The sequence below is a fragment of the Semicossyphus pulcher genome, unplaced genomic scaffold (genome assembly GCF_022749685.1).
Source record: "Semicossyphus pulcher isolate SPU_LCO1_2020_fin unplaced genomic scaffold, fSemPul1.0.p SCAF_10, whole genome shotgun sequence".
Taxonomy (NCBI): domain Eukaryota; kingdom Metazoa; phylum Chordata; class Actinopteri; order Labriformes; family Labridae; genus Semicossyphus; species Semicossyphus pulcher.
In genome coordinates this window covers 2,484,527-2,545,474 of record NW_027211604.1, presented here as the reverse complement: position 1 = coordinate 2,545,474, position 60,948 = coordinate 2,484,527, and the positions used below count along the sequence as shown (strand labels likewise).

The following is a 60,948-nucleotide window of genomic DNA, read 5'->3' as shown; positions in this document are numbered from 1 at the left end:
CAGAGCTTCTGTTATTTGTAATTTGCATAAATTACTCCTCTTCCCTTAAAATCCTGTTTGGCGTGATGTCCTCGCCACAAGAACTATTTTTACATCACATTTTCGTGTCTCTCGCTCCGAGTGTTTATCAAATATCTGATCTGAGATGAATCAATACGATATGTAAATAAGAGTTATGCAAATGAGACGCACGGGGGTGTTGTGAGCAGGAGAAGAGGAAAGAAGAGGTGAGAGTTTTTTGGGAGTCTGCAGAGCGATCACGCTGCCAGCTTTATTAATCTCCTGCGCTTCAGTGGCGCAGTGTGGCACCTCATCTTCAACACCGCCTGCTGCTTCCCCACCTTCCCCTGAAATTACAGCCCGTAATCTGTTTGGCACTTATTCCAGTCACAGAGGAGCGAGAGGCAGAAACAACAGGAGACACGTTCAAAGGGAAATAAACATTTTAATGAAGTGTTTGGCACTGATAAGTTTGGATTTCACACGCTCACAAACAAGATAACAAATTACAAAAGCTCAAATTAAATAAAAGATTTGCATTTAGATATAAGATTTGTTTTTCAGATACACTTTATGAATTATAGACATGTACATGCACACACACACACACGGCACAACAAGAGCTTTATAAAACACGTAGCACAACTTTTAATGCCACATGGAATAAGACTGTACATGACGGAGAAGAATAAATACAGATGATAAAGTATTCAGGAAGTTGGGGACGGTAGATGTCTGGTTTAATGTCGTCACGGTGACAGGAAACACACAAAGCCCTCGTGCTGTGTGTGTGTTTCTGTCGCGCTTAATAGTCGCACAACTGTGTCATCGTCCTGTGGAGAGGTAGATATCACTCGTCTTTAAACTGTCACACACACGTCTGGTTACATAACTGGTTGAAGCCACAGGGGCGAGTTGAAACGCAGGAGCGAGTCACACAAACGGGACAGAAACATGTTCCGATAGTGGTGGCATTGTGCTACTTCCTCGTTGAAGTCCAGCTGCTGTGAGCCACGTTTGAAGGTAAAACTACGACAGAATTTCACCTGACGAAATGCAAATAATCGTCTCTGAATTAGACACAAACTTCTGAGTCAAAGTGTCTTTTTTGCAGCTTTATGAGGTTTGTATGTGACACTATGTGTGGCCACAAGACCGCCTCCTCAGAGTCAGCCAATCAAATCATCAATTAAGAAGACCTCGAGTCAATTTGCAAGCTGCAAGGACCAACTCCATGTCACACTGTTAGCTTCACTAAGGGCCTCTCTCAAACCGGACCCTCCGTCGTGGAGTGAACTCTGTTTGACGTCACGCAGCTCAACGGCGCAGCCTTTCGTTTAGGTGGAGACGGGGTTTGTTAGATCCTAAATATAACATTAGCTTTCAGACGTTAACATCAGTATTATTTCATGTTCATCTTTATTAATGCGGCTTTTGTTTGTTCAGGTAATAACAAGGAACTTTAATATACACAGCCTTGCACCTGGTCAGTAAGTCAGCATCGCCGCAGACTCGCTGGTGGAGGGTCTAACAACCCGCTCCACACTCAGAGAGCCTCCACGCGCGCACAGAAGCGGAGTGGAAGTGTGTATGGAGAGGGAGTCGGAGGTGGTTTGAGAAAGGCCCATGTTCAATGTTTACCAGGAGCTGAATTACCCACAATGCTCTCCTCTATCCCCGAACAAATGGCCCCTGTGATTAAAGCCTGCAGGCCGAGCTGCCTTCAGTTGGTTTTTAGGGTTTAGATTCCTTCATTTGTCATTTCTCATTACCCACAGACTCCTCCTCTCCTCCGAAAGAAACAGAACCGGTGATTTAAACCAGTAACCCTTCAGCTCTGCTTGTTTCTCTGATAACTTCAGAGCCAAACATCAGGTGACCCAAATCCTTCATTAGGTTAAATAATACGTTTAAAACCGACTGTAATACGAGTCTAAACAGTGAGAAAGTGGTCGGCAGGAAACGTTTCAATACCAGGAACAGTGATCAGTGTGCATGTTACAGGTGAAGGCCGATACAGGGGTTGATTCAGCCCGACAGGTCACTGAGCTTGTTGCTGCACAGCTTCTCAGGAAAGCAGGATTGTGTCTCTTTTTGTGACCTTGCTTTGTTCCTGGTCGAAGCTTTAGTCCATCGCCGTCTCCCCCTTCTGTTCCCGGCATCAACACTCTCCTCTTCCTCTTCACTGACGCCGTCGCTGGCGGCTCAAAGTCTGTTTCCTGACGTGTTCTGTCTTTATTTCCTGCAGCTGCCGCGTGTTTCCTCTCATATTCCTCTTTTACAGGAAAGATTCCACGAAAGACAAATCTTTCATCCAGAGTTTATGATTCCCTCTTTTGTGGCGACAAATTATGAGCAAAAAGGGCAAGTAGTTTCATGATGAAACTCTCACTACGCTGTCCCCTCGCCTTCCCTCCGTTAGAAGTCAAATCCGACCTCGGCTTTTCATCCTCTCATCAAACGTCCTCCGTCAGGGCTCGCCATGGTTTGCATTTATTTTGTGAAGTATGAAGCGTATCAGGCGCAGCAGGGAGCGCAGAGGTGCTGCTGGCAAACTGCAAGGTCACTGACAAAAGAGCGAACACACAAAAGGAAGCCAAAGAGAGACAAATGGTTCAGGGGAAGCCGTCACAGGTCACCTTCGATGCTCGCTGAGCTCCGGGCCTCCAGAAAACTTCCTCGAAAACTTTGAGAGAGTCTTCTGAACATGATGCTGCAGTCTCATTTTTACTGCTCCTCGCAGTTTAACTTAAGTAGAGCTTTGGTTGAGTTCTACAGATGAATGTAAATCATCATATCTTTGTCTCTTTGTGCTCCGGTCTGAAGGAGTCCCTGACGGAGAGGAGAGCGGAGGCCAGGAGGTGTCCGCTCACTCTGCTGTGCCACTCCTGCGACCGGCCCCTGAAAGACAGAACCAGATGTTTCAGCAAAGAGAACTTTTAGAGAAATATTCCAAACTTAAAGCGTTTAGTTTGACGTGTTAAAGAACGAGCCTCGAGCAGATGTTCCTGTTTTTGTTTCCTGAAGAAGCCGATGGGAGATTAAACTTTGACATCAGAGAAGCTGAAACTGTTAGTGAGAAAAACACCTCTCTTGTTTTCCTCACAGTGAAAGTAACATCACATTTCTTGTAGAGACATTCCTCCATTAAAAGCACATCCACATGCTGCATGTCTTTAGGATTAAAGATGATATCAGGCTTACAGGCTCTCTGGGACGCACTTTAATGCATCTTCATTTCCTGTCATGAATAAACATTCTGCTCACACATTTTTAAAACACTGCAGGGACAAACACGTGTGTGTTTAATGCAACACGAGTGTCACATCGTTCTGCGACGCAGCAGACGACTAAAAGTTATTCTAACAGATATTTTCTTTCACGACGAAACGATTCAGAATCTGCAGCTTTACTCACAGGAGACATAAAACTTTGACTGTGTCTCGTATAGAACATTGTTACGCACTTACACTTGCTGTTTTGAGTGCATGTACACTGACAACTATGGACACATGTTGTGCGTTATATGTACAAAGATGATGTACTCATAACGGTGCAAGAGTTGAGAGTGAAAGGTTTAACGATTCTCTCCCTCAATGGACGCCATCTTGACTGTGTAGCAGAAGATTAGGGCGAGTCATCGGAGCAGATAGTCATTTTACACATCAAGAAACAGGGCGCGCACAGAAACACAGTTTGTTATTTCTTATCAAATTTAATTGAACTCAAGCAGACAATAGCAGATATTTTGGGGTGGTAGGAAACAATTTCTGTCAGATGTTGGCAAAATGATCCGACCACTTGCAACTGAGGAGCAGAATAAGATGACGAAGAAGACAGCAAAAGAGAAGATAACAGAAGACGAAGAAGAAGACGCATGAAGGAGGACAAACGCAGAAGACGCAGACAGAAACGGCGAGGAGAAAACGAAGCAATAGAAGACAAAGAAGCAGAAAAAACAAGAGGAAGAAGAAGAAGACATGGAAGAAGGAAAAGAGGTTCAAGACACAGAAGGAAAAGAGGTTGAAGAAGACATAGAAGAAGAGAAAAGCAGAAGGAAAAGGCGACCAAGAAGAAGCAGAAGACCTGGTGAAAGAGCTGAGGAAACAGAAGACAAAGAAGGCGAACAAAAGAAGAAAAAGAAGAGCAGTCGAAGACGAGGATGAGTAGAAGAAGAGTATTGGATGTGAGACGCAGGGCACCAGCTCCAGGATAGTTACTGTGCTTTAGTTATAGCTGCATTATATGACTAACCACACCTGCAGTGTCTTTCCTGCTGTGATAACAAAGTGATCTTTGTCAGCATTTAAAACTTTAATGTGAACATGAATCCTGTTGATCTCACGTCCGCTGTAAAGAAAGTGTGTTTGCTGCCTCCACAGCTGCTGCAGTTGTTCTCTGTGTTTCATGTTTAATGAAAGGTATCTCCGTGTTTACAGCTCATAGCAGTTTATCCACCACATTATCATAAAGGTTTTATTTGTTTGCATCTTTTATGCGTCTCTGCGCCTGTTTTTACTGCAGTTTCAGGCCAAAGCAAACATCCTTGATGTTTCCTCTCGCTGAGGCCGTAACGTGTTTCATCTCCTCTGCAGGCGATCGGATCGCTCTCACAGGCCCGTACTGTAAAAAGCTCCGCTGACCTTGATGCCGTGGATCTGTCTCGCCTTGAAAGCTAACAAGCACTTTAAATTAGTGTCGGAGGAAATAAGACGGGTCGGTGCAGCACAGACGTTTAGCTCTGTCAGGAGAGGAAATGAAAGGAAGTGACAGACAAAGGAAAGAGTGAAGGCATCCATCCCTCAGGGCGTTTCACTGCTTCCTTCATCATCACTCTTACATAGCAGCAGAGCGACGTGGCTCACACGCTGCTGCTTCATTCCTGGTATTGAAGCTTCTTCTGCTTTTGTTTGGACAGTTTCAGCTAAAAGCCTAAAATGTGAACGTCTTCTTCCCTTCATTCTGCATAAACTCCTGCGATCACTTAAAAGAGACACGACGCTGTGAGGCTAAAGAACACGCGCTTCTTTCAGTTCATTTAAAACGGGCCGGACTAAAAGCCTGCTGAGATAATCGCACAACTTTGGATCGCTTTCTTCTTTTTAATGTCTTCAAAATGCTTCGACTGGAGTTCAGTCTGATTCTGATGGAGGCTCATTACGCAGAAATGCCCAAAAACAACCGAGAAAAAGGGCAAAGAAGGCGAAGATGCTCTTCTGTCATTATTACTTAGTTTAACTAGTTTTTTCACATAACATGTTTTAAAAAAGACACTTTTTTTCTCAGTTATTTGGGAATTACAGATCCGCAGTTAGCATGAGGAAGGCTGCAGTTTACAGGAAACATGTGGGCAGGTTGGAGCCTCGGCCTCTACTCCGTGTTTGAGGTTTATTAATCAGAAGAACTAGTGCCTAATAACTGGTACTTTTTCTGGTATCACCTTGGTCAAGCTTGCAAGCAAGGTGAGGCGATACTAAGGAGCGAGGAGAGAAGGAAAGGAATGAAATCAAGGATGTGTGACCTGAGAAAAAGGTAGACTCTTCAGTGTCTGTTTTTGTGCAGCACTGATCCTCCACAGTCGTCTGTTATCAGCTCTTTCCACTCCTCTTCCTCCCTGTGTTCTCCGTTATATTGAATCCACGCAGAGGGAGCACTGAGCGTGCCGAATCGACCGAACCTGCAGTCTATCCCTTCTGCAGCCCGGCGACAGAGCAGCGTAAAGACCCTCTGTGAGAGCTGCTGCCCCCACCTGCTTTCTGTCGCACGCACATTCTTTTCATTCAATCAGCTGAGACACATCGAGCTGCGGCGCCCGCAGAGACTTTACCTGATCATGTAAGCGGCAGAAAATCTGCAGCGACTTAGTTTCAAAGGGCATGAATCATGAGGAGGAGGGATGATCCTCCTCCTCCTCACGCTCATGCGCTCACCTACAGGGAGGTGGTGATTGTGCTGCAGGTAGATGCTGGCAGAGGTCAGAAACACAGAACGGCTCCATTAAGACGGATGAGACGGACAGAGAGCTCTCTCCTGATATTTCATTTAAAGATCTCTCACAGCCGTAAACCCTCAGCAGCTCATTGAGTCCTTCTTCAAACTTCTGTCTGTTTTAGTTTCTTATATCCCCGTACATTTACACCATTGTGAGTTGAGTTGTAGAGCAAAGGTTAGGAAGGTATCCTATATTGTGACATCCTGAATCCTCCCCTTTCCTGTCTCCTCAAACCTGGGATATATATCTACATGTTTAAGGGTCTAAATGATTCTTTTTATGACTGACAGGCTCAGGTTGTTATTCTAAGTGTCTGACAACATTACAGAAAGGATCCCTACAGAGAGAGACCTTCTAGTTAAAGAGTAAGATGCTTTTTTGAAGCTAGAAACAGCAGCAAGATTGCGCTCTTCAAAGCCACCAGACTCCATTGACAAAAACAGTGATTTTACCTCCTTGAACACTGGAGTTGATGGTCTACAGCTGCCTCGAATTGTACGTCTTCTGTGTTACTGTGCTACATAAATAGATCCAAACTCACTATTTAAAACGCCAAACTAAGACAATTAATCAAACAAAGTCACCGCTCAAGGCAAAAGTTTACCGGCAGTTCTTGTTTTTCTGAGGATAAACTTACTGTTTTTATCAATGGAGTCTGGTGGCACCGAAAAATAGTGATGCAACGTCTGTCTATGGTTCTAAAAACTCTTTAACAAAATGGTTGATCTCTGAAGGGATTGCTAAACTATAGCAAACGTTTGATCCCAACATATATATAAATGGGGCTCTGCTAACTGTACTGCAACATCTGCTGCAGCTTCATCCTGCATCCGCTTCTCCTCTGCTGTCCCTGCAAGTTATTCAATGTGAGTGGATAACTTTTGCCTTCTCCTTCTTCACTCACTGACCGTGAAACGAGCACTCTGTCCTCTACTCTCCCTCCCCTCTATGCATCCTCACCTGGTATCTGTTCGACAGAGGTGTGTCAGTCGGGTCTTCCTGGCTCCTGTCGGCTCCAGCAGGTAGAGGCAGGAGTGAACGTGTGCTCTAACCCCTTCCAGTGGCACCTCCGGGTGGTCTGTGGATACAGAGGACAGGTACAGAGGGCCGGAGGAGGGGTCTGCCTGCCACGTCCTGAGAAGGAACAGCAAAGGAAATTGGTGCTTTTCGTCCACTTTAATTCTGATTACAACCAGACTATAAGTGATTCTGTTTGTCACTGTCAGGCTGGTTGTTATTCTGAGTGTCTGACAACATTACAGGAAGGATCCCTACAGAGACGGACCTTTTTGTTTGAGAGTAAGATGCTTTTTTAAACAGCCGTAAAGTCGCTCTCTTCAAAGCCACCAAACTCCATTTGCAAAAACAGTGATTTGACATTTCAGAACACAGGCGCTGCCGGTCGACCGATCAGGTAGTTTGTTTGTATTGATTTGTGATACTTTGTGTTTCTGTGTTGTACTGCATCCAACTTAACTTTTAAAACACCAAACAAACTAACCAGAAGAGGCAGCTGTAGACCTGCAGCTCCTGTATTCAGAGAGGTTAAATAACTGTGTTTGTGAATGGAGTCTGGTGGCTCTGAAGAAGGCGATCTAACAGTGAATTCTGGTTAATAAAAGCAACTTATCTTAACAGAAAATGTCTGTTTTTCTTGCAATTCTTTCTGTAATGTTTTCAGACACTTAGAATAACAATCTGAGTCTGTCATTACTTTATTACAAAAACACAGAGAAACTCTGCAACAAGAACATTTAACTCCCAAAGCTATAAGAGATGCAAGATCAATAACCATTTATAACAGTCCTTTAATTAACTGTCACTCTTCCTTTGTTTAAACTGTTTTGGTTATTTATTCATTTGTTTTCATATCTTTCACAAGTTCTGTTGCTCTTATCAAATATCTGTTCTTGCTTTTGACGCCTGTTTTGTTTGTTATTCAGTTAATTGCTTAGTTTTATTGTTGCTCTGGTTTTAATTTCCCTTTTGTGAATTTCTTCTCCTGTTACTTTATTGTTGAGCAGTTTGAGTTACTCCCCACGTGTGAAAAGTGTTAAATAAACACATTTTTATTATGATACTTCTCTTTAATTATTACAAGATATCAGGGATGAATGAAGTGCTGAAAAGTTTTATATTCTGACAACAAATGCCATGAAAAGAAATAAAGTCTGTGTTTCAAAGCCTGATGTCTCGTGTTCCTCTGTGCCAAACATCGAAATTGTTTTCCATTAAAAACACATCAAACATCAATCCAACAAATGGCGTCCTGCTGCCCTAAATACTCACTCGAGCACCAAACGCAGATCAAATGGCCCCAAAAACGTCCTCCTGCTGCAGTAACACCTTCAAACTCAGCAGCGATGACTTGTTTTTGTGTCATTTTAAGCCCTTGTTTAAACTGGAAAGATATTTATGAGCTGTTTTTAAAGCTCTTCTGCAGGAACCAATGAGCTTCAGGCTAACCGGCTCAGACAGGAAGTCAGACAGTTTTGTGAGACGCACAAACACATTGTTGCTTTTTGTGTTTTTTTCTGCAGCTTCATAACAATGAGAACATTTCTCAGTGTTTCGCCTGTTCAGATGCATTATGCAGCAGCACTGATTTTAACGCCTAACTCGGGGGTAACTCAGAGTTCATGTTCGCTGTAATAAAGAGGAAATGTGACAGAGGTGCGCGGAGTGATGCGATCCAGCTGTAAACACAGATACTGTCATGTCTCTTCTGACTTCAGGGTCGGATTAAAATTTCATCATCTCACACAGAAACAGATTTCTGTTTCCGACTTTCAGAGTATTTTTGGATGTGACTCGTCTGTTCTCTCTGCTCTGTGGAGCTCAGCAGGTTAAAGACCCAGAGGCCTGAGAAGCCTGGGGCTCGCTTTGCCTCATTACCTGAGCAGCAGATGCTCCTGTGGGGGCTGCGAGCCCAGGCTGTGTCCTCGGCCTTTAAGGACGTAGCGGTAGACTTCGGCGTCCTTGGATAAGGTCCGCATGATGGCAGCCTGGCTCAGGTTTCCCTCCCACAGCGCCTGCTCCCTCAGCAGCCGGTGGAGCAGCTCCTTCTGGGGGGCGTCCACCTCCACCGAGCCGCGCCACATCCACAGCGGGCAGCCGTCATCCATCTGCAGAGGAGAGGAGGAAGAGGAGGACTCAGTGGAGCCAGCAGGACGATTCTGCATGCACGCTATGAGGGATAAATGCTTCATCACTTCTTTCACCATCTTTATTTCTTCAAACAAAGTTGGCTTGATTTCTTGGAGTGTTTTAAAGTAGAAGAGGAAATAGAAAGTCTGAACTTTAACTTTTCTTTGTTACATTTTATTAAAGGCGACCGTGGCTCAGATGTCGAGCAGGTGCTGCACTAATCAGAGGACTGGCAGTTCGATCCCTGGCTCCTTAAGTTCACACTTTGAAGTGTCCTTGAGTAAGATAGTGAACATCATCATCAGTGCATCGTAGTTTTACGAGTACAAGTACTTTAGCTCTGATACCACCCGATACCCGATACTGGTATCGGTGTTGGTGCATCCCGAGTCAAATTTGTGGAAAAGTTGCAGCAATCGGTTGAATTCACGGGAATGAAACATCAAAACCTGAAAACGGCATAAATTAATTGGACACCAAAACATCCAGAGACGTAGATTTAGTCTGCGTGCTGATTGATTTCGACCCGTTTAGATTTCAACATGGAAATGAAACACGTTCTCCGTCTCTCTCCTCTGTTTACCTTCTTGAAGGCCAGCTCCACGTGCTCAGGAGCCGGCTGGCTCTCCCAGCCTCGGCTCTTCTCTCTGGCTTCCTTCAGGAGGTGCTCAGTACTCTGCTGCAGCTTGCTCCTCCTCTCCTCCTGCTCCTCCTCACCTCCACCATGACTGGGGGACATCGGGCCTCCTCCCTCCTCAGAGTCCTCAGTGGGTCCTGAAGCACTCAAACACTGACAGGGCCAAAACTCTGGCAGCTGTGGAAAGGATTTTACCTGTTAGCTTTACTTTGTTAGTTCTGTTTTATGTGCTGCTGCGTAGCTTCAGTTGTAGGATGACGGTTTTTGTACCTGGAAGAGTCTCTGTGCCTCAGTGATCATGTTCGCGAGGCCCTGCGTGGCAGCAAGGTTCTCACTCAGGTCCCTCTGGTCCGGGCGGCCCAGGCTGTACTTCCTGTGACCCGACCTGCAGCAACAGCAAAACAACAAGGTCAACGTTATGGTCCTGAAATAAAGACGGGTATATGGAGTTATACTGACTGCTTCTACAGCTTTATATTTTTATTTCTGATGTGTTTTTCACACTTTTGGAACTATAGGATGAAGGTGTGAACATGTGACACGCCGCCGTCACAGCCGTGATGGCAGCTTTACGGAGCAGGAAGTGTTTGTGCCAGTCAGCCGAGGCAGGAAGCAGCGTCACCGCGTGCTTCTGACAGATTCAGGTTACTCTTTAAAGCTTTTATGTTGTAGCGTTGAGGTGTCCTGGAAGCTGACAGGTACACAGGAAGTTGTTTATCTTGATTTTATTTGACATAAAGTTTGATCTTTTATGCCGTTTTATTTCTCAGTTTGAGCGTTTTGTCAGATCAAACGGCGCTCAGCAGGAAAACGGAGAAATTAGACACATTAAACAAGCTGAGCCGCTCAGTTCGTTTTAGATCATTTAAAAGAATAAAACACTTTTGGTTAAAACACGTGGGAAAAAAGATGGCAGGGTGAGATCTCACAGATCTGTGGGAGAACAGCTGCAAGTCGCAGTCGATTTTCCGGCGTATTGTTCCCGCCACAATGTGTGACATGAGTTATGACAGGCGGGACTTGAGCTACGGGGAGCAGGGAGGCACAAAGCGCTGATTGTGTCGTTATGTCATTTCCATCCACTGTCCCGTCAGCCTGAAGGGAGGAGGACGTGGAAAGAGGAAGAGGTGGAGATCTGAGGAAGGGAGGAAAGAACAGGAGGAAGAGTTAGTAGAAACAAAAGAAAGTCATGAGAAGGTGGGGAACAGATAACAAGAAGGAGGAGAAGAAGACGAGAGGAAAAATGTGGATGAAAAAGATCATGTGAGGGTGGATAGAGTTAGAAGGATGACAGGAAAAGGCAACAATGGAAGAAGAGGGTCGAAGAAAACCTGTGACAAGGTCGCAAATGTCACTACAGTGATTTACAAAGCTTCCCCTGGTCCTTAACTTCAAACCTAAAGATTATTATTCTTTTCATAGTAGTTTGAACTCATTCATCGCTCTAACTAAGCGACAGTTCTCCCTGCTCTCCATAACTTTGCTGTAGTTCAGTGAATTCATCGGCAAAACTCAGCATTCAAAATAAATCCCCCAGAGCTGCTCCCGTGTAAAGTAGCAGTTTGGTTAGAGTCTCCTGTATGTGTATTTGATGACACTGTATAATAACATATTACAATATATACAATATTATAAAATATAACAATATCTGTCTTTTATATTATCACAGAAAAATATTGTTTCCACTACACAGCATGTTTTCTGTTCCCCACGACAGCAGTACAAACAGTTAATGTTCTGCACACACTGATTCATCTAAGTGTCCCTTATAATTAACTCCATCATGTTCTAATTATAAAACTTATCAGCTGCACAACCATCTTCGTTCTCATCGTTCTCATCGTTCTCCCTCATTTTACCCTCCCCGTGTCTCTCCGTTATCTCCCAGTGTGACTTCCTGTCCGGCAGAAAACATGCTTCATATCAGGGAGTGAAGCTGAGGCCAGATGTTATGCAATGTGCTCTGTGTGTACACTGTGCTGACAGATTACATTACAGAGGGACGTGTGAGAGAGTGTGTGTGTGAGTGTAACAGCTGGATCTGATCCAGCGCTGATGTAATGTGTGAGAACTGAAAAAGAGCGAGAGAGTCGCAGCCTGAAATGAACTTTACATGTGACATTACGGAGCAAAGTGTTTCAGCCTTTTGTGCAGAGTTTTGTCAAAATTCACTCAGATGTTCTTTAATCATCTGATCGATGCTCTCTGTGTCCTGTGAGTCCCTGAAAAACTTACTCTGAAAGGAGAGACACAACAACGTACACAAAGGTTTGATCACACAGGTTTACAATGTTTTGTCTTGATCAATACAATAATCTTTACATTATAAGGCAATGAATACTTTTACAAAGCAAACTGTTTTTTCTGTTTGCGTCCAGGCATGCACCTGGAACAGAACACAATAAAAAGTGTGTTTTTAGCCTAGTTATATTTAGTTATATTTCAGTGTATTTTTTTAAGTATCAAAAAACAAACTTTATTCTTTACTTTTAACTAACTTTTGCAAATGTTCAACCCTTTTTTACATGGCAGACGAGAGCAAACGCACGATAACGGCCCGAAACGTTTCCATTAATGGTAAACGGCTGCAAATACGCATTCTAAAGCATGTAAACGTCAGAACGAAATACAACAGAAACTATAAATGAAAAAACAAACTGCAATAAAAAAAAACAAATGCATTAACAACAACAAACGGGCTGCAAATCCAGAAACGATGCAAAGCCCAAAAACACACAAACCCTGAAAACGTGCAAAAGAAAAACAAATCCAGTCACCACCACGGACGAGCTGCAGGCCGGTAGGGCGCTCAGAAGAACCGATTATTGATATTATTGATAGAAAAAGGGAGGCCAACAAAAATTACATATAAGCATGACGCAGAGCGGACCTGACACCTTGAAGCAAACGTCTTCTGTAACTGTTGTTAACACTTAAGTAACTGTGACATTCTGGGTCAGACACCAGACACCCTCCATCCGTTTCTGACTGTTATTGAGATGGTATTGAGACTTCTGTTTTCACAGGATGTTTCACAAAATAAAATAGAAAGAACTTTGACTGTAATAAAGCAGATGATGCTCTGAGCTCACCTGGTCGGGTTGACGTCTCTCTTCAGGGTGTTGAGGTGGAAAAGCGACGGCGCCAGACAAACGGCGATGTTGGTTGGAGTCATTTGGTTCTCGTCCACGCAGGCCACCACGTCACGCAGGAAGAACAGCAGCGTTCGCAGAGCCTCTCTGTGCTCGTCAGGAAGCAGCAAGATGGCCGCCTGAGCCGCAACCAGCTGCTGATCCTTTGGAAAATCTGAAAGCAGAATGTTACCCAGTTCAAAATTACTGCAAGATTTAAATCTCTGCAAATTCACCTTCATGGTACACTGAGATCAAACCATGGAAACTAACTTAAAAATGGATGTATGTTTTGGAAAATAGCTTCTATGATAAGTACTTAGAAAAAGGTAAAACCAGATTCCCTTAATCTCTTTACACACAGTGGATATCAAGTAGTGTTAGCATGTTAGAACAGCTAGCTTCTAGGCTAAAACAACTGGATGCTAACATGTAATGCTTGTTAGCATGTTTTCCGCATGATTATGTTACTATTAGCATTTTGACTTAGTTTGTTAGATAGAAAGTTATGTTCAGACTAAATGCTAAATAATTTCAAGGTGATGGCTTCAAAAGTTTCAACTTTAGAGAACAATTTGCGTAAAGGAGAATCTGGTACATTTTAATGTTTTTTTTCTTTTGCACATTGTTAGCTAGCTACGACTTCCCAACAGTCAAATTTGCACTAATAGTGATGCTAACAAGCTAATTTTTTGTGTGGAACACGTTAGCTTTGCTAGTAAAGCAAGCTAATCTCTAATTATGATAGGAAAACATGCTAGCAACAAATGTTTGCATAGCTATAGCAGCTAAGTCTAAAGCATGTTAGCATATTGATGAGCTGTTGGCACTTCTAGATAAAATCATTCACCACCAGGAATTGTAGAATTCCTATGAAAGTTGAAGTTGAAGTAACTCTGGAAAAAATAATTGGCCTAACAGACAAATATCACAATCGCTGGAGGCAAACAGCTTCGTGTTAGCTGACGAAAACAACACTAATCACAACAGCTGGTTTACATGACAAACAGGAGCTGGTAGCTGCTCACATTGGTAAATGTGGAGGAAGGACTCGCAGAGTTTGCTGCTGAAGATGGGTTCAGGCAGGTCTCTGAAGTACTGCTTCACCATGTCGGCCACGTCGAAGGCAGACTGACTGTCGTACGAAACGCCGTCTGGGTCGGACTCCACCAGCTCACGGAGGTACTGGATACGAGACTTCACCCCTGACTTACGGAAAAGACCCACCTGAGAGACAATATGATACGACATTCAATACATCAGTCAGACAAGAAGCTTCATTCTTGTCTTTATACACATTGTGCTGAGTTTTTGGTTGTATGTTTTCTGCAATGACATTTGTTTTAATTGTTGTATCAGTATAGTTATGTTTTCACTTCTTCATGCATCACAAAATGTTTCTAAAACTGCTTACCTGGTCCAAACACTCCGTCCTCAGGTGGACCAGAGCTCTGAGGATGCTGGGAGGAAGTGGCTCTCCTGTCTGCTGGACGCTGGCGAGCAGAGGAACCCCAAAGACCCGCCGTCCTTTCATCTCAATCCCCTTGGTCTTCCTCGGCGGTTTGGGAACAGTCCTGCAGGTGACAGAAACATCCATTAGATCCTGCAGTCCTCCAGTGATACAGAAGAAATCACGCAGCTTTGACTGCAGCTGAGGGAGAAGTTATGTACGCTCAAAAATTGTTTTTGCAAATGTCCTGGGAATTTTCTAATTTCAGCCAGTCGAGTGTGAAAAAATAAATGCTGAAATTGGCTGCTGCTGGATGCGTTTCCTTTTGAAGGAAGAGCCAAATAAACAGTTTCTGATTACATAATTCCCCAGTGATCGCTGAAAGTTAGTTGCCATTCAGATCAGCTCTGCAAGAAAAACATGGACGTCGATCAAAGAGATTGGACTTTTGGAAGAGATGATGTTGAAGTTTGTTCGTGTGTCTGACCTTTCACCACATAAACGGTTGTATTTTGGTATTTAAACTGCAGCATTGATCCTTTTTTGTTTTGTTAAACTGCACAGAAAGCTGCTCTGCCTTTCAGCCTTTAACTCGCTGAGTGCACTCTGCAGCCCCGTAATCGTCATGTTTTAAAGAAAATACGATCCCAAAGCACTCCAACAATCTGTAATGAACACTCTTCTTGACTTTGCTTTAAAGTTATAAAACCCTGTGTCAGCCTGCAGCTTTCAGCCACAAAGAGAAAGTGTTATCACACGTGCACTCTGGATGTTTTTCAGCTCTCTCCATCCCTCTGGTGTTTTTCTTCCTCGTCTAACCCTCGGAAACAAGCCGCCTACTTTGAGGAAAGTGCCTCAGAGAATCAGCAGTTAAAAGATGTATTTTAATCATCGAGAACTCGTTTTGGCATCACTGATTAAATCATTAAAATTATAATGAATTGAACTAATTGTTGGAGCCTGAAGAGATTTTGCAGTTTTATCTCCCTTTTAGTTTGAGTCCTTTGAATTTAGTTTTTATGTCCAGCTAACGGCTAATGGATCCACCAACGCACGGACAGAAGTAATGATGTGTCCTTTCATCCCTCTGACCGGCTGTTACAGCACTAATTCGCCTTTTTACAGTCTCTCTGATCCACACACCAGCATGAAAAATCTGGTCAAATTTCTACATAAAAAATAAACCAAATGTTTTAGTAGAAATCTGTGTTCTCCAGGTTTCTCTTAAAGCAGTATTTCAACCTTTAAGTGGAGAGTTTAAGTTAAGATTGATCTGTGTGTTGTTTTAGCTTAGATTAGCTTAGCAACAAAAACAAAAGTGACTATTTTACACTTTTATATGTTGAAAGTTTCCAGGAAAATGTCCAGTAACTGACAAATACAGAAAGTCAGTGGGCTGTAGAGGTACTGGTGAACACAGTTTTCATTCTTTGGACAGAGCAAGGCTGGGTTTTCCCCGGGTTCATCCTAATTTCCCAAAGGTTCTATGTTAAATATAGCACTCTTCTAGTCTTCAGACCACCCAGAGCGCTTTTATACCACTATCACATTCACCCATCACACACGTATTAACACATTGATCTCTATGCATGTTCATCCACCAGGGAGCCATTTGGGCTTCAGTGTCTTGCCCTACTTTGAAATGTAGCAGTCAGAGATCTTACCACCAACCTTCAGGCTGATAGATGACCAACGCTACCACTGAACCACAGCAGCCCAACCAATGAGAGATCAGTAAGGGCTCTCTGCGCAGTTCAAATTGCAAAAGAACGACGGCAGTCTGATGTTAAATGTAATCCAGATAAAAGAACATCCACCAAAAGTTCTTGTTTTTGTTATTCTAAGTGTCTGACAACATTACAGAAAGGATCCCTGCAGAGATAGACCTTTCTGTTAAAGAGGAAGATGAGTTTTTAAACCAGAAACAGCCGTTAAGTCGCTGTCTTCAAACCCACCAGACTCCCTTTACAAAATCACTAATTTAAGCCTGGAGCTGCTGCTGCCTCCCTTATTAACGTTTGTGTTATTGTGTGACTTTGGTATTTTAAATGGTTAGTTTGGATATAACAAAATAATTATCCAACACACAGTAACACAAAAAGGAGTAACTGATGGAGGCAGTGGTTGACAGGGAATTATGGTGTTCTGGGACGTAAAATTATTGTATTTTGTCAATGGAGTCTGGTGGATCTGAAAAGAGAATTATACTCCACAGCCACTGCCTTTCCCAAACCAGCCTGAAACTACCCTCACTCTAAATAAAGTAATTTACCTGAACATACAATTTTTTGAGCACATATAAAATATTCATTTTCCTCCCCTTCCTATGATTAACATTTAAACTAAAGCACAGGAAGCCTCACTGATGCTTTTCTAACCAGCAGCCACAGGTCAGCTGTTCACCTCCCTCTCATCCCCTGAACACGTTTGATCCTGAGAATTAAAGATGAATAGGATGAGTAATTTCAGGAGGGGTTTCAGTTCAATGCTCAGTCCCCACGTTCAGCTGGATCTCATTCAGCATAACGCCCTCCACAGAAAACTAATCAGGTTTCTACCAGAGCACAAAACGAGCAGGTCATGTGTTTACTCAGAACACATTTGAGAATACAAATGTTAGAAAAGGGTAAACAGAATATTTTAATGTTTTATTATTCAAAATGAATTTGATTTCAATTTTGCATGAGGGCTTATTCCAAAAGCTCAGCGTAGGAGGCAAAACACTGATCTCATTAAACCCCTGTGTGCCGACAAACACGCAGTGAAAACATCCATCCTGTTCAGGGTCGTGGGGGGCTGGAGCCTATCTCAGCAAGAGACTGATCACCAGTCAATCACAGGGCTGATAATTAGAGACAGATAACCTTTCACGCTCACGCTCACACCTACGGGCAATTTTAGAGTCACCAATGAACCCAACGAGCACGTCTTTGGACTGTGGGAGGAAGCAACAGGAGGGAACCCACGCGTGCACGGGGAGAGCATGCAGACTCAAAGAGAACGGTCTGCAAACTGTTTCTTTAAAGAAATACAGGACTCAAAACCCTGCTGCGCCCTCCTTTGTCCTACTATTGTTCCTTAGGGCTTGTCATACCCTCGCCACCTGTACGCTAAGCTCCAATAACAAAGAATGACAGAGAGCTACACTTGTGAAAACCAACTAAGAACTCAAGGATTTATTTTAGCCTGGCAATTTCCTATAAAGAAAGAGCATTGACTTTGTGTTGTCTAAAGGTGCCTCCTCATCACTTAGAAACATGAAAAAAAGGGCTAAAGAACCCACAACTCATTTTTTAGAACAATCCAAATAGATCAAATGCAACAAAAGTTGGAGATCCTGACACTGAGTCATTTGTCCAGACAAACTGTAAAGGTTGAATCTAAGCTATGAAAGCCGTGGTTAAATGAAGATCTCACCTTGTTGTGCTTCAATCAAATAGTTATAAATATAAAGTCTGAGAGATACCAACAATACTTTTTCAAAGGGTGCTAACACAATCGTTTGACGTGCTGGAATCGACTCTTTTTAGCTAGCTGCATGCATTTTTTAGCATTTCATCACTTGGCAGCGTAGTGGTGCCAATTTATTCCCCTCTGGTGGGAAGGGTTTACGGAGTCTCTATAAGTGGGGCTGTTAGGGCTCAATGGGTTTTTCTAAATTTGCACTCGCCACATTTGTTGTAGAGATAAACAAGGACTTGTATAAAAAAAACTATTTCTTTAATTGGTATTTTAAATCGGCACCCATGACTGGAAAGATACCTCATACGTTGTTGCACAGGTGACCTGTACGATCGTATTTCTTGGTGCGGACAGTTTGGACTAAAAACTGGACCTGAACTCTCAGAAACATCTGAATATGTTTATGTTGCTCGTTTTAAGTCATTGACCTTGAACACCTTCTATAAACACAGACACCGAAACAGAAATAGAAGAGGACAGAGACAAAGTTGTCTGACCTTCACAGGAAAGAGGAAGTAGCCTAAAATATCCCATAATGCCTCAGCAGTGAAGCAGCAAGCAGAAAGTACGACAGAACCAAACTTCCCTGTGATTTCTCAGCGAAACAGAACCAAGGTGAGGCACCAGCGGCCCCCTCAGGGGCTGTTTTTTTTCACTTTTCTGGAAAGTAGTTTATTCATCCTGAAGCATGTTGCTGTTTTTTTTAATCCGAGGCAAGGTTGCACCTGAGCCATGAATAATAAATGAATTTCTAAATAGGCTGCCTGAAATATTTACCCTCCACCCACCCACCTGCCCTCCTTTCCATGCTTGTTTCCTTGAAGAAGTTTATCCGTGCAGCTGTGCAGAAGCAAAGAAATCTGGAAATACTGCAAACTCTGCCCTCAACCTCGGCTGAACCCTCACATAGCAACCTTTTTCTCCTCTTACCAGTTCCAGCCCTGCTTGCTGGACGGGGAGTATTTGTCCATCAGAGCGGTGAGTTTGAGCAGGGAGAGTTTCTGCAGCAGGAGGAACTGGGTGACGGACTGGTTCTCCACTCCAGGGCTGGACGGCAGGGAGGGCAGGCTCTGCTCGCTGGACCAGTGCAGCTGCTGGCTCACTCTGCTGGAGGCACAGCAGGGAGAGCAGATTAGTGCACACATAGACACAAAACATGAACAAACCTAAAAGAGAAATGTGAGCCAATTATCTACCAGAGTTAGCATACATGTTTTATAGAAAACAAGTGTTTTTACGAACAGTAAATCTTCTTTATTTATGTCATTAAATCACATGATGTTGGAAACAGACCAACCAGACAAAAAGAACTGTCCCTAACCTTATTGTTATGGTCTGTTTAGATGCCCTAATAAAAAAGATCTAGTACTGCATGTATAAGCGAGCAGGCACACAGGGATGTCAGCCTCCTCACACACCAGAAAACAAAACAGTTGCACACACTGAAACACATTTCTACCTGATTTCAAAAGGTCTATTTTTCTATAGGGTGGCCTTTTGATAGTTTTAGCTCTGCGCTGTCAGACTCGACTAACACTGTCATTAAAGCATGCTAATATTAGCTTCAGTTCAACAACAAAAGTACAAAACGTAGCATGCTGCATTAACATTGGATGCTAATAGATAATATGCTCATGTTTGTGTCAATACAGTACTTTAATGTTAGCAGTCAGCTAATGCTCAAATCAGCAGTTAGCATGTAAACATCCATGTGAACTATTACTGATGCTTGCTAACAATTGTGTGTGGTTGTCATGAAACCTGCTTCAAATGTATGCAGACTGGCACTGTCCTTAGCATGCTAGCAGTCAGCTAAAAGCTATGAGTAGAAGTACGTGTTTGAATAAGGATGGTAGCAGCTATTGGATGCTAATAGTCTGGCATTAAGCATGCATGTTAGGATAGCATGATGCCAGATGGTTCATATGCTAATGTTTGTGTGTGGCTTTCTTGCTATACATTGTTATGTTTATTAGATTTTACACAGATAGCCTAGCATCTTAATATTAGCAGTAAGCTAAAAGATGTGAGTAACACGTAAACAAACATGTTAGACTGCTACTAATGTTTCTGTTTGTAGCATATGTTAGCATGCTGTATTAGCATTAATCTCAGGGTACTATATAGCTGATGAGAATCAGTCATACATTTGTGGGTTATTATGAACTAAAGTAACATTTTTCTACATATTGGTGCAGCTATCTATGAACAGAAAGGACATCAACAAAAGCAGTTTCCGAGGCACAACACAGACTCACATAATTGAGCTCCTATTAAAACCAAGCCTGTAAAACACACAAAAACTGATGGAGTCCTTCAGCATCCGCACACTGATGATGTGGCTGACTTTACATTACAGGAGAGGCGTCATAACCTTTAATAGCTCTATATCCGAGAACAAATATGCAACAACTTAGAGATATAAAAGCAGCACTTTAAAGAGGCGATCAAACTATTCACCATGAGGTTACTGCTTCTGTTACCTCGCAGTAACTCCACCTTTACTTTGGCTGATGCCTGAGGAAATAAATCCTCATTATTAATGCTCTGCTGGACACAAAGAGTTTGCTTTACAAATGTGAAGGGCAACGTTAAGAGTTCAATAATGTGTTTGTATTTCATAGACCTTTAAACTGAGCTTCTAACTGAGCAACTTAAATGTCACCGCTCCTGTTCTCGAGCCTTATTAATGATCTGTTTTTACCAACACTTGTGAAACACTTTGTTGTTTTTATACAGAGCAAATCATATTTCACAAGCAATATAACTCAGTTTATTGGAGTTTTTCTTCCTGCATTACACTCCAAGGTTTCTCACCTGCTCCTGGGTTGGGCTGATCCTGTCTTTGGCTCCTCTTCATTTGCTTGTTCCTCCTCTTCCTCCTCCTCTGGAAGCTGCACCTCCAGGTGGATATGGCTGGGGGAGGAGGGGCAGGGGGAGGCAGCTGAGGAGCCGTGCGCAGGTGAGTCCTGGGAGGAAGAAGGGGATGAGGAGGAGGAAGAAGAAGAGGAGGAGGAGGAGGAGGAGGAACCTCTCTGACACTCGTCCTCGGATAAGCTTTCAGACCAGGTGGTGACGAGTTGTTGGAGGTCGCTGATTCTCTCCAAAACGCTGTCCAGAGCGGAGAAAACGTCTTCACCTGCCAACAGCCGACACACCTAAGAGAGAGGAACCAAAACCAGTTAACACACCAGTGTTGAGGCGTAAAAGACACAGAGTATCCATCCATCCATTTTCTTCTGTTTATCCGAGGTTGGGTCGCGGTGGCAGCAGGCTAAGCAAAGTGACCCAGGCGTCCCTCCCCCCAACAACGTTTTCCAGCTCCTCCTGGGGGATTCTGAGGCGTTCCCAGGCCAGGTGGGATGTATTATTCCTTCAGCCAGATCTGGGTCTGCCCCGGGGTCCCCTCCCAGTTAGACGAGGAACTTCACTTCAATAAACTCGACTTTAATATAACTTTTTTGAATTATTTTATGTCTTTTGCTTTAAGGAGAAACTGCTTTTATTTTTTTTTTCAAATATCTTAAAATATTTAAATATAAATGATTTGAGGCTTTTCAAGGTGAATAAATAGATACTACAGCATCTTAATTTTACAACCTAAATCTAAATCTACATATTTAGCAAAGAAATAGGTACAATAAGTTTAAAACTGCTCCAGTAGACGGCTGCAAAACAGGCTGCAATGGCTGCAGCTGCGGATAATGCTCAAAATACAGTCATTTAAGGTGTTTGTTAGAGCAGAGTGGAGCTGTCCATGGTGCTGAACCCCTAACTGTCATTATATAGAAAGAGTGGGCTCACAGATATCTTAAATGTTAGACAGTGAGGCTTTATAGACGCAGCGGTTTGTTCCAAAAGGACAAAAGAGGTCAGAAAGTGATGGACAGAAAATCATGTCTCGGCATAAAGTAAATCCTTTATAAGTGTTTGGGATCAACATGTAAAAAGTGTTATGGCTGTTTGTGTAGACTGTTCGGCCATCTGTCCCCTTTAGTAACAGTTTCACAGAGTGTATTACCTCTCTGATCAAACACAGCAGAAACAAGCAACGCAAGCAGGAGGCCCTCTCTCTCTCTCTCTCTCTCTTTCTCTTTGAATCGGCCTCTTTACAAAAGAACGGATCAAACCTGCTGAAAGTCTATAAAAACACAGGTAATTCAATCAAGTTTATTGATTCTGTTCAGCTCCATATTGAGTCTGATTTCCCCCATAAATCCAGAAATCATTTTTTGAGTGCTCGTATCAAATTCCCTTTTAGATTGAAACCATACAATATTCTCGGACAAGCGACATTAATCTGCTTCAGACGTGTTACTTTAGGAGCCATTTTGAAAAAAATTGGAACCCTCTTTGACAAAAAAATGGCAGCTATAGAAGTTATATTGACATAAAATATTAGACAATTCATTAAGTAATGGATGGACCAGTTATATTTTACTTCAGATCTGAGGAGACGGTGAGTAATACCTTTCCTTCATCAATGATGTATGGCTATCAAATCCTAAAATCTGCTGAATCATTCAACTGGAGAGAAGTTAAAGAGTGCTGTTAAAACCTCTCCTTGCTAGCGCTGTATTTAAAGGTTAATCTTTACATATTTAAGGCTAAATAACTAATAGGTACAAAACGTTAAATCGTTTCTCCAACAGATTGCTCCACCTGTCAGCCCAGAAAAACAACATAATCCTTGATGGATCAAAGGTCGTCCACTGAAAGTTCTTGTTTCCACTGACAGGCTCAGATTGTTCTTCTTAGTGTCTGACAACATTACAAAAAAGATCCCTCACCTCTTTAAAGCCACCAGACTCCATTGACAAAAAGGTTATTTTTACCTTGCAGAACAGGGGAGTTTCTGGTCGACCTCCCGGCTCTATGTGTTAGTTTGTTTGTGTCATTTTGTGTCTTTGGTGTTTTAAACAATTAGGTCAATTGCGAAACAGTATTTGTGTGACACATAATAACAACAGAAACTACATAATCAGTGGACGAGCAATTTGCGTGATCTGTCAGGTAAAATTACTGTTTTTGTCAATGAAGTCTGGTGGCTTTGAAGAGAGCCATTCAACGGCTGTTTCTGGTTTAAATAAAGCATTTTTAATCTTGAAGAAACTGGTCTATCTTTGTAGGAATCCTTTCTGTGATGTTTGTAGACATTTAGAGTAACAATCTGAGCCTGTCAAGAACTTTTAGTGGACACACTTTGATCAGAAGCAGTTGCCCCAAAAGACTACAGTAAAGCCATTGCTGCCTGTTTTGTGGCTGCTGGCTAAAAAACAATCTCCTGGAGCAATTCCAAAACTTTTTGTAAAGTTAACTTAAACTAAAATATATAAAAAATATGGCCTGGCTGTAAAGTACTGGAATTATTCTTCAAGACATCATTGGATTAGTCGTCATGTTTTTCGCAAAATATGTGAAAATAAATACAGGTAACAGTCTATTGACCCACCTCTGACTCCTCCCCCATCCGTTCTGCGTCACTACAACTTCCCCCGCTGCTGCCTTCACTTCCTGACAGCTGCTGGTCATCAGGTACGTTGTCGTAGATACTCAGTCGATGATCGAGCATAGCGAGCGGGCTGGGGACTCCAACGTTACAGGAAGTAGAAGAAGAAGGGTCCTGATGACTGGTGGCCAGTGATGATTGGCCACGCCGGCTACTGTTTCGGCCTCTGTAACCGTGGAAGCTCCCGGTCCTCCAGTTGACGGAGGTGTCGATGATGGGGGACAGCAGGGTGTGTTTGTGGGCGAGGGAGGTGGGGAAGGTCCCGGGTTTGTGTCCATGAGGGATCTGGAAGACCAGACTCTCATGGCTGCTGTTGTTGTTGTTGTTGATCTGGTTCCTGTAGTCCTGAGGGGGTTAAAAGATGAATGAGTGAAGGACAAATTAAAGTCATCATAATAAAACATTTTCCTTGATATTTCGGACCCTGACCTCTGTTCCTGTGTAGTTCTGGTTGTTCCGGGTCGGGTCCCCGGCACCGCTGTTGGAGCGTTTACAGTTACTCCTGACCCGGGTGACTGGGCTGGGCGTGCTGACGGTGCTGCTGCTCTCTGATTGGCTGTTACTGCTGCTGCTGCTCATGGTGTGAGGGGATGAGGGAGAGGAGGAAGACGCACGGCTGCTGAGCCCACCCTGCAGACTGAGAGAGACATACAGGAAGGTAAAACTCAACTGTTAGTGAAGAACAAGGAGAGTATGGTAAGAGGATGTTATTGTTTAAAACATGTTTCACATTAAATCCTCACCTTGGCGGGCAGTGCAGCCTCTCCATCCTCTCCTCCTCCTGGACCAGAACAGGCCCACTGATAACATGCCTGGTCCGCCCCCCGCTGTGTCTGCCACTGTGATCAGTGTGGAGGAGGCTTGAAGTTCCTCTCAGCCTCAGCTTCTCCATCTTCTTCAGCAAACTGCTGCCCTTCTTCCTGGGTGGTTTGTCTGGGAAGCAGCCAGCCTCCAGAATCACTGCAGACGATCCTCTGCCACTTTCACCAGGAGAGGGGGGTCCACTGAATGAGGTGTCCAGGGACGGGGTCTTGTTCCTGGAGGAGCAGCGGGAGGAGCTCCTGCTGGTCTCCTGGTCATCTGTGGTGCTGGCAGTAGCAGTTGAGGAAGTGTTAGCAGTGTTTTTCTGCCCGCTGTGGCCTTCGCTCTCTGTGCTGCTGGAGCTGTGGATGGAGCAGATGTCATGGTGGTCGCTGACATCACAGAGAGACACATCCTGGGTTCTTGTGGGGCTTTCAGACAAGTTGAGGATGTCCATAGTCGAGTCGAGACGTCGCCATCGCCGTGTCCGCCTGTCGTAGGTCCAGTTGGGGCTGATGGCGCAGAAGTCTTCCTCGTCACAGTCGTCTCCCTGGAAGACGAAGAAGAAGAAGAAGGATGGATCAGACAAACAGAAATCTGCAAACATTCAAACAAACACAGTGATACTAATATATGCAGAGAAAAGATGTGTGGGCATGCATAACAATCTGCAAATACAACACTCAAACAAACACAGAGGCCTGAAACAAACACACAAAGATGATTCTAATAATTACACAAGCATGAACATAATTATACATTCAGACAAATACAATCATGCAAACATTAAACACTGCAATAACTGTACAGTGTCCACGCTGAATGTAAAATGTTGTTGTGAAAGAATATTTCTTGGGGAACTGAACAAAGTTGTACAGCTTGAAACCTGCTAACCAGCCAGGGAAGGGGGAAAAAACTTGCTTTATAGTTGCATCATGGGAAATGTAGGACTTTTGGCCCTTGTCCTGGACCTCTTCTCCTTTTTCACAACCTCTCAGGTGTAAACAAAGGTGTAAAACAATAAAGGCATTGAAGAGCCAGATGTTTTAAACAAGAAAGGACATGAATGAATTGTTTCCTGCTCTCCTTTGTTTCTGGACTCCTCCTGGGACTCACTTTGTCCTTGAGAGGGAGACTGACACAGAGGAGGAGGGGCGGGACTGATGAGTCTGTTTCAGTCAAAAATCCACTGATGTTTAATGAGCAGATTTTACGGTGTGACACCCCCCACGGCTCCGGACGCTTTCGATACGAGACTCCCGCTGTGTTTGAGTTTCTGGGTGTTTGCTCTCATCACTCACCCTGCGTTTTGATCTGCGCAGCTCCAGCCTCATTTCCACGCTCTTGTTTAAAGTGCTTAATCTCCTGGAAGAGAAAGAACAGAGGCGAGGGGACGGCGGTTAGACTGGATGTGTCAAACAATAACAGCAACCTGCTATAAAAAGTCTTTCCTGACATAGATACTGTGAAGCTGTATACAATTAGAACACAAGCACTATCTGAACTCTATTTTTTACAACAAAATGAAACAAATAATACAGAAGATACGTCACATCAACTAAGTGGCCATCTTCATTGGAACAATATTCCAATTTAGCCCTACCCATCGCCCCTTGAATGAGCACAGATAACCAATATTCAGGGATGATTAATGTCCATTTTGACAGCTGTACATGAATGCTATGCTTCCATGCTACCGGGCATGTTCAATAAATAAAGCTCCAGTTCAATCGTTTACGAGTATAACTTCACAAGATGCTCCACGTTCCACTTTTTAGCGCAGGCGACCGGCTGCTCTTCTGATATTCCCCTTCATGAAAACATATAAGCTAACAACCTAAACATTTGCAGACTTCCTTTCAACTGCTATTTAAATGCAGAAATGTCACAAATTATAGATTTAATAGATCAAAATAACATTTCTTGTCTGAAATTGACAATAGTTTTCTACATCTTTACAGCCACTCCTCTAAATTCTCCAGACTGTATGAGAGATGAATGTTGTATTTTCTGCTGACTTCTTGTGTTGGATTACTTTAATTGTAAAACAAAAATGATGTCCACCTCTCCTGTGTAGAAACAGAAGTTACCTGCAGAGAGAATCGAGGGCGTCCTTATCCAGGAAGTGGTGATCACGCCTCGCCCACTCGATGTCGACGGGGAACCTGCAGTCTGACACACGAACAGGACAAATGGAACATTAAGACGCAGCCTGAGACACTGTTTGACTTCATCTGCATCATCTTATGTGCTTTTGTGTGTGTTACAGGATCAGCCTGGCGGCCTCATATTTACCTTTGAATAACTGCACATACTGAGGGAAGCCGGCCGCTCGCAGCCAATCACAGGCCTCCTTGGCTTCAATCTCTGCAAACAGCGAGAAGGAAAACAGCGTTTGATTCAATTACAATCGTTTCATGCTTCGCCCGCTTTAAGAGGGCAAATATTTGCTCTCAATCAGTCGCCTGTTTATGAAGTTTAATTACATTTGCATTTGGATGAAGAAAAAATACAGTGAGGGAGAAAAACTGGGAGCACACACAGGCTATTAATTATCTGTGACACTTGGAAGAGGCTATTTTAATTACTGCTAATTGGTTGAGTGTGGGGATGGCTGCTTCGGAGAGGAAAATAGATTTGTATTCATGTTTCCCTCCTCTTCATCTTCCCTCCATCTGCCTCGCTTCACCCTCTGATGTTTTTCTCACATGCGACTCTGCTGCTGGTGATACACATGAGGAAGGGCATGCAAGTGTCGCAGCCACACCAAATCAACTCTTTACAGCTTTAAGAGACTTAATTTAAGCAACCTAGAAGCCCTGTTTCAAAATGTGGTCTTTTTTCTCGCTTCCACTATGAAATGTGAAGGACGATCTGTTAACTATCAATTAACTGATTACCCTCAATGAGAAATGGTCTCATGGTGGGAAGATTAAATTAACCCCCTTTCTCTGTACTTCCTGTAAAGATGGCAGCTTTTTTATCGAACCCTTCAAACACACACATACAAGACTGGAGGCTCGTCATAAAAACACTCCAGCGCACACTCAAGTTGAGCACACACACTAGAAGCGTTAAACTTTTGCTTACAGACGCACACCACCCCTTGACCTCCACTTCACTCGTGTGTCTTTGTGGAGACTCGACACCGAAGTGTTAGAAAAGGCCGAGTGGAGAAGAAAACTACAATAAAACAGCCTCACTCGGAGCGTGAAAATGTTTCCCTGATCCTGGATGTTTACAAAAAGCAGCCTCAGAAATCATCCTCTCCGTCTGGCTGTGCGGCTCAGGAGAGGATTTGGATTTTCTGAGAGGTCTGAAAATATTTGTCCACCACAAACCTCCCTGAAATTTAAACCTGCTCTCTCTCCGTGCGCCACAGCGAGAATACCGCCAAGGGCATTTCTTGTTTTCATATTCAGACAGCATGAAATATGGCCGACATTAGTCTCCGCTAAAGAACAACAACAGCACTTTGCCCATGACGGATCGGCTCTTCAAACACTCCTTGTGCTTTTTACTGCCTGCTTATTCACTTCAGCTGAGATGAATGAAAGGCATATAATGCACATCTTATTTTTTGGTGACTTCTCAAAAGTTTCCCTGAAATTCACTTGACGGCAGGATGGAAACTTGGCCGATGATGTGGTCTCGTTGTTTCCCCAGACGCCCCGGGGGGTCAGAGAACAGTACGACACAAAGCAGATGGCCCAAATATGTAAACACGGGTGGGAAACTCAGCGGATGTGGCAATTATTGAAATGACAGAAGGGAAGAGACAGCAGTAAAGGGACACAAACAGGCAGCACATTCATAATTTAAGGGTAAAATACAGACAAATGAATTACTATAAGCCTGTTTATTTTGACCCTTTAGCATTGGAGCGTAGGAGGCAGTGATATGACTTTTTATAGGACTCGGTCTGTAGGGACTTGGCGTGGGAACCGGAGGGTGGCTGGTTCAAGTCCTGTTTGGACCAAGAGGTGCCGTGTCATTTCCTGAGCACTGTCGAGGTGTCCTTGAGCAAGGCACCGAATCCCCCTAACATGTTCATGTGCAGCCCCCTCACTCTGATTAATGCACGTCTATTGAGTCCTGTTTGTGCATGTGTGCAATAACAGGATTAGCAACAATATTTTAGTTAGCCTGCCTTTAGCTTTGGGCTAAAACCAAGAAAGAAGTTGCCCCAAAAACCACCCCAAGCCTTGCTCAAGAGAGTCTTTGCAGTGAAAACTTTAATTTAAATTTACACTTTATTTTTGATATATTCATAATAACATTTTCTTGCTTCTTTGCAGTCAAAGATTATTTTCCTGTGGCTTTCAGATCGACTGTTTTGCCAAACTTTGGGAATATGCGATTCATACATGTGTACTAAGGTTTTTACTCTGCATTGAATGTCATATTTGTGATGTTTTTATAAGTAATTGTGTCCAAAGATCAAAGGAAGAATTAATTCATTTTTAATTTATAATACATTTGATATAATTTGATCTCGTTTGCAGGTTCTTTGGTTGTAGATTAAGTTATTTTGCATTACCTATCCTAACACTGCAGATCCATTTTGTATTGATGTTTGAAATTAGGTGCAAATAATGAATACCATATTTATAGAATTTCACTGATTAAAGTGTTAAATGCCCTGCTGGATAAATGACTAGGTGTTTCCCGGCTCACGATGGAGATGTGACACTCGAGATAGAAAAGGGATCAAGTGTTCTTGCCGAGCGGCGGTCTCACACGTCCGTGAGACGATCTGTAAATCCAGGGATATGTGGACGTACCAGAGTTAGAGCCCTGGTTTAGCAAGACACCCACACCACCCGGAGCACCGTCCTGATCTGTAACCAACACTAGAAAAAATACACGCTGTCATTCTTGCAACCTTGAGGGTCACAAGTTAAAAGCTCTCGTCATTTAAACCAGTTTTCCACTTTACTTTCTGCTTTAAGGCGACCCTGGCTCAGAGCTGAGAGAAGGAGTCTCTGTTAAAATGTTTGAGGTTACAGTCCTGAAGCCTGCAGGGAAAATCTGAGCGGGGAAAGTGAAAGGTTATTATTATTAGAATTATCTCAGAGTCCTTGAGAAAAGCATTCAAACCTAAATCACGCCGGGGAAGAAGTGGATAGTAAAGGATTGGAGTTGCACTCCGGGTATAACTGAAATATAAATGTGTTGAAATCAAAAAAAAGTCAGAAAGAGTCAGACAAACCTGGATCAGAGGAGAGAGCCCCAACACTTTTGTTTTCTTTGATTTCTTACACACTACAAGGTGTTTGAATGTTAGCGCTGCCCTTGGCATCTTTGCAACTCGAAGGCCCCAACAGGGAGCAAAAATGTCAACTTTAAAATGCTGAAACTCTGGAAGCCAATAGAAAAGTAAATTGCAGAGTTTTTTCTGCCTTCAATCAGCAACCCTTTATAGGTCTACCAAGGAGAGGAAAAGGGTGCTAGCTCACTCAAGCCAGCACTCCCTGCCATTGCCATAACTTCATCTCCTGCTGTAGCCAGATATACACAATCCTAGTTAATTAACTTAACGTTGCACCAACTTCAAAAACTATTACAAACGGCGCTCGGTAGAATCCCACCAATACTGTAATTCAGGCTAGCTTGACGTTAGCTGCTACGACTCAGCATGTAGCCGAAGTTTAAATCATAGCGGGTCCAAATGCTTATTGTGTTAGTATATTTTCTGTGTTTTACTATGAATAAGTGTTGTTTAACACCTGTTAGCTCCAACTCCAACGAGTTAAATGTTTGAGCTGAGACAAAGAGAGGCTAGCTAAGCTGCCTGGTTAGCTTTTGACAGATAGCAGCGTTAGCTGCGGTTACAATCCTGTTCTTCTCCCAATCCTTTTTCTATTTTCTTGCATTTTCTTCACATTGTCTGAATGAATTCATCTTCAGTAAAAAATTACCCTCTGAAAAAATCAGGTCAGCTTGCCTAGCAAGTTCGGCTGTGTTCACTGAAACGACAGCACACCTGGCAGCAGATCCTATGCCATAGCCTGACTCATACTTACCCAGAAAAGCAACTACGCGTCCCTGCAACACGCTGGACAAAGTGTTTGAAGTCACTTTGTAGCTAGCTGCTACAGTCCATAAATTCATCATGAAGCTAAAATTCATAAGGTGACATCCAGTCTCATAGTTCAGTATAAATAGCCGTTGCTCAACATGAGCTCCAAGTCGAACTAGATGTTAGAAAAGAATGAGCTGACACAGGCTACAGAAGAGAGGCTAGCCGTGCTGCCTGGCTAGCTTTTGTCCAACAGCAATGTTAGCTTACACGCCACAGTTACCCTGTTCTTCTCCAATCTTTACTTTCTTGCCTTTCCCCTCACCTCATCAGAATTAATCTTGAGTTAAACACCTGTGAAATAAATCAGGCCAGCTTGCCTAGCCAGTTAGTCTGTGTCTGCTAAAAGGACACTCACAGAAGGTCAATAAATCTTAATGAATTCCTGGATTATTTGTCTTCAGTTAATTAAACACAGCCTCTCCTTTGTTTCTTTAGTTAATTAACCTGGTGTAACAGTGATAATGAACTTTTGAGTGTTGATACAGGAAAGAAAAACTGTGGAACAGAGCAGAAAACCGTGGACACTTTGAGTTGGGAAGTCTACCTGAAGAAAAGTTTCAGTATGTCTACAGCAATAGTTTGAACTATCAGCAGGCTTCTCCCTCGGCGTAAGCTAACTGTACTTCAGCTAATGAAGAGTCTAACTGAATGTCAGAGCAACCAGCTACGTCATTAGCCATAAGCAGCATACGTTATTTAAGTGAGGTGTGGACAAACAACAATGCAGTCACATTCTTTTCTCAGAGAAACAAAAAGGTAGAGAAGCAAAAACAGCCGGAAGAATGACCCGAATGTCTGACCTAATTACTGCATGAATAATGAGTCCACACCTGTCAAAAACTACAATAAATTCATTCTGGCCACTATTTCGACGGCCACATTCAGTGGGCCCCTCGCTACTCGGCTCATGGTTTACGTAAGTGATGGTATCTCTACTGGGCTCCCGTTTCTGTATGACCACAGCAGGCGATGGCCTCTTCCCTTTTCAAATGACTTTGTCTCTGAGGAAGTTGTGGTTTGGCCCCTCTGGGCTCTGATAAGAGATTTGGAAGTGTGATTAGCACGGCTCCACCCTGCTAGCGCCAGGAAGCTGGACAGCGTGTTTCATGATGCTGAGAGGAACTGGGGATGGGGCGGTTACGTGCTCGGTGGACCGTTTGTGTTTGGGTGTTTACGCCTGCCTGGACACGAAGCTTTACACTGAACTAACAGAATTACTGCTCATGAGAAAGTCAGGTATGTTAAGGTTTTCGGATAGCAGTGGTCCTCAAGAGATGCTATTGCAAGTTATTATAATCAAAGCACTCATCTTGCTGTCGGCAATAGGTTGTCAAGTATAGTTTTACACCTTGAAATGTGGCCCGTTGTCGTCTATTTTTTTCACTATCTCTTGTCATTGAGCAGCTTGGAAGCAGCGACATGAGCACGATTTGTCAGATTCCTAACATTTAAGAACCTTTTAACCTGGAATGGAGCATCATCCTCTGATTACAGCACTTCAGCTTCCAACCCTAAACATGACAGCAGAGGAAAATGGCACCAGTGCGACTATGCTGAATTAACTTGGAGCGTTATGGGCTGCGTGATGTTAACAAGAAGGTTCAGAGACATGAAAAGGGAGCAGTTTTGAACATTCTCCACAGAAGAAGAAAAAAGAAGACTGCGCATGCCCAGGCACGTCGGCTGTGCAGCTCTATGAAGGCAGAACGACCCCTGAAGTAGCTGATTAATACCAGACGGACAGTAGCTATGAAAGCTTGGTAGCTGATTGGGTTGAGTGCTTGGCCTGAATGCAGCTGTTATGGGATTGAATCCAGATCGACCCATTTTGCAAAACAATTTTCGTTGGTGACTCTGATGCACTGCTCATTTATATGATCATTTTAGCTGCTTTGAGACTTGAAAATTGCAGGTTATATGTGTGTGAATGTGTGATAGAGGTCTTCACGGGTCTACCGGAACCTGAGGATCATGTTCATGTATTACGTGGTCAAACGGGTCTGGACTTGTTCATTAATCCTCGGTTCCAAGTCTGTTCAACATAATGTGTAATACCCGAATGGATCCGGGAAGACCCGGGCCGTGATTATGTGTTCATGATTAAAGTGCTGTGTGTGTCTGTGTGTGTAATTTAACTTGCAACAATGTGTCATTAGCCTGAGAACGTGAGGTAAATAAAGTGGGAAAAAAATGGAAGAAAGAGCAACAACGAGTTGAGTGACGTGTCACGTGACTGCAGGTTCAGAGAAAAGTCAGCGCAGTAAAGTGTAACACGTGTGTGGCTTCAAAACGAGCGGCACATTTGTCATCCGTCTGCGTGACAACAAGTGGACTTTTAATATGAAATAACTAGTGGATTAGCATCACTGTTTTTATCAACACGCTCGCTGGGTTAGCTCAGGTAAGCACAAAGTCAGGAGAAATAGCTCGCCTGGCTTCCTCAGAAGACAATATAATCTGCCTACTACCATCTCTGAAGCTCAATTATTAACAAAACACATTCTATCACATTATATATCAAATCCAGGTAAACTCTTCCCCCCCTTCACTCTTTAAATGTTAAGCTAACGTCAAGCTAGCCTTATTAAGCATCTTGTCACACACTAGCTAGGCTAACGTCAAGTGATAATGTTACCCTTCATTATGGTAATGTTTCAGTCTTTGCTATCTGCCAAGGGACCCCAGATAAGCTTCTTTGCTAACACTGGCAGGCTCAGATTCTGTATTTTTGTACTGACTTGCTTTGTAACTTTCAAATATTCAAACAAACAAGCAAATAAATAAATGACATGTCAGCCATCTGACGCCTGCGTTTCGCCTAATCTGCCAAAGACAAATATGCTCAGCTTTCTTCTCGTCTCTCACAGGATCATCCATTTTTCTGATCAACCCAATTCCTCTAAAGTTTAATATTTAACCAAAGTTCGAGGCTTTCGCACTTTTACACCCAGCTAATCGCCTGTGTGCCTGGTGGGGGATAAAGTGAGGTCACTGCTCTGCTTGCAGCTCAGGGAGACGCTGCAGGGCGCCTCTCAGGGCATCTCTCAGGGCTCGAGAGGGGAAGATCAGAGGTATGTCAGCTGTCAAAAAGGTGAACGATGTTTCCCTCTCCCTATTCACTGTTTCCCTGACGGTATTCCCCTGTCAGTCCAGTCAGCTCAGCAAAGGCGAAGTTTATGAAGTCTGCTGTCACGAAAGGCTGGAGGGCCAAATACTAAAACTCTATTCTGTGACTCGCCGTATTTGTGGACAATACAGTGATACGTTTTCCCTGGAGACACACTTTTCTGACGAGCCAGGACTTGAGCCAGGAAGACATTGACCTTTTAAAGCTGCACGGAAAACTGGCTTTAGTATATAAACATGTCACTATGAAGTTTTACCAGGGAAAAAGTTAATAAAGATACAACGGTAGAGAAGTTTTTGTCCTGCTGGTGTCGGCCATGATTTTGTATTATGGGTTCATATTCTGTGATAAGCTCGGCAGTTTTCATTTGGGATTTTTAAAGAGGAATCATGTCTGCAGATTTGCTTAAAGTAAAGAAAAGACATCCACTTTATAAATGACACCCTAGTATGAACCTGAATCTGCGTGGAGCAGCTTATACGAATACAAATGATTAATAACTTGTTTGTAGAATGATTTCAATAGTTAATGAAGGGAGGTGTGTCCCCGTGCATCAAGACTGGACATATTAAACATATCCCTATCAAGTATTTTGTTTCTTTTGCATATTTGCAGAGGTCTGAGGGTCTAACAGTCTGAAGAAACGGCTTGATAGGTGGTATGACCAGACGGAAAAGCACCTAAACATAGTAATGAAGGGTGTTTCTGTCTTATCTTGTGGAATCTGTTCGGTTGTTTCACACACATAAAGATTCTTAAATCATGTACTCAGTTTCATAATCCTCAGATTCACAATCAGTGTCTGGATTTGCTCTCTGATTCAGAAAGTGATTTGCAAAGTCGTGTGCACAGTTTACAGATCTGTGGGCTTTGAGTTGTACGTTTGCTGTTGCCCAGATATTGATACTCGTTTCTACGCCTCTATTCTGGTTGACAGGTCACTGTGGGAGCGACTTGTAAATCACAGGTAGCTAGGCAGACTAAACATGTTAATTTGAAGACTTGAAACATGAGATTGAGATCATTAACTCGTTAGGAAAATGTTTATTGAGGTATTAAATCGACTGACAAAAGGGGCGTTATCTTGCATACTTGGATATTTGTATTAAATTTTGCAGCCAGTTCCATCCCTCCCTGCTGGACTTTAGAAAGAAAGGCAGGTTTAAGACACGTCCGTGTTGGCTTTACCTTTGAAACCAAAAGGCTACGTCCACCTCCACGTCTACGTTGTATAGGTAATTTATAAAATCTTACTGGATGAGCAATTTAATTGTAATGAACCGACAAGATCATGTTGTCCAGCTCTGGTAAAACTTGCAAGCTATGGATGTATTATAAGAACTGGATACCAGACAAGCCAGGCCAAGCCGGTGTGCACAGAGAGGACCCCAACCTCTTATAAATGATCCAAAAACATATGACTTTTTGCACGTTTCTATGCCATAACAATACACTGCTGAGTGATGACAGCACTGGAACACATCCCAAACCCTTTAAATCCAGACGGCAAACACACAGAACATTATCATTCTTTTGTTTGTACATGACCCCTGGCTTATTCGCGACTCTCTCTTTTGTCTATACTTGAAACAGCGAAGAGGTTTCCTGAAAATACTTTGACTTCCTGCCTTTACTGGAAGATGTGACGGACCCAGAGTCACGTTTTGTCCGTCGAATCCAGAAATAACAACTGGAAGGAATCCAAAGAGCCTCCCTCACATGCTGCTGATGCTTTAACATAACTGCTAATAAGTTACTCTTAAAGGTTTGAACACAACTATAACAGAATGTAAAACTTGTGCTTTTCAAAATGACACATTTGTAATGGTGGTAAAAATGCTGTGTGGGGTTGAAGAGGTTGAAGTCCTTCATGTTTATTGGCAATTACTGTGCTATCAGAGACAATTTACTCCCACAAATTGTTATGACTCATACCCATTTACAAGAACGGGTCTCTGGAAGAAGCTAATGAAGCCACTTCTGGTTTTATTCTTTGTGAAATAACAGCACTTTAGCTTGTTGCTGTCGGAGCTGTTATGATATAAATTCATCCTATAGCACCATTCTCTTGAACGTCTTGAAAGTTGCCAAGCAGCTAGTGTGATGAAGGGAGAGTTGACTGAACATGTCTATGACCTTAACTGACCCTGACACATTCGGACAAACCAGGAGACGTCTGTCATATAGAGAAATTCCTCGGTTAATATGGGAAAAGACATAACAGCCACTATGACGGTGATCCTGGTGCCTGCCTATTGTCACCGAGAGCCACAGCTGCTGTGAAGCATCAGCATCCGACCTGTTTTACATTCCACCAGAGATTAAGTGATAATAGGAAGGACTGGAAGCTTCATTTTCACCGGTCTGTTACGCTCAGGAGTTGGCCAAAAGTTCTGACTGTGGAAGATCAAGCAGGTCAAATCTAAAGAGTCAGAGGAACATTAACAGGCTGTGAAACATTTCTGCTGCACCAAATTCTGTTTCTTTTTCAGACTTTCTTTGAACTTTGGCCCTTTTCTTGATGTGTATTACCAGATAATATAACCTCATAAATTAAACTGGTCATATCCAGATAGGTTGGGAACGACTTTGCCGGTTTCTGCAGGTTGGGCCATATTTCTAATGATTAAAGTCCATCAAAAGTATTGATACTGTCGCTATCATGATACAATCTTTGTTACTTTGATAGATTCAAAGTACAGAAGTTTTAAAGGAAAAAGATCCAAAATCAGATTTTAATCCCGAGGCTCCCAACAGACAGAAGCCATGGTCGGGCAAACAGCAGCAACGAGGAGACATTTAGAATTGGTTTAATGGTGGTTACTTAATAAAGCACAATATACAAACTCTACAAAACAAAAGGTGCAAGAATGTGTTTGCATGCAGCAGAAGCGCACGTCATTGTGTGCACTTACACAAACACTTAGTATACTTTGGCTCGACCTCAGCTGGCAGGTACGGCTGCATTAGCTCATACGTAGGTACAATATAATCATTCCTGCATGCTGTTGCCATCCGTTGCTAACAACACAGTCTGTCCAGAGCCTCTGTGCCAGTGGAAAGATGGCTGCACCGAGTTCAGATAAACAATCTCAGGTTACATTGAAGCATATTGGAGGAGCTACAGCGATATTTAACAGATATGAGGCAGCCAAGCAGCGTGCCGCCGGGCAGAGAAACTCCTGTCACTAAGCCAAGTCAAACTGAATTAGAAGATTTATATAAAAACATTTTTATTTTCTTTAATCTCACATCACTTCAGATCACCTGCCAGTGGCTACTGACAAAATAACCTGCCAAAAAGTCGTTTTTACTTGCCGTGCTCATGGATATGAACTTTTTAAAATGTTCACCCTGTTGCTCACTGTGGTCAGGAAAGGTAAAAAAAGTCATGTTTTTAAATTCAGGTTTTGTCCGTGTGAAATGATCACTCTGCAGGCAGTGAGGTTAGCCTTTAACCCTTTTAACACTTGTCACCTTTTTTTTGAGAAGTTATATAATCTTTGACACAACCCTCTTCTGAGTGGACAATTTGCTCAACTCTCACTGCTGGACAAAAAACTCAAAAGTCATATTTTATCTAGATTTTCTAATTAACTGACTTCTGAAATAATATGAAAAATAAACTTGACTAAATTAGCATTTTGATCACTTTATGCTAAGCTAAGTGATTGTGTTTAAATGCACGACAGAACATCAGTCTGTGATTGAGTCACCATTAATGCTGTGCAATGTTATTATCTGACTCAAGGTGTTCAGTAACAAACTAAGCACTGTGTACAAGACAATAAATCAAGTTTTTCTGTTGTGCAATAAATACATTTACTCGAAAAGGACAGATAACCTACAAAAAGTAAGGTATCTAGTTATGTGTCCATAAAAACCTAAAGATATTTTAGCCAAAATGAGAACAGCACATACAATCTTGACATTAGAAAAATCCCCAAACTAATCTCGTTAAGCTGACTGTAGGTAGTTGGAAAAAAAGTTAAGATAGCTAAGATCATTTTCTTCTGGCAAGCTTGGAGAACCGAAGTTACAATTAGCTACTGCTAACGCTAACGGAATGTTAGCTAACAGAATGTAAGCTAACAGAATGTAAGCTAGCGGATGTAAGCTAACAGAATGTTACTTAACATAAGATACATTAGCTAAACAACAGAGCCTGCTACCTTATTGCTTGGTGACTGGGGAGGTCTGACAGATTTGCCAAATAGCCAAAACTTGCATTTTCCCTTTGGCCATCTTCATGTTACCGACAATGTTACAATGTTACAATTTCATTTAGCAGACACTATTGTCCAAAGCGACGCACATCTGAGAGTTAATATGACACAAGCAACGATCAGGACAGGAGGGAACAAAGTCACTAAGCAGCTTCAAGTTTTTAAATAAATAATAATCATCATCATCATCAACATCAGCAAGATCAGTATAGTCATCATCATCATGAAAATCCTAGTCAGCATAAACTACATCCTCGATGTCATCATCATCAACAGCATCAATTTCATTAAGGTCAGAGGTCATAAAGAGCTGGGTCTCTAGCTTCTTCTTAAAGGTGAAAGGGACTCGTAGCTCGTTCCACCACCGGGGGACGACTGAGGAGAAGAGTCGAGTTAGAGACTTAGGGCCCTGTGTGTGACTTACCTAACATCACCTCATTTGCCAAACATAATAAGCCTGCCACCAGAATGTTTTAAACTTAGCTGAAAGTGACTTCCAGATTAAAGATTCGGATTTGTTTGCTCTGGATATTAAAGCACCTGGAATCAGATTCAAAATGTAACTGGAAATTGTAACTTAAAATGAATGCTTCATAAGGGAGAAGTACAGTAGATACTAGCTAGTGGGTGAGCTACTGATTTCTCAGACGGAATTGTGCACTGTTAATCCAGGTTTGATATATACCAACACCATTTATGATTAATGACATAGAAGAGATTTTTGTATGCAACCATGAAAGGGTCCAAGTACAAGATTACTGTTTGAAATATTACTTAAATGGGCTACTTGTTTTACTTGTCAATACAAAGTTGTTTAAATTTCAACAACACTTTACGAGATGTTATTACCTTTGAAGGATTTTGTGGGAATAACCAACTTACACCATGATGAGGATGTTTCCGATTTCTGCAACGTGTAATTTAATGTGAGTCTGAAGTCCAGAGATGTTAGCGCTGAAAGCCGGAAGGCCAAAGTAAAACATGAACTGCGGATTTCAAGTCAAAGTTTTGAGAGTACGACTGGAATACTGCAAAGAGAGTCACATTTCTTAAGTTTTTAGATCCAAATTTGTATTACGAAGTTTGAATATTTGCATTTTTTTTTTAGCAGTTCATTACCAAAGATCACATTTGAAAGTAACCCACACACATTCAGAGCGACTCCTACGCTCTTCCTGCCAGAGAAAAAGCTTTTATTGTGCCAGAGTTCAAAACTTTGCTCGTGATGTTTTCAGGCCCACGGCCTTCGAACAACAAAGAACTCTAAGTTGATACTGGAGTGCTTCAAATTCCTTCTGTGCTTCATGAATAAAGAAGAAACCAGTTTCATTTTTAATAAAACTTCTCATACAAAAAGTCTTTACATGAAGAAGTGTTAGAAAACATCACTTCAGCCTCTCGTGTACCTGTTAGTGTGACGTCTTTCCTCACTTGATTCAACAAAGCAGCAGAAGAGACATCGATAAGTAACCCACGAGCCATTTTCAGTCTAATCAAGGCTCAATCAGGTCCTCATTAAAAGGCACTCGTTAAGCTAATTAACCAATCATCTCCTTAATGGTTGTCATCAAGCGCTAATTGTCAATTGTCTTCAGAAAGAAAACAGGCAGAATTGAGACGCTAAGATTCTCATTATCACCCTGTCTGTCACATAACTCCACATATGAGCTGTGTGCGAACGCGTACTCACTTGTGATCAACATGCTTCTGAGGTCTGAAGTCGTGGATGCAGGAAACTTTAGCAAACTTCCATGTTTACCCCGATGACATACTTGGAATCAGAGATATTTGAAGAATTAAATCCAAAGAGAAAAGTCATAAATCCAGTGGTATGACGGAGCAGTGAAGCCCAGTTGTACTGGTCATGTTGGGCATCATGTTAATGAAGTCATTGTTGAAGATTTCCCCTTTCCCCTACCACTCCCCTTCCTCTGGCCCGGGCCGGACCATCTGAACAGTAGGGGGAGGGGAGGGGGGCGTCCTAAAAATAACCCGGGTATTACACTTCAGACACATGAGTGCCTGCCTGGGGACACTGAGATTACTTTGAGTCTGAGACAAAGAAGAAGTTATGGGCAGGCCAGTCAAATATAGGAGATACAATCTGTGAGAGACGAATGTTGTTGAACCTCCCTGGAAGGAAATGATGAATCCCAGAGTGAGCTGCAGTGACCACAGGTTTAGACAGGGCAGGAGCTGGCAGCTTTTATTTACTTCTTCTGTAAATATTGGTTCTTTAAGCAGAAAAAGTTAGTTGGTTTACTTCTCCAATAACTATTTCGGGGGTTGTTATGTGACGTGCATGAGCCTTCTGAATCCCCAAATTAAAGGTGTAATCTCGATGATTTTCTTGTAAATAAATGTCTGTTAAGTCTCTATCTATCACCGAATGAGGTAACACAATGGTGATTGAGCCTATGGCCCACTGATGAAAGCCTTTGCATTTGCAGTATATAGTATTTTCATGAACTGGGTGTCTGTGGCGACATTCGTGGAAAAAAACACGCTTTTCCTGTATCTGCAAGTGTTGCAAGTAAACAGTAATCTACTATGGCTGAACAAACAAAGAAAAGATGGATGACTACAGATACAACTTCAACAAGAAGTGAAAATCCAAAGAAGAAGAAACAAACTCGACGCTCAGATGAAGCAAACAGTCTGAAAAGGAAAGCGACCGTCAGCCAGGAAAATCAAGAGTTACAACCGGAGCCGACCGTGGACGTCTGGTTAAATTGGGAAGTTTACTCCGGCAATTATCATTTATTGCCAAAGGTGGCGCCAAAGAAAACGCAACTGAAATCTTTGAGATCAGACCTTTAACTATAAATGGCTTCAACCCCCATCACACACCATATGTGCCTATTTTGCATCAGATATAAAGTGTACAAGACAAGGTTTCTTACTGCTAGATTGTCGATCCACATCATAGCCTGTATACTGTGTGGTCTGGATGTTGAAAATAGCGTAAGTAGCCATGGCTTCACTGCATATATGAACTGATGGTAAATGTTGTGTGCTTGTAATGATTAAAATATCAACAAAGGAAACAGCATTGTTCGTCTTTGCCTTTCATTATGTTGGTAAAGAAAGTCGTGATACGATTATTGGTCTCAGCTCGGGCCCTGCATCACCACCCTCAGGAAATGGAACTAAAAAGAGAACGTAAAGACGAAATTAAAACTACTTCTTCAGATTGCCCACAAGCTCGGATCTCTGACCTTTCTGATAGCCGTTGAGTGACTGGGAGATTTAAAAAACAGCCACTTTAGAGGAAATAACAGACAGATATTTGACAGAGAAAATGAGTCATCACAAGGAGGAAAAAGTCCTTCCCGTGCCCTAATAGTGTGTAGTTCTTCAAGGTTTCATCTTGGCTCGGTCCAAGGTATACCATTAGCGCTAATGGCTTTCCATTTAACACGTAGGTGTTTGATTATGGGATTTTAAATGTGAGTAACTCCCTCAGAGGAGAGGAGAGCGGTCTGTCTGATTCGCTACATTAATTCACAAGTGGAGGAGGAGAAAGTGGGAGTATGTAAACAACTAATGGACTTTTCCACAGTCTGTCGAGAGTCGCAGAGAAGAAAGACAAGTTCAATCTTGCTCTCTTTTGCAACCTTTTTCAGGCCTATCCATTACATGTGACTTTTTACTGGAGTCATAAATGTATTCATATATTTCTCATGTTCCACTGATAATAGGGAAAGGTTTGAGGTTTAATTCATTATTGCGTTGGTGCATGAATGTGGGAACAACCTAACACCTTGAGCAGCATCAGCTCTCTCTCATCCTTTTTGTTTTTTCTGGGATTTAGAGAAACGTTTGGGCAAACGGGCCTGAAAAAAGAAGCCAATGCAGAGGTGCCAAAAACTGCAATTCCTCCAGTGGCCACTTGAGGCCGGCTCCAAAAGCGAGTCAATCCCCATAGAGCCCCATGTTAAAATGTCCAACTTTACAGCAGAAATAAATGTCTTGAAGGAGCAATTAGCCCCTGGAAAAAGCCACCGTCAGTCAAAGCTGGTTTTCTCTGTAATCGATAGAAGCAATAATATTTGAAATTGGCACCATACATTCTACATTCCTACAACACCCAGCATGCATTGCGCCCCTCCCTCGGCCCAGCCAAATGAGAATATACCGGTGGATCGTCTAAAAAAAACTTCTGGTCTGCAGTCTTCGTTTCAAACCTGATGATTTTGAACGAGACACGACTCAGTTACAAATGTGGAATGTCTGGGGGGGGAAACAGGAGAGCAGGCAGCGTTTCAAGGCACCTCACTGAATAAATTATTGCAGACCTCGGAGGGGGGTGTCCTAGATTGAGGACGTGTAGTTAAGCGAGCTCCCTGGCCTCCGTCAGATGACACGTTTTACATAGTCTGGCGGAGGTTTTCCAGGGCCTGTTGGAGAAGCAGATAGCTTCCTCCAAAGGCACAGAGTGAAATTGCATTTTTTTTCCTACCATAATGGCATTAGCTCCCCATAATAGCATGATAGGACTGATGTTGAAAATCGGGGAACTGGCCCTTTAACAAAAGTTATGTCAATAAACTTTACAAATAAAGCCTAGATTATGCTCTTTTGTTCTCATTATTTACAAAGACCCAACGTTAATCCACCAATGAGCAAGTGCTCTGCAACACTGGGAAGAAAAACTTCCTTTAAACAGGCAGAAACCTGGAGCAGAACCAGGCTCGTTTGTGAACCAGCAATGACATTTATTTTCCAACCTATTTTATTGCTCCTCGATTTATTCATGTATTTATTCATTTGTGAGCAGCTAAACCCAAATCCCAAAGTCACACAGGGGGGAGGCCTTCAGTTTCTGCAGCTGACAACATGTTGACTGTAGAAATGAGGATTAAAGCAGAGCTGAGAGCCTGACCTCTGGCTCTGCTGACAAAAAGACTCTCTCACTGTGTGTGCGTGTCTCTCGCTCTCTCTCCTGCAGCTCTTTCTGTATAAAGGTTACACAAGACTGCGTTTCCTTTTCCCAAGCAAACGCCTCGCAGGCGTCAGAGGAGGAAGAATCCAACAATACTCTAAGCGGATGGGAGCTTGTGTGTGTATGTGTGTGTGTGTTCATATGTGTTTGTGTGTGTACATATTTGTGTGTGTTTTCAGTGTTTCAGGCAGGCAGCTACAGTACGTGAGGATGTGGTGTGTTATGTTTATCCTCACAAGCTTAGCCTGACTGCATCTTCGCTGCTGCTTGCGTGTGTGCTCTGGGGTGTGTATGTGTTTTAGTTCAATGTGTGTGTGTGTGTGCATGTGTGTGTGTGTTTAGTCTAATCTGAATCCAGCCTCAGAGGTTTCAGGTCTGGTATTTCCGATGCAGCAGGACAGGAAGCGAGCCACTCTCTTGAACCGTGTCCCTCCCTCTGAACACTGCAGTACAAACTCTAGAGCACCTATCTCTTCATCTGTGCGTGTGTGTTTGTGACGGAGAGCGACATGTTTTTCTGTGTGTATTTACTGTACACAAAGGGACGTTATGGGCCTGAATTCCCAGCCCATTTTTGGCCATTTTCCTCGAACGCCCTGCTCAGGGTGAGAGCTTAAATGCTGTGGTAATGTCGCACTGTTGTGTCACAGGTTGGCTAATCGTATAGTCATAGGTAATCTGACAAATAGCTATCACATCACCACTTCTCTTTATTAATCAGTCAATAAAATATGAGCGAAAAATAGAGTCTGCACACTGGATCATGCTCCCAAGTAGTTAAAGTTAAAGTAAGTAAAAGACCACCGTCTGAAGAAGAGCATATGAACAAAACGTTACCCACCCATGGTGGTAGTTAAATAAAAACTACTTGGGAGCATGATCCAGTGTGCAGACTCTCTGCCCAGCACCTGGTCGTTATCGCCTGGATGTGCGTGCTTTGGTAAACTTTTCATCAGTAAAAATACGGGGGCATCGGGCCATATTTCAAGTTCAACACAATATAACTTCGTTCATGTTGTGATACAGATAGATTTTTAGTGACAACCTATGCTTAGTCTTTTTTAGCCTCTGGCGTACCTTTTGTTAAAGTCTTATGTTTCGATTATTAAGTTCAGGAGTGATTTGTGGTTAAGATATTGTACCAAAGTTTTGCCTTTGTTGTAGTTTGTTTTGAGTCCTCCCTGTGGTGTATTTTGGTTTGTTAAAACTTGACTTTTGTTTCTTATGTAAATATCCTCTTACAAATTAAAACACCTGTTAACCTCTTTAACTACTACTATAATTACTAGCTATGAGTAGTAGCCTATCTGGCTAACGGGGATGTTAGCTAGGAATTGGTTAAACGTTAGCGTTTGCTGTTGTGACTTTGTTCTTATCAATGTTGGTTTTAGGTTAGCTAGGAATTCTAATCATGTATTAATGCCAAAAAGGGTTGATGTTAGCTAAGTAGCTAACTGTTAGCTTAAATGTGATGTTGTTTTAAGGAATGTGTCCTTATTTCCCTTTGGATTTTCACCGTTTGTTGTCTTGTTGGTTTTGAACCAATCGAGAGGTGGTGAGATGGTATTGAATGATCTCTGACTCTATAAGACTTAAAATGTGGAACAGGACAGTATGACATTATAACAGCATTTGAGCTGCACAGTCTGAACAGGATGTGGTTGATTACCACAGTCGTTCCATGTCCTCAAAGACATAGAAGAAGGTCCTTATAAACATTGTTGGATCGGTTATAAAGCGGGAGCTGCTGCAGCAGGCTGCCACCTAACACGGTGCCATCATGCAACCTAAATCTGTTTAGGTATTGGGCTTGATAACGGGAACGCACAGTGGGATTAGATTGCTTTCTTTTGCAATCCCACCTCCGTCTATTTCAGTCACAAACGGATTTCTTTAAAGCGATGTGGGAGAATAGCATTAACTGTTCTTGTTTCTTTAGCAGGCTCTTTCAGGGAAGCGTGATGCTGTAAACATATAAATCACCACTCTCTGTCATCAATTCTGTGGCTGTCAATTTGATTCATTTCTGCGCTACAGTTTTGAATCAGAACGACGGCGTATTCATCCCATGAACAAGAATAAATGACTTAATTTACACATCATAGCAAATCCTTTTCTTTCTCTCTGTGTAATGCAAATAACAGCATTTATGTTACTGTCACACAACCTTCAGAGGAATGAATGTACTGAATATTTTAGTCTTTGTTTCTTCTTTGTGGATGCAGACATTCATTGCTGCCACTGTTCGTCTTTGCAGTGGGGCATCCTAACTCAATCAGCCTTACACGGAGTTCACAATCAATTAATTGGGAATCTGATGAGAGCTGCTCTTTATTAGCACTTAATGATGATCTGAGAGTGTGAAGTAATGGGCCGTCCAAACACAGTTCATTTGAAAAGTGTCTTTATGGGGAGTTCGCCTCCTAAAACCAATGGATGGATACTCGTGCAGCTAGCACAGCTAACTGTTTGGGCCGTCACCCGCCTCGCCAGCATGGCTCTGAAATATTTAAAAACTACTTGTTTGTCTTTATGAGTGATTGTTATCTTAATTTAGAGGTGTTAGAGTTTTATTAACCAGTGCCTTCCTGTGATACAACGACCAACGTGTTGATCATTTACGTACATTCACAATTACTCCCCTCATCTCTCTACAGCTGTTAAATAAAACAGTAAAGAAGCCTGGAGTTCAGATATTCAGTTTTTCTTTATGAACCTGATAAATGATCCAATAAGGAGCCTTGAATTAAATAAAAAGTGGGTCTTAAACACAGAAATATTTAAAGCACAAAGCTGCTTAAAGGTAGAAACGCTGCATCTGTAAGGATTAGCAAAGAGAAGCAGAGAGCTTTTCTTGCCAACGTCAGACCTTATAATGGACTCAAGGTTAAGGCAATGCCAGTGAATTCTTTTTTTTTCTTTCTTCAAACTTCTTCAAAAACTGTTAAATGCCAAGGTTATGTACTCCTCTGCATTAGCTGCTCTGTAACTGCTTCGACTTTTGGTTTATAGTCGAGACTGCATTTTTGTTTCTTGATGCAGCCTGGGAGTGAAGGTGCCACTTTCCCAACAATAACTCTGACTTCTTTATGTACTCTTTGCAAATAGAAAACATATTAAGAAATACCCATGATCACTGCAGGTTGCTCCAAGAACAACGACAAGCACTTTTAAAAGCTTAATGTAATGTTCTTTTTATTTACTCTCAATCAAATTGCCCCCTCTGTTGTGATAAGGTTGTCAACTTAGCAGTCGTGTGAAGCTCTATGCAGCTTTCACACTTTGGGTAACATAAGATAAACCTTTATCCATCCCTCAATGGGGACATTTACACAGCAGCAAAGACACAACAAAGAACACACAGTCACACCATTATTTTGGTTCACACAACTTGACAGCTATCCGGGAAGTGTGAAAGGCATCGGGTCGAAGAAACCAGCAGCTGAGGAAACTCAAGTAGGCTCAATGAGGTGTAAAACCAAGGTGTCAAATGCCAGGATATGCTGGACTCCAGGGGGACGACTTTGGCGCTCGGAATTCAAATAGGTGTGAGGATCAACAATCACAGGTTTGAAGGCACGATAAACAATGTGGACGATGGAGGTCAAAGTCAGTCCAACGTTGGATTAATAGATATTCAGGTTTTAGTTTCAACCACATGTCAACGTCTACCAATGTTGAAGGTCAAAGTCATTTTCATTTCAAACCACAGTACAATGTCCCTCCATTGTTTGAGTCCAAAGTGGAGGACAGAACGTGGTTATTGGCAAGCCAAGTTGCAAGCAACATCAGCCCAACATTAGAGTCCTACATGAAGTAAATCTAAATTTCAAACTGAATTAACGTCTATCGATCCTGGTGGTTGGTGGCGTCCAGTGGCAGCTGAAATATTCCTACACTGCTACATCCACAAAATATAACCATTAAAATGTTAAGAACAACAGTAACTCAGTAACTCATACCACACCGTCCATGGCAACTACAATTGATGGTGGTTGGATGAAAATATGACTTACCACCATAGACTGCAAAAAAGGTGGACGTGTTCACCTTAATATCACCTAATAGTTTCTGTAACTCCATTTAAAGCCTCATTTTGGCCTTTTGGTCTCCATCTTGGTTTTTTGAAGCCAGGAATGATCCCCTTTGGGCAAGGGGGTGGATATGCATTGCTACGCTTCTTCAACACAAACGCCAACCTTCATTTCCTTTTCAGAAATCATGTTGACCAATGACCGGTGGAACTGTTATTGAAAGTATAAATGTTGTTATAAATGTTGTTCAATTTCTGGCCACCAGTGGTCTTTGTTCTTACAACTTTATGCAACTAAGCAACCGATTGGAGGGTGCACAATGGGCTTCCTGTCTGAACCACCATGTGCGTGTCCAGAGTAACTTAATGGTCGTGTAATATGTGGTTTGAGGTGTAGAAAGGACAGAACTACACAATATGAGAGATCACACAAGTTTGTACAAGTGGAAAGTAACTCCTCAAGGCTTACAGGAGCAGAGTAATTACTGGACTACAGTTGTGAAGTTTAAAACACCAACTGGTTCACCAACGTAACTAATAGGTGCAAGGTGTTTGTTAAAAAAACGTCCATTCAGCTCCAGTGTTGTTGATTTAACAAGCAGAAATGGCTGTTTGGGGATTTACCTGATGGATTGTTTTCTTCTCGCTCTCTTGTTATTTTCGTGCAGAGTTCATCCTTATTTCCATGTTTAAACCCAAACATTACCATACTGTCAGATGTGTTTTCTTTCAGAGGAATAAGTGGGCTCAAGTATAGTATATATGCATCTGTTTGAATATGAAGCTGGGACCAAAAGGACTGGGCATGCTCAGGAAATGTCCTCGGGTAATTTAAAGACATTAAACAGAAGGGGCGTTACTGAGCACAAAGAATTTATTGTTAAAATAAACACGACAGAAGTTGGTGATTTAAAAAAAGAAATGACTGTATGGCTTTAATGTGAGAAAGAGCCACCGTATGGGAATAATATGCCCACATACTTTTGCCACTGTGTAGCTGATACAAGAAAACATACACCGATCAGCCTTAACATAATGACCGCTGACAGGTGAAGTGAATAACAGTGATTATCTTGTTACAATGGCACTTGTCAGTGAGCGGGAAATGTTAGGCAGCAAATTAATTTTGTCCTTGAAGTTTGACGTGTTGGAAGAAGGAAAAGTGGGCAAGCGTTAGAATGAGTGACTTTGACGAGGGTCAAACTGTGAGGGCTAGACGAATGAATGGCCAGGTGCATGTGGAGGAAGGCGAGCCGGTGGAGGCAGCGTGATGCTTTGAGCGATGTTCTGCTGGGAGACCTTCCTGCCGTTCATGTGGATGTTGACACGTAGCACCTCCCTGAACACTGCTGCAGACTGAGTACACCCCTTCATGGAAACAGTGTTCCCTATCGGTGGCTGATCGGTGATATAAAGACTGGGTGAATAATATGTAATATAGAAAAAATACATAATACATTTTCCCAAACATGAACTAAATGTCAGACAAAATAAAGCATTTCTACTCGTGCACAGCTCGACAGGCGCCTTATCCCGCTGAGTCACAGGGACGCCCCGCAGCTGACCCGTCCAACTGTACTTGTTGACTCAAACTATAAATAAAATGTTCTGTTGTTTTGTTCTGGGCAGTGGATGGAAACGCGGGGACTTTGCCAAGGGTCAGCAGAGCCCATGGCACCGTGTCCAGAGATGTTATTACCCGACTCTCAGCCCCGTTATTGTTCCAGCGTTCCTCTAAACACCAGCCGCGACAGTTGGCCTGCGCTGGTGTAATGTTTGACATCCCGCTCTGACTAAAGGACACAGATACTTGTAAGGGTGAAAAACATGAGCATGAAAAGTCCAAGAATATCTTAAATATCATAAAACATTTCTTAAAATTTGATTCCAATCCTGTTTTAAGTCATTTAGGAAGACTTTTCTCTTCAGCAATTATAAGTTGATTCTGCCACACATTTGCAGACCGTATCCACTTAAAAATAAACTGTAGTTTGTTGCTCAGCTCAGTCCGGTCACAGTGTGAAGTCTCTGACAGCGTCCCTCAGGAAATCCTCCACAACACCAGTCTTAACACCTCCGTCCTTCAACACCTCCCCCAACAACAAACCTCACCTTCACCGCCACTGCCTGACACGGCTGCCAACAGGGCTCGCACCACGAGCGACTCCGATAATAGCCTCAGGATTTCATCTGCAGTTAGAAGCACGGTACAGCTACACCTCTTAACACACACAGTTTTCTTCCTGTGGGATCGTGACATCGTTTTCACCGGGACATTTTGAGTGACAGAAAGACAGAAGTGTATTTGATGCTGGAGCCAACTGTAAGCCCACACAAAGCCCCTTTAATAGAGCAGGTGATGAAACACGGTGTCAACAAAACACAGACCGACAAAAAGTTGAAGACATGATGGACAGACACTGAAATAGCCAGAGACAAAATGTCATCCTCCTCCCATCAGCCTCTGATAGGTGTGGGATATAATGAGTAAAGCAGACATCACTCTCAGTGGAGTGTTAATTTGCAATTATGCACAACAAAATGTGAACCTGATGCTCCTGAAAACGTTGCATCTCAAACTTTTACCAGCACAGATGCACAACCCGCCCGAAAAGGCATAAAACTACTGACATTTATTTTAGTCTAAAACCAAAAAACTCATTCAGCCAGTGTGTGTGTGTATGTGTGTGTGTGTGTGTGTGTGTGTGTGTGTGTGTGTGCGTGTGTGTGTGAATTCCTTTCTCTCAACCATCATTGCCTTCTTAATGAGGCTTCACATGTCCTCAGTGATCCCTCAGGTGGAGAACATTTAGAGCTGCATTGTGGTCAAACACCAGTCAAGGAAGACAAGGGAGGTGTACACACACACACACACACACACACACACACACACACACACACACACACACACACACACACACAACCAAACTCACAAACCCACACAAACACACACACACACACACCTTTCTTAAAGAGAGGCAGGGGATCACATAAGATAAAGTAATTATATTCATGATTTTTTTTAACCTTTATTTATGCAAAGAAAGACCATCAAGGACAAAAATAATGCGGGTGAAGAGAAGGATCCAAGGACAAGCTGTTTGCTGTTTTCATGCATATTTACAGTCATGTTTTTAACAATAAGTTCATTAGTTTTCCCCTCGTTAGCCAGAAGTTCACCTACATTGCTCAATAAAGTCCAAAAATGGTCCCAAACCTCTTTGAAAGTGTCTCGCTTCCCCTTCACCATGTTACTTGTTCCACTGTAAGGCAAGACGAGCGCTGAGCTCTGATGTTTTCTACTCAGTTTATAGTTTGCTATCCTGCTCTCCAGCAAAATTATATAATATTCATTTAATTGAACGCCAAGTAGGATTGAAATGTTGTCAGATGTAGGGGTTAATCGCTGCTTCATGAATGTGGAAGTTTCCCTAATAAGCCAGGTTGACCCGTACTGGCATTCAGCTGGCTGCTGAGTTTCCACAGAAAGGAAAACCCCACAATCATTACATTATCAGAGCCAACATGGCCGACCTCTGGGATTTCCTCGCACTCCACCGTGTCTGACACATGAGTTCGGTGGTAGGTATGTGTGTAGTTGTGTTGGTGTGTGCATGCATAAGAGAGTGTGCGTCATACCAACACTCATTTCTCAGGAAAACATTATCTGAGAGGAAAGTGACGATCAGACAGACAGACAGACAGATGGTGAAAGCCTGTCTGGAGACTCATGATGTCCATTTACGGAGATGGATTGTTTCCTTTGAAAAGAGATAAGAGAATAAAATCAAATGAAGATTGAGAGGGAATAATCTGTGCTTTTGTTCTAGTTACCCATATTCCTTCTATTTTGCTGCTATGTTTTTGTTGTTCCACATTTTTTACATGTGTGTAATTCATGTTATCATCTCTTAAAGATCTTAAAGTGTGCAGGGATCTTGTTTCTGTGTTAGGGCCAAAGAACTGAGTTGCTAATTATATGTTGCAATTTGATATCAAACATCTAAATACCTCCAGGGGAATCATTTCTTTTAAACCTGGCTCCTTATTCTTTCAACATATTTTAGGTCTTAATGACTCACAGGTACAAACAGCTTAAAATAGCTCCAGTAGAAGTAGCAGCAGAATCTGCGAAGGCCTATAATGGCTGAAACCTGATCTTTGAGGGTAAATGCTCCCCATTAGGCTCAGACTGTATTCAACAATACGGACAGCTTTCTGTTAAGGTAACATCCCTTTTTTAAACCAGAGACAGCCGTTACATCGTGTTTTTTTCCAAAGCCGCTGGACTTCATTGACAAAAACATTAGTTTTTTAACGTCATTTAACTTCACACAACACTGGAGTTGCTGGTCCAATCCTGCCTCCTGTGTGGCCTTGGTGTATTAAATGGTTTTGTATGCAACACAGTATTTGGGTTAAAGACAATAACGCACACTCACAAGAATAACAGATGGAGGCAGAGGTCGACAAGCAGCTCCCATGTTTAGCAAGATTAAATGACTGTTTTTGTCAGTGGAGTCTGGTGGCTTTGAAGAGAGTGATGTGACAGCTGTCTGTGGTTTCAAAATAGGCTTTTTACTCTTTCAAAACTGTATTAAGAAAACTGTCTGATATAAAATGGTACGGGTGCTCTTTGCCTGCACTCTTAGATATTCTAACTCCAGCGTCCACTCCTCTGGAGTCTTCATCGCAGCATGACAGCAGGAAGTCCTCCGCCCTGCAGGCCGCCGTTTACAGGACGATCCAGCCTTTTAAAGACACGCCGTTCTGATCGCTCTGTCCTGTCCGCTCAGGAAATCCCTCCATGATTAACCGACCCTTCCTGAATGGCTGCGTGATTGCCTGTCTGACCGTCTATTACGCCGTCCGACTGTTTGTCTCTGCAGTAATGTGACTGTCTGCTCGCCTGTCTGAACTGTACCGTACGTCTGATTACCTGTCTGTCTCTGTGCCTTCCTGTCTGTTGACTTTGCTCATTCCACCTTGTTCTGTTTTACTTTGAAGAAGCTGTAAGTGAGATTTTACTGCCCTGCAGAAAACAAAACCCCCATCTGCTGAGGGTTGATAGGGTTTGCAGATCAATACAAGTGACTAAACAACTACTTCTTCAGCTGCTGACATTCCTCTCTGCAAAAAAAATCGCTCTGCATCAAAACAAACAGTCTCTGTCCTGACACTAAATTACCCCAAACTTCTTTAACTTTAGAAAAGCCAGTGCACTTAGGGAGCCAATAAGTCTTCAGTGGACGGCTTAAACACAATTATTATCTTAGGGTATCAACCTTCCAACGCTCAGGTGGCTTTTTTAAAGTACTCAATCCCCTTTATAGACTCTCTTATTTCTTTGTTTGGTGAAAAAAAATCTTAATTCAGTCACACAAAAACTATAAATGAAGTAAGCTGACTTTTGTTTTGTATGGGATGAAATTAATGTTGTTTAAACAATTTACATTGACTCTTGGTTTCACATACAAGCTCCATCTCTCTGAAAGTCCTGTGTTGGTTCGTCCCATTTATTGACACCTGACGTCCTGCAGACGGCCGTGTTGCAGAAGTATTCTTCAATTTGATGCGCTGTCGTTCAGACTGACACGAAAAGAAAGGAAATTCGTGTCCAAGGTGATGGTTGTATATATTATACTCTCGTGAGTAATTTGTCGTCTGACATGAACAGGTTGACTCGGATTTATTTCACATGAAAAGTGACAGAAGTACTTAAAAATGAAGAGTTAAAACCTGCACTTTCATACCTATGCATGCCCAACACGTTGCTTTTGGAAAAAAATTAAGAGACCTCTCCAAATGTTAAATCAGCATCTCTCTCTTCATGTCATGGCCAGCCCAATCCAGATGTGAACCATTGAAAACCTCCTGAATGTGATGAAGAGAAAGATGGACGGTCACAAGCCATCGAACAAAGAGCGGCCTAACGTCACCCAGCAGCTCTGTAACAGACTGGAGAACATGCAGAGACGCATGAACGCTGTGATTTAAAAGGTTATTCCACCAAATAATGATCTGTGAACTTTCCTGAGTTAAAGTTGTGATCTTGTATATCTCAGTTTTGTTCTCTTTGGTGTGCTATGGCGATTAACGGTAATTGCGGGAGCACACTTCCCAGATATCCAGACAGTGTCGCATGTGTGACGTCCACGGTCGGCTCCGGTTGTAACTCAAGCGTCGAAGTTGTATCTGTAGTCATCCATCTTTTCTTTGTTTGTTCAGCCATAGCAGATTACTGTTTACTCGCAACACTTGCAGAGAGCGGAAAAGCAGCTGCTCAGCTCCGCCTACCCTCTCTGGCAGACCAACCACTGCTGGCTGATGGGAAACGCGTCACTAACTGGGCGCCGCTTGAGATTTTTTTTCCACGAAAGGCTTTCATCAGCAGGCCATAGCCTCAGTCAACACTGTGTTACCTCATCTGGCGATAGATAGACTTAACCGACTTTTATTAAATGAAAATCTTCGAGTTTTAACACATTAGTATTCTGTTGTTTAAACATAAACATGAACTTGTTTTCTTTGCATTATTCAAGCTCTGAAAAACATCTTTTAGTCTTTTAGTTTTCGTCTCTTTCTGCCAATAAAAGACCTCAATGAGGATATTTTATTTGGCAGTAGGAGAAATGTTGTTTACAATAAAACAAAAGTCCATTTAACACGAACATAAAACCTATAAATTGAAGAACCAGTAAAAAACATGTTTTTGCAGCGGTCTCTTAATTTCTTCCAGAGCTGTGTGTTTGAGTAAGTTGCAACATTTCTAATGATCGTAAAGATAGGAAGCTATTCAGCACGTGCTTCAAACTAAATGTCATTATGACATGTAATCCTATAATGATATAGTTTTACATTTTGAAAGTTGTTTATTAATTGTTCGTCTTTCTGGGGTTAAAGTGCATGTTGATGTTATACAGAGGCGTGTAGGAGGAGTCTTTGGAGGCTGACACGTGAATGTTTTTGAAAACCAGCCAATATCTCCTACAATCAAAATCCACCAGGGTTAATATTCTCTCGCTCCTGGTGGCCTTTCAAGCAGACGTTGATTGTCAAATATCTAATAACAAAAGATGAATTTACGCTCCACACATTAAATATGGATGAGCCAACAAATTACACCAAGAACTTTCCAAGCTGCAGCAACAAGTTCTCTTCCTGCTCTCGTGCCTGAAACGACAACATCAAAGTTTTACATACAGACTGATCTTTCCTTCCTTTGTCTCTCTGTCTCGCTCACTTTGTTTCTAAAACTTTTGTCCACTTCACATTCAACTCCAAACTTCCAATTACTCTGTCCGGGCCGACTATTCAGGCGCCTTCCCCCCCTGAGGCCGATAAACCTTTGATGGGAACAATGACTGATAACTCGGGAACAGGAAAAATTAGGCCGCTTCGTTATTGGTGATTCATAATCCACTCCTGAGGTGTTAATGTGGAGCCGTATTAAAGCTGCCAATGTTTAATATACACTTTCTGCAGTTGCACTAAATCTCCGGCAGATTTTTGGGACGGGGTGTTAATGGAAGAAGTGAAGGGGTGGTCAGACCTGGCCGTCCGCCCAGGACGACACTTTGCTTTTGGGTTGTCTTTGCACTTCAGAGTGACCTGGATATGAAACTTGTGAACCATTCTTCCACTCAGTCTCTCTTTCATCCCTCTATTAGTCTCTTTTATTCTTCTCTGTCTGTCTATCTTTCCCCTTAACTTAGTAGCTCTATCTATCTGAGTCTGACTCGTTCGTCTTTCTTTTCCAGTTTCTTTACTTTGCCCTCTCTATTGTTCACTGGCCTGTTAAAGAAATACCAATATCAGACATCTCCTGTACTCTAATGGCTCTAGACAGTTTGTAGCTTCCTCCTTCAGGGTGGCTGGCAGCTCTCTTCAACTTTGATTCACTATATTTACAACGGCTTCCAGTGGTGACCCAGTTTCACGCCCAAAAACAAAAGGTATCAAAACATAACCTTATAAAACTCCTGCAGGATAAACAAGTGTCACAAAAATATGACTTCATTAACAGCTTTAGCTGCTGTTAGCATGTTGATGAACTGACCAAACTAGCGCTGCACAGATGTATTCAGTAGGTTTGGGACTGAATGATTATTGCTATAACAGTACGATGTCATCTTTCTTTGCGATGTTAGCAAAACAAAAAAAAAAATTACTTGTTTTATGTCTTTAAAGATTTGCTAACAACAAGCAAGACAACACAAAACACAATGGAATATTTAAGCTAAGGAGAAACAAGTTTTCAAAACTAACGTTATTACAGTGAAACAAAATCCTGAATAAAATCTTTATATTCTTCATTTGTATTTCATATTTATACTCTGGTACCTACCTAGCTGTAGCTTTAAGCTAGCGTCATTAGCGAGTTAGCAAGTTAAACTAGGCAGGCAGTGCTAACCAGTAGTAAGAAACATGCACAGAAGCAGCAGACTGATGATGTCAGAGGGCTGTGATTGGTTGATCTTGACACAGGAGTCACGTTCATGGAAAAACTTTGGATGAATTATCACGGTGTTTATTTGACATGTAATGGCAATGTTTCGATAATTCTCACTTTCTACAATATCTGATATTTAAAAAGTCTGCATGGTTTGTGGGAGATTTTGGGTAATGAGAATTAAATAATGTAATAGACTTAACAGTAACTTCCTAAGATAAGATATACCTTTAGTGTCATTGCAGTACACAAGTACAGTTCAATGACAGTGGATGGCTGGGTCTGGTGATTACTGGTGCAGACATCAATAAATAAATAAAAAACTAAACCACAAATATAAACACAATCTTGCACACTTGCACACTACTAGAGGTCTCACTGGTTGCAAACAGAACATAACAGCTCATAAGCAACTTGTTAGTCTTCAGCTTTGTCCAGATTACACAAACACCACATATCTTGCTGAAATGTGAGCAGTGCAGGTGGAAGGTGTCTTTGTTTCTATGGACAGAGCTGCACTCGCTGTTTCCCATCTTAATGCTAAGCTAAGTTAGCTTGCTGTGACATCATAGATCTTGTGTTTCAATTCTTTTCCCCAAATGTGAACTTTTCTTTAAAGATTATGCAACAAAGACACTGGGTCAAAGGTTAAGTCATGTGATTACATCTTTAAAAATATGTTTGGAAATAGCACATTTATACTATAGACTGGCTGTATTTGGGTTTTGGTGTCAAACATTTCCTCGAGTGCAGTTCGGGGCACAGATGTAAACTTTGGCTAACCACACCAGGCTGAACCGCACTTTGGCAAGAATGGAAGTTTTTGGCACACAGAGCAAACACACAGACGAGAAGCTGCAGGAGTGTTTGAAAGTTTGAAACTGGGTTGCAGAGAAAACATGCAGAGTCAAGCTGCCGAACTCTGAGACGGAACGACATAATAAACTTTAACAAGCCACAAAGTTTTCGGAGCCACCTTTCAAGCTTTCCAATGGTGTGTTTTATACTTCAAACAGATTTTGGTGGAGTACTCGTTTCTGTCTGGTTGTTTTTCTCACGCACACCACGTACTTCAGTATCTATTCCTGCTGTAGTCGATCTCTGTGAATCACAGTGAACATAATGAGCCACAGTGAGACTGATGAGACCGGAAGAACCCGGCCCAGCTCGGTAAAAATACTTTCATTTTTATCTTAATTGCCACGGTGAGTCAGGAGCTGATCTTTGGGGCAGTAATCCCTCTGACATTTGACTTTAATGCCAGTCTTTATAATATGGATTCTGGCATACTGCGAATGGATCGATGCAGTTTGCAAATATCCGAACTTTACAAGGTTCAAAACTTTTGAGAGGCAGAGATAATAACTGGAAATATAAACATCACTTAACCCTTGTGTGGTGTTCATGTTTTGGTTACGCAGCCAATGTTGGCGGGTTTGGTGAACCCACCACATTATTGGGTTTTTAAATCAATACAGCCATAACAAGTTTTATAAAATAATTATCAGATGTTTACTTTATCCCAATTGCAAACAGTGAAGACAGCATATCTGGTTGATATTTAGCATTTACCTCTGTTAGATCATATTTATAAATAATAATGCAATCCGTTTTTTGTGATAAACCTAAAAAAAAAAAGGAAAAATCAATATCAACAAGAAAAACATGTTTATTTTGAACAAATCCCACTGAGACAATGTTCAGACACTGAACACGTTTATGTCTGAAAAACACCAGCCTCACTGTACAGACAGACAGATCTAAAATATCTATCTAAAATAGTAAGTGGACTGTACTTACACAGCTTTTTGTCTTCCACCCACTCAGAGCGCTTTTACACGACATATAACATTCACTCATTCACACACTGATGGCGGAGGCCTTAGGGCCAATCTCCAATCAGATCTATGCACATTCATACCTGATGGCTCTGCCACCAGCAGCAATTTGGGGGTTCAGAGTCTTGCCCATGGACAGTTCGACATGTGACTGTAGCAGTCAGGGATCGAACCCCCATCCTTCTGATCGAGAGATGACCGCCTCTACCACTGAGCCACAGCCGATCGCTCAATCGATCGATCGACAGGTAGATACTGGATAGAGCCGAGGTAAATTTAGGATACAGTATCCACAACACTCTTCACAACACATCAGCCCCATTGAACACATTGTCTATGTATGCGGGCCTATACAACACATGGTTGGCAGAGTTTTACTAAGTGTGTTGCTTAGGGGTTGGGACAGCCTTTGACGCGCTTCTATGACGCAATCGGCCTTCAAATCCGGCCTTCGAAGGCTGCGGTCGCTGGATTGGGACACAGCTGCAGAGTGCTTGAACTGACAGTCTGCAGGGAGCAGTGATGGCTAACCAGCACACTGGTAATAAAAGGTAAACACTCCGACTTCCTTCTTTCTCTTGGCAGCGTTGTTTTTTTTGTCATCATTATTTTTTTTTGTCTATGAAACAGCTCAGACATTTCAGTTAACTTCATTAAATTCATCCACTGCCACAAATTATTTAAATACATCACAATCATGCAGAGCTCAGAAGGTATCAAGGGTGCAATGTTCTGATGTGCACACATTAGTAATTCATTACCAAGATTTAATTATTAATGCTATTAAATCACTGAATTATAGCTTCAAATTACTTGAGTCATCCGCTCATATAAAATGTTTAATTACTGTTGGAGCTGAAACTAAAATATTCCCCTCAAATTAATGATCATATTCTTTCCATTTGTTTTAGTCTCCATTATATTCTCTTTTCAGGAACGTTGTTACGCCCAGAAGATCATCAACATTAAAGATAAAGCTTCTGAATGAAAATGTCACAGGTTAAGTTTACTCTGTAACTTGTTTGCTTTATTTTACAGGTGTACACATGACGTCATCCAGCGATGGACTACCGAAATAAGCTTATTATGTTGCTATTTTAAACTGATGAAATTTCAATGGGTAATTCTGGTATTTTTGAACCTGCAGGTCATATTTTCACTGTAATTGAATAATTGCTAAAATAAGAAGTGGAATTTTGGCAAATGCACCCAATGCACCAAGTATGTACGATAAAAGTTATGGTTTTTATCACTGATCAGATTGTTTGAACTTTACAGAAAGGATCCATAAAGAGATAAGACCTTATGGCGGCAGGGGTCACAGTAAACCTGAAACCGCCAACGGGTAGAATTTACTCGCTATTAGGATGTATTGAATTTATTTATCATTTTACAACACAAAGTTGTATAATGAAGTGTGTTAATGCAGCTTACAAAATGACAACATGACAATGAATCCATGTTGGATTGGAGTTTATGACTTGATGAGCAACGTGATGGCACACAGTAGTAGAAAAAAGGCGTTGCCATAGCAACATACAATGTATCAATCTAGACGCACTGAATGAATAGAGGGAAAATGACGGCGTTCTATTTCTGGGTAAATTTGACCGGCTGGCGGTTAGAGGTATAAATGGCCATTTTTACAATCTGGCTTCATGTTGACATGTTTTAACAATAGGGGGCGCTACAGAACACACTTTCAGGAGAAGTCAAAGACTGGGCGGCTTCAATATGTCCTGGAAAAAAAGTTACAATCAAAAGACAGCTGCGGGTGAATTTTACCCGTTGGCGGTTCTAGTGTTAAAAGAAAGATGCTTTTTTTGAGACCACAAACAGGTGTTGCATCTGTTTCTTTACGGCCACCTCACTCCATTAACAAAAGCATTTACGCTGCAGAACCCGGGAGTACGGTCAGTTAAAATACTGAGTTGGATCCAGATTAAATATCCAAAACACCAAAGTCACGCTATAACGCAAAGAAACCGATCAAGGCAGCTGTAGACCAGCAACTCCTGTGTTCTGTGGGGTTAAATGACTGTTTTTGTCAGTGGAGTCTGGTGGCTTTGACGAGAGCAACATAACGTTTGTTTGTGGTTTAAAAAGCATCTAGAGAAAAGAAGTATACCTGTAGGGATCCTTCTGTAATGTTTTCAGACACTAACAGTTTGAGCCTGTTAGTGGGGAAACATGTCATCTCATTGGAAACCATACTGTGTGTTTGAGGTCCTTGACTTTATGAAGCAGCAGATGAGCAGCATGGAAGGAGAACTGCTGTAACACCAGTTGCTTCAGGGAGTGATGCATTATGGGTTGTTTGCAAAGTTTTTATAGTGCGTCTGTTACAGGTAGTCAGCCCTAAAAGTGTTCTGTTAGCTAGCTGGAGGAGTTGATGGCTCTGGGTTTGGAGGGAAATTAAATTAATGATGAGTGAAAACTGAAATCTGGGGACTGAATTATCTGTCAAACTGCCAAAAAAAGTATGATGGTCGCTGATGATGAGGACCTTAAAGAATTAAGGACGGCCTGAAAATGCTAATCACCAGAGAAACTCATCCCGAGGGCTTCCAAGAGCCTGACAGGGTGATGGACAAGCTACACTAATGTGGGTTTGTTTATTTTTATTGGATGTTTTACTTTGAAGGATGAAGAAGACGATCTTCTCTTTGGACTATTGCAGGGAATCTTTACCAGCAGGAGGTTTTCTGACTGGAGAAAGTTTTATGTCCAGACAAACACTGACTTTGACCTGGAGTCAAGTTTGTGCAGCTGCTGTACCGAAGTCCAGTCTCATACCGACGCTTTAGAAAAGTATTGTTGGAAAAGTAAGTTGCGTGCTGCAGCTGGAAATGGTGTTTTTTGGAAAATGTAATTTTCAGTCTTCCCTTTTGACTTATGTGGATGAAACGATAGTTTCATTCAGTCCATAATTTTAGGTCTCTTCTCCCTTCCTTACTTCATATAATGTCTCCTTCTCTTCAAACATTTTGTAAACACTTCACATCCCACCATCACCAGAGACCGAAGCCAGGACAACAACCTGCCGTCCTGCATTAGGAGGATTTGGAAAGAAGGCTTTGACCAAAAGGTCAGGCAACCGTTTGCTATTGAAAATCATTGGCTGCTAAAGATCATGACATTAAAGGTACGAGCTGAAGGCCATAAGAGAGCGGCAGCCAGGAAGAACAGATGACACTGCGGTGTCAAAGATGGACGGATGGAGGGATGGGAATGGAAAGAACAAGAGAGGGAGGGAGTTAAATGAGGACAAAGGAAAGACAGAAGGGCGGGTGGATGACATTAAGGAGAAGCAGGATACAACAATCAGTGTTGGAGGAAGTTTTCTGATCGTTTATTTGAAAATGTATGAACCATTAAAGCATCAAAATGTTTAAAAACATCGAGATTTTATGGACTTGTTTGCTTCCACTACCCCAAATGTTTCCATCAAACCCAGAGAAACCATTTTATGACCCTCGGGAACAGGATCTTTGATTTTAATGTCAGGTGGAAATGATGAGGTGTTCACATACAAGGCTACTGTGAGTTTAATACAATACACCGGGGCTGCATGTTTGAAATAACACACTTCAGAACCAAAAACTAGCAACCCAGCAGTGTTGTCGGAGGTGTTCTCTTCCTTAAGCTTCGTAATCACAGAGTTAAAACTTGAGCTACTTTACTGGAGCAGCCAGCAGTGCTCACTGTCCTACTTCATGCATTAAAAAACAGGTTTGAAAGCACAAACCGTTGAGTAACTCTTTACCATAAAATCAATTGTCAACCGTCAGTGAAAATGAGGCCAATGTGCTACAGGCTGAAGAGTTAGACATCCTGTATGTAGGCTAACGCTGCGCTAACAGAGGCTGAGTGGAACTAAGTGATTAAAGCAGCTCCTAGGTCTGCTCTGTTGATGTGTGTGTTTATTTGTGCGTGTGTATATTTTAGTGGTGTGCTTTCAGCTCAAACCTGTTACAGGCCCTCAGACATGGCCTAAGACCTAGTTTGTGTGTGCTTGAGATTACAGCATCTGTGAGTCAGTGTAGTTTATCGTCCTACGGATACACTCAGTAAAATAAATATATCTAACAGCAGATTATTTTTCTGCAGGAA

The 60,948-nt window shown here is 42.2% G+C and overlaps 1 protein-coding gene across 3 annotated transcripts; it reads right to left on the bottom strand.

The window, feature by feature from the left end:
* Positions 1-425: 425 nt before the first annotated feature.
* LOC138595198 (rho GTPase-activating protein 7) lies at positions 426-39,401 on the bottom strand. Of its 3 annotated transcripts, none has more exons than XM_069666553.1 (17): positions 39,258-39,401; positions 26,425-26,496; positions 26,220-26,301; positions 25,431-25,494; positions 24,072-24,679; positions 23,758-23,965; positions 23,272-23,673; positions 20,637-20,977; positions 18,750-18,926; positions 14,322-14,481; positions 13,936-14,134; positions 12,869-13,082; positions 10,047-10,161; positions 9,723-9,953; positions 8,888-9,117; positions 6,953-7,126; positions 426-2,901 (listed from the first exon to the last, which is right to left on the bottom strand). In XM_069666553.1, the coding sequence occupies exons 1-17, from the start codon at positions 39,268-39,270 to the stop codon at positions 2,793-2,795; spliced, it is 3,399 nt and encodes a 1,132-aa protein (XP_069522654.1). In that variant the 5' UTR covers positions 39,271-39,401; the 3' UTR covers positions 426-2,792. The 3 variants fall into 3 exon arrangements, with proteins under 3 accessions (XP_069522654.1, XP_069522661.1, XP_069522669.1); XM_069666560.1 differs by having other exon boundaries at positions 18,750-18,923; XM_069666568.1 differs by lacking the exons at positions 426-2,901; positions 6,953-7,126; positions 8,888-9,117; positions 9,723-9,953 and having other exon boundaries at positions 10,115-10,911.
* Positions 39,402-60,948: the final 21,547 nt, after the last annotated feature.

Bases quoted from the DNA above. Each gene is read 5' to 3' on its own strand.
- LOC138595198 (XM_069666553.1), bottom strand. The intron at 23,674-23,757 runs GTCAGGGTCCGA...TAACCCCCTCAG, and splicing joins AGAACTACACAGGAACAGAG to GACTACAGGAACCAGATCAA. The intron at 14,482-18,749 runs GTAAGAGGAGAA...TGTCACCTGCAG, and splicing joins AGCAAGCAGGGCTGGAACTG to GACTGTTCCCAAACCGCCGA.